At 44.2% G+C, this 72,089-nt stretch overlaps 1 protein-coding gene across 1 annotated transcript; it reads right to left on the bottom strand.

Annotated features, from left to right (window-relative positions):
* Positions 1-23,441: 23,441 nt before the first annotated feature.
* LOC124606496 (ice-structuring glycoprotein-like) lies at positions 23,442-64,544 on the bottom strand. The gene is made up of 4 exons (XM_047138478.1): positions 64,423-64,544; positions 58,130-58,949; positions 31,514-31,677; positions 23,442-24,378 (listed from the first exon to the last, which is right to left on the bottom strand). The coding sequence occupies exons 1-4, from the start codon at positions 64,432-64,434 to the stop codon at positions 23,515-23,517; spliced, it is 1,860 nt and encodes a 619-aa protein (XP_046994434.1). The 5' UTR covers positions 64,435-64,544; the 3' UTR covers positions 23,442-23,514.
* Positions 64,545-72,089: the final 7,545 nt, after the last annotated feature.

Raw genomic sequence — 72,089 nt, 5'->3', positions numbered from 1 at the left:
CGATACCGGTTACCATCGAAATAAATCCTTTTGCTGTCGAAACTGCTTGTAATCCACTTTCAAAATCTTATCAAACAGCGATAAATGTATTCTTTTGAAAATTATACAGAATATAGAATGATGAGCCAAAATATGCCCACCGTCACGTTGGATGCCGCCTGGTGGTGTTGCGGGTACGTAACGCGGTAAGACTGATGACCTTAGAAGTTAAGTCCCTTACTGCTCAGAGCTATTTGACGCGATAATAACAAAAGTATGTAAACGGTGGAGTCACGGACGACGGGGGATCACCCTAGCGAACATATTGGGTGCAAATCGGAAAAATCCATTGAGTTAAGCGACTTTGACAAAACGCAGATGAAAATGAAATGAAATGATCGTATGGCATTGTTGGCCCGGAGGTCCCATTCGGGTTCGGCCGCCAATTGCAAGTCTTATTTCATTCAATGCCACATTGGGCGACTTGCGCCCCGATGATGAGGATGAAATGAAAACGCAGATTATTATTATGCAGAGCCTGTGAAAAAGTATCTCGAAAACGACAGAGCTGGTTGAACGTTCACGTGCTACTGTCGTGAGCATCTAAGGAAAGAGGTAGAAGAAAGTGAAACTACCACTAGGCGCTAAATGGTTCGACGCCCACGGCTCTTCACAGAACGAGGGGTTTCGAGGCTTGTCTGCTCAGTGAAATAGGATAAATGGTGACCTTTGGCATCTCCGGCGAAAGAGCACAATGCTGGTGCACGCACAAGTGTATCGGAGATCACTGTTCGTCGTACACTACTGGCCATTAAAATTGCTACACCAAGAAGAAATGCAGATCATAAACGGGTATTCATTGGACAGATATATTATACTAGAACCTACATATGATTACATTTATACGCAATTTGGGTGCATAGATCCTGAGAAATCAGTACCCTGAACAACCACCTCTGGCCGTAATAACGACCTTGATACGCCTGGGCATTGAGTCAAACAGAGCCTGGATTGCGTGTACAGGTACAGCTGTCCATGCAGCTTCAACACGTTACTACAGTTCATCAAGAGTAGTGACTGGCGTATTGTGACCAGCCAGTTGCTCGGCCACCATTGACCACACGTTTTGAATTGATGAGACATCTGGAGAATGTGCTGGCCAGGGCAGCAGTCGAACATTTTCTGTATCCAGAAATGCCCGTACAGAACCTGCAACATGCTGTCGTGCATTATCCTGCTGAAATGTAGGGTTTCGCAGGGATCGAATGAAGGGTAGAGCCACGGGTCGTAACACATCTGAAATGTTACGTCCACTGTTCAATGCGAACAAGAGGTGACCGAAACGTGTAACCAATGGCACCCCATACCATCACGCCGGGTGATGCGCCAGTACGGCGATGACGAATACAGGCTTCCAATGTGCGTTCACCGCGATGTCGCCAAACACGGATGCGACCATCATGATGCTGTAAACAGAACCTGGATTCATACGAAAAAATGACGTTTTGCCATTTGTGCACCCAGGTTCGTCGCTGAGTACACCATCGCAGGCGCTCCTGTCTGTGATGCGGCGTCAAGGGTAACCGCAGGCTTGGTCTCCGAGCTGATAGGCCATTCTGCTGCAAACGCCGTCGAACTGTTCGTGCAGATGGTTGTTGTCTTGCAAACGTCCCCATCTGTTGACTCAGGGATCGAGACGTGTCTGCAAGATCCGTTGTAGCAATGCGGATAAGATGCCTGTCACGTCGACTGCTAGTGATACGAGGCCGTTGGGATCCAGCACGGCGTTCCGTATTACCCTGCTTAAACCACCGATTCCATATTCTGTTAACAGTCATTGGATCTCGACCAACGCGAGCAGCAATGTCGCGATACAATAATCCGCAATCGCGATAGGCTACCATCTGACCTTTATCAAAGTCGTAAACATGATGGTACGCATTTCTTCTCCGTACACGAGGCATCACAACAACGTTTCACCAGGCAACGCCGGTCAACTGCTGTTTGTGTATGAGAAATCGGTTGGAAAGTTCCCTCATGTCAGCACGTTGTAGGTGTCGCCACCGGCGCCATCCTTGTGTGAATGCTCTGAAAAGCTAATCATTTGCATATCACAGCATCTTCTTCCTGTCGGTTAAATTTCGCGTCTGTAGCACGTCATCTTCATGGTGTAGCAATTTTAATGGCCAGTGCTGTACGTTCCGAACGGGGAGCTCCGTAGTAGACCTCCGCCACGTGTTCACATGTTGACCCAACGACATCGTCAATTACGACTGCAGTGGGCACGGGACCATCGGGATTCGACCGTCGATCAATTGAAACGTGTCGCGTCTTCGGATGAATCACATTTTTGCTACACTAGGTCGATTATCGCGTCCACAAACGCCAGCATAGAGGTGAACGGTGACTCGAAACGTGCAGCACGCCACAGACGCAGACTGATGGGAACGGTATTATGCTATAGGAGACAATCCCCCGCTCATGCGTGGGACCTGTGGTAGTAATCGAAGACACGCTGACAGATGCGAACCACCTGCATCATTTCATGCTTGATGTCTTCCCCGAAGGCGATGTCATCTTTCAGCAGCATAGTTGTCAGTGTCTCGGAGCCGTGCTACAGTGGTTTGAGGATCAATATAGTGAACTGACATTGATGTCTCGGCGACCAAATTCGCCTGATATATATCCTACAGAACGCATCTGTGTCGCTGTCGGACGCCATCATCGCGTACGCAGATCAGTCGCCCATTACTTACGCGAATTACGTGACCTGCACGTGGGCATCTAATGCCACATACCTCCAAAAATCTACCAAGAAACTGTCGAATCCCTGATATGCAAATCAGTGACGCACAAACAAGCTATTAAGCAAGTGGTCATAACGTTTTGGCTCATCGGAGTACGGAGCAGCACCCTATCCATGATGGAAGTATATTAGGCTCTGTTTGAGGGTGTTCATGTAGAGGCAGAGTGTGGGAATTGTGATTACCATACAGTCGTGACAACAATGGGCACAAAGGTGTAAAGGACTAGGAGAGTATGTAAAGAAGTCTACACGTTGAGTAAAATGGATAAGGAAGGGGTTTTTCTAATCTGACAGCCAGTAGCTAGATGCAGTTGATCCATTCAGTGAACGTGGAGTCGGACCCTGCCTCATGTTCAAACGGATAATACACCAAGCACTAGGAAAATACGTACCTAGCGCAAAAACTCGTTCTTGATCTCACTAGTGAAGCACACAATATCAGGAAACTCTCTACGAAACAGAGGTACGAAGTAAATCAAAACAGATTAGCAAATTCTACATGACAAGTATTTCTTGGGGGGCCAGAATTTGGCATTTCTTCGAATCGTTTAACAGTTTTTACTAACATCTTGACATTCTCATCTTCTTTGGGGACAATTATAATGGTCTTTAGCCAAAAAGTATACATTTCAAATACATTTGTAATAGCTTGAACAATTTTTCGTACTGATGTCAATAGCAGATCGTAGTCATACATTCGCGGTTATCTCGAAAAAAGGACGTTCCCGGAAACTCGTTTGCTGGAAAGGTTTTTCCTCTGTTATCGTTTATTTTCATCCGTGTCAGTTGGCTTTATTAACTAGCTGTTCCCGATCATGCGTCGCTGTCGCTTAGTAAGGTTAAATGGAAAAGAAAGGAAAGTACAGGTGTGTAATACACTATGTGATCAAAAATATCCGGACACCTGGCTGAAAATGACTTAAAAGTTCGTGGCGCCCTCCATCGGTAATGCTGGAATTCGATATGGTGTTTCCCCACCCTTAGCCTTGATGACAGCCTCCACCCATATATGTAATCGTGCTGGAATATTTCTTGGGGAATGGCAGCCCATTCTTCACGGAGTGCTGCACTCAGGAGAGGTATCGATGTCTGTCGGTGAGGCCTGGCACGAAGTCGGCGTTCCAAAACATCCCAAAGGTGTTGTATAGCATTCAGGTCAGCACTCTGTGCAGGCAGTGCATTACAGGGATGTTATTGTCGTGTAACAAACTCCACCACTAGCTGTGCATTATGAACAGGTGTTCGAACGTGTTGAAAGGTGCAATCGCTATGCCCGAATTGCTCTTCAACGGTGGGAAGCAAGAAGGTGCTTAAAACATCAATGTAGACCTGTGCTGTGATAGTGCCACGGAAAACAACAAGGGATGCAAGCCCCATTCATGAAAACACGACCACACCATAACACCACCGCCTCCGAATTTTACTATTGGCACTACACACGCTGGCAGATAACGTTCACTGGGAATACGCCATACCCACATAATGCCATCGGATCGCCTCATTTTGTACCATGATTCGTCACTCCACACAACGTTTTTCCACTGTTCAATCGTCCAATGTTTACTCTCTTTACGCCCAAGCGAGGCGTCGTTTGGCAAGATGTGTGGCTTATGAACAGCCTCTCGACCATGATCCAACTTTTCTCAGCTCCCGCCGGACTGTCATAGTACTTGCAGTGGACCCTGATGCAGTTCGGAATTCTTGTGTGATGGTCTGGATAGATGTCTGCCTATTACACACTACGACCCTCTTCAACTGTCGGCGGTCTCTGTCAGACGAGGTCGGCCTGTACGCTTTTGTGCTGTACGTGTCCCTTCACGTTTCCATTTCACTATCGCATTGGAAACAGTGGACCTAGGAATGTTTAGGAGAGTGGAAATCTGGAGTATAGGCTTATGACACATGCGACACCCAATCACCTGATCACGTACGAAGTCTGTGAGTTTCGCAGAGCACCCCATTCTGCTCTCTCACGATGTCTAATGAGTACTGAGGTCGCTGATTGGAGTTCCTGGCAGTAGATGGCACCACAATGCACCTCATATGAAAAACGTGTGTTTTTCGGGGTGTCTGGAAACTTTTGATCACACAGTGTATGTATGGGGATTGGATATGCGTCCTAATCTTCTTCTCCCCCCTGTCTCTAGCCCTCTCCTCCTCCTTCCCACCGAGCGAGGTGGCGCAGTGGTTAGCACACTGGACTCGCGTTCGGAAGGACGACGGTTCAATCCCGCGTCCGGCCATCCTGGTTTAGGTTTTCCGTGATTTCCCTATATTTCAGGCAAATGCCGGGATGGTTCCTTTGAAAGGGCACGGCCGATTTCCTTCCTCATCCTTCCATAACCCGAGCTTGTGCTCCGTCTCTAATGGCCTCGTTGCCGATGGGACGTTAAACACTAATCTCCTCCTCCTCCTCCTCCTCCTCCTCCTCCTCCTCCTCCTCCTTCCCCCTACCCATGCCCATCCCATCACCTGGTCTCCCCTCTCTCCGTCCATCTTCGCCTTCCCCCACGCTACCTCATACTGCCCCCTATTTCCCCTGCTCTCTCTGCCCGTCACTCCTCCTCCCTTTCTGTCTCCATATTCTCCTGCCCCTCTCTCCATCTACTCCTGCCCCTCCCCCCCCCCCCCCCAATCCTGTCTGTCCATCTTCTCATTTCCGCCTTCTATCCTTCTATGTCCATTTCATAGCACCTCTCTGTCGTTCTCCCATTTCCCCTCTCTTTGACCTTGAGCCTTGTTTACTGTTATTGTAAATTCAGATTATGTAGTAGTATTCTAATTGTAGTCAGATAAGCCATAATTGCAAGATTGCTGTTTGTTAACAAAGTTCCACACTTTTGTTACAGTAGCATTTGAAAATTTGAAGTAAATCGGCTGAGTCCTTTTTTAATTTTTTCGGCACCAACGCTTCCCTTTCGTGTAGTAAGTATGTATTCCTAATTTATATATGTTAAGAATGTTTAGCCTTTGTCTGTCTGTACGTTATTAAAGTGTTGTGTAAGAATATGAAGTATTTTGGTCAAGAATTTGTAGAAATTTTTGGTCATAATATGTCCTATTTATACATTACATATTCATTTATATATTACATATATTACTAAAAGGTATATAAAAATGCGTGTTTTCGAATGCACTGTGAAACATTCCCTTAGAAAATATTTATAAATGACAATGCTGGTAAACCTCTTACGTTATTTGATTTTCAAACAGCTGAGCAAAACTGAACTTACTCAGACGTTTCTCTCTTTACTTATTCTGATTATCACAAAACTGACACACAATATTTTTCTAGCGCAACGCTATCTGACTTTCAATAATCCCTACAAAAGAATGGCCCTGACTAACAATAACGTATACCTTTCATGAATCACTTACCTCACAAAAATCTTCGTTACTCGAATTACTGCAATACAGCGAGTGCTAATACTGCCAGCTAAATAAAAGATTCAAACTACTGAAGGCACTAACTACTGATAGGCATAGACGGCAAATGAAAGATTTTGATAGAGAACAAACAATGTATTTACCTTAATAATGTTCAAAAGTCATCATTTATATATCAGTTCATGATATCCAGTATTACAAATTTACTCTTTCTGATGGACACACGTCCAGATCGTCCGCTCTCAAAATTCTGCCATCTCTCACCTCCAACTGCGCAACGCTATGCGCTGTTCACATCCAACTGCCCAACATACAATAGCAAATATTCCAACAATGCAAACCAGCCACAGACTGCACACAGCACAGTCAGTGATTTTCGTACAGAGCGCTACGTGGCGATACCAACATAAAATCCTAGACAGCCTATTTGAAACTGCTGTGTCAAAATTTCGAGACAATTGGTGAACAACTTTCGGAGATTTTAGATTTTGATCGAATGAACTTTCACATTTTATGCAGATTTTCGCTATAATTGTTACATATAAATGTGTATATTACATGTGGGGCCTCACTGGGTACGTGAAAACATGCTGATATTCACATGAAGCGTTGTATCAAAATCTGAAAGCAACCGATGAAGAATTTCTGGCGATATACGATTTTGAACAAACGAACTTCTACATTTTTATTTATCAGATTACGATGCATCCTGCTTATCGCAGCGTGATTTGGGGGGAGGGGGGGGGGGGGGGACGGCACACTGGCTGTAGTGTTCCGTCTCGGAGCTAAACTGCACTGGATTATCGGTCGGGTCCGGCTGCCTCAGGCGGCAAGAATGTATACTGCCCAGGTTCTCTCAACGGCGGTCTCACGATACGCGGGGCGCTCCCGTACCGACGCGTATGACGTAAGGCGGGAGTGGAAGCGGCGTTTGCGGGGGCGGGGGCTGTGTCTGCCGCCACTCCCCCCACCCGCCATCTAAATGTCAAGGCGTGTGGCGTCCAGTGACGAAGCCGGAAACACGCCCACAACATGGGGGCTTTCCGCCACAGCTCACCACACTCTCGTCCAACATACTAGAATACTATACAACCGCCCTTCCAGAACAGTCGTTAACGAGGTCGAGTGTAAAATCTTCATTCCAGACACAGCAATACCGCAGGGAGCAATTTCCTCTCCTCTATTACACAGCCCATGCGCGTCAGACATCACAATATCCCAGAAGGTGGAACATAAGACTCTAACGCTGTATGTCTACGACAGAGCTTATTGGTGCCACACGCTTACGATAACAGTGACCAGTGAACCAAATGAGAATTATTTAAAGCAACTCCAACACCGGTTCATAAAATTTAGAAAATCAAGCATAACGCTGCTAGCACACACTTAATAATCTTTAAATCGGTAGATCGAGTAGCTGAAGACGAGGGATTGATTCGAATGGGGGAAATTATTCTGCACCTTGACTAAGAAGAGACCGGTTGATAGGAGACATCTTAACAAGGTAATTACCATTTTTATTTCAAAAACATTAATGTATGGTTATTTTAATTCATACTTAGTGAGATGTAACAATACTAAAAGAATATTTATCGCCATTTCGTTAAGCAGCAGGGGGTGGGGCTCGGGGATAATACATACAGGATTATTTATGCTTCAGAAGACGACTGGGCAAAAACTACAAGACGTTATGAAAACAGACACACGTCAGCATCTCTCGAAGTTTGTACCTCACAAATAAGGTGCTCAACATGGACTTCGTTTGTGACGTGTCGCCGGCCGCGGTGGTCTCGCGGTTCTAGGCGCGCAGTCCGGAACCGTGCGACTGCTACGGTCGCAGGTTCGAATCCTGCCTCGGGCATTGATGTGTGTGATGTCCTTAGGTTAGTTAGGCTTAAGTAGTTCTAAGTTCTAGGGGACTTATGACCACAGCAGTTGAGTCCCATAGTGCTCAGAGCCATTTGAACCATTTGTGACGTGTCAAACTTCAATTCGTGAGTACAAATAGTTGGAAGGCTGCATCTGGGAAGGCGCGAAGCAGTCCGTTTTGCGGATCTGCTAATTGGGTTGCCTATCTGCAGGTGCTAACTAATTCGATGTGGCAATACGGGGACGTGGATTAACAATGCCACTTGACGCCAGCACAGCATACAGGTGCAGCCTATAATTATGAGAGTTCTGCTAACCATTAGAAGGCTTCCCTTTAGCAGTGGGACATGATACATAGCAATAACAGGCAGCAATTCCAATTGGTTCTCTGATAACCTGTCGTGGCACAAGGTATCAAGGAATTGTCAATTTGGCAATGCATGCAAGCATAAGTGGTTATCCTGCAGGAGGAAACCAGAAAGTGAATACAGTAAGCGGACTTAAAAGGATGTACGTCGCAATACTTATGAAGGGGCTTGCGCAGGACACACTAGCGTGTCAAACTGCATCAGACAGGTCTTCGAACTGAAGACCATAAAAACAAAACAAAAAAACAAAAACCATCACAAACATGAACTGTGAAACAATAACCAAAAGACAAAAGCGAAAATTAGGGGAACAGACTATCTTATGAGAGGACTGTACGAACTTCCACTCACCGATTTTATGCATATTGACTGGTGTATAGAGCATGAGTAGGGCTTCAACATATATAACAGGAAGATGCAACTCTCAACCGTTCCCGAAAAAATTTAATTTGAAAAGTTTAAGCCCGCTTATATACTTTGTATGACCAGTAGCGTAGGAGACCACAGCTGAACGAGAAAGTGGTTAGTTTCGTAAGAGCGAGATCCTTGGATCGAATCTGGCTACCGACATTTTACTTTTGTTTTTTAATCCGACATTATTCTACCAGCATGAAATATAAAAGTAAATCCTTCCTAACGTACTCTGCTGGTGCAGCGTTGCAACATTTATTTTCACATGAAGTGAAGAACCTTGTGAAACGACTACAAAGTTGCGCGTGTATTGTCGAACAGAATAGAGGTAACTTCTAGAGAATACTGCATTAACATTTACTCAGTCGTCTGTACGAATATTTTGTGATATTCTTCAATATGTGTGGCACGTCGCTAAATTGTATGATGACCGGGAACCGTTTAAAATATAAACCAAGATTCCTTTGCAGTACATGCATTGAAACATGGTGCATATGCAAAAATTCAGCATTCATTACACGTGCTGTATGTCTCAATAATTACTGTTTTCCATGTCTACAATAAGTATCATCCTGATTCATGCAGTGCTCCAGATGTTACATATTATACTTGTCACAATACAGTAATATAAATTAAATGACTATGCTGATTTGATTGAAAGCTCTCGTGTCTCCTATTTTATTTCCAATCTCCTAACGAAAAAAACCTTTTCTCCCCTTTTAAGGGTAAGCATTATACGAATAATAAACTAATCACTAAATTCTGTTAATTGTTGCACTCATAATAAACGTGTTATTAAAATTACGTGGGAATGAAAAAAGTACCAGCAACAAGATTCGACTGACAGACTCGCACTTATGAAACTACGTTCTTACTCTCTCCCCTGTGGATTGCTTAAATATTTGCGGCCTTACAAAGTATAAAGAACGCCTCAAATTTTCAAACACGATCCTCTAAAAAACGGTTGAGGGTTAAGTCTTCCTGTTTACATGTGTTGATGTCCTGTTCGTGCTGTACATACCCTGCCGATATGAATCAAATCCGAGGGGGAAGTTCGTACGATTCCGTTGTTATCAAAAGATACTGCGAAGTATCTGGGCATCATCTACAGTAGTGGCAATGAGTATACAGGCCAAGTTCCTATGATAATAAGTACAACGTCTGAAACATAAGTATGTCTAATTGATTATGAAAGCTATAGATACATACTCTGATGAGCCAAAACATTATGAGCACATACCAGAAATCGTGGAACGCAATTCAGCAGTGGTCCTGCGCGCAATGGTTTCGACAAATACTCGACAGGTTTACAGAGGTTTGTGGCACCAGATGCCTACGCTTAGGTCACACACTTGCCATAAGTGTGGGCGGTTGGTTTGTGGGCACGGCTCTCGCGCCCGATAGCTTCCCAGTTGGGATAAACCGAATTTCATGACCAAGACATAAACTGAGTTCACTGTCAAGCTCCTCAAATCACTGCAGCACGATTTTGGCCCTGTGACATGGACAGTTCTCCTGCTGGAAGATACCATGCCATCGCTGTTTGGGATGACATCAAGCATAAGGGGTTGCAGAGGGTCCCCAATAATCTTCACGTAGTCCACAGCTGTCATGGTGCCTTCGATTACTACCGGAGGTCCCATGCAAGGCCAGGTGAACGTCTCCCACAACATAATACTGCTCCCATAGGCCTGCGTCCGTGGCGCGCTGCATGTCTCGGTCAGCTGTACTTCTAGATGACAGAGTACTTGGACACGACCAAAAACCTGGTTTCAAAATAAACAGGAATCATCCAAGCAGGCAACACAATCTCACTTATCCGCGTCCAACTTCGATGACCCCTTGCCCACTGTAATTATAATTGACGATGTTGTTGGATCAACATGGGAACACGTAGGAATCATTTGCTGTGGAACACCATAATCAACACTGTGCCCTGAACGGCGTGCTCCAAAACACCTGTGCCTGCGCCAGCACTGTACTCCGTCGTCATATCGGCCACAGATCGCCGCCTACTTTGCTTTAGAGAGCGGGTAAGCCTCCAATCCGTACGTTCTGTGATGAAGTATGCACGTCCAACTTCTTATCACCTACTCGTGGATTCAGCACTCTCCAACAACTGTCCAAGGACGCTCACGACAGTAGCACGCAAACAGCCGACCAGCTTCGCCTTTTCCGAGATACTCGCTCTGAGGCACTGGGCCACAACAATCTGGCTTTTGTCAAAATTGCTTAAGTCGGCGGATTTCTGCATTTGCGCCGCTTGATCGTCGCTAGAATGGTTCCCCATTCGCCTCTGCTCCGCTCATATACTTCTCCAACTCGTCACGTGCCCTCAGCGCCTCCAGGCACCATGCAACCTTGCAGTGAGCAGTGGTCATAATATTTTGGTATATCAGTGTGTTGTGTTGTTGTCTTCAGTCCAGAGACTGGTTTGATGCAGCTCTCCATGCTACTCTATCCTGTGCAAGATACTGCATCTCCCAGTACCTAGTGCAACCTACATCCTTCTGAATCTGCTTAGTGTATTTATCTCTTGATCTCCCTCTACGATTCTTACCCTCCATGCTGCACTCAAATACCAAATTGGTGATCCCTTAATGCCTCAGAACATGTCTTACCAACCGATCCCTTCTTCTAGTCAAGTTGTGCAACAAATTTCTCTTCTCCCCAGTTCTATTCAATACCTCCTCATCAGTTATATGATCTACCCATCTAATCTTCAGCATTCTTCTGTAGCACCACATTTCGAAAGTTTCTATTCTCTTCTTGCCCAAACTATTTATCCTCCATGTTTCACTTCCATACATGGTCACACTCCATACAAATACACTCCTGGAAATTGAAATAAGAACACCGTGAATTCATTGTCCCAGGAAGGGGAAACTTTATTGACACATTCCTGGGGTCAGATACATCACATGATCACAGAGGATTTAGGTTCACTCTGTAAAGGATTTACCAGGGAAGACACCGTGGTTATTGTGGGAGGGCCAGGGAACAGCATCGACAGAGATCCTGGGTACAGTATAGAGTGTGACCTGGTAAAGATTGCGTCGGCATCGAGACACACCAATGTTGAATTTGTATCTGTCCTGAGACGCCATGACCGGCCTCATTTGAACTCTTCTGTTGGGAGAGTTAATTTGGAGTTGGAACGGCTGCTTGTGTCGGGTGCGGGGGCTCATATTGGTGTGGTTCCTGTTGATTATCTCAGTAGGTGGGACTATACCAGGCACGGCCTACATCTCAACAGGAAAGGGAAGGGGAAATTGGCTGGGGTAATAGCAGGAAATTTAAGGGGGGGAAGCACTGGCATGAATGGTAAAATACCAGTGGTTACAGGTGTTGGAGCAGCACCTTTTTTAGGATAGGTAAGACAGAAAGATGTCAAGTTCTACGAGAGGTCAGGATTGAAACAAATCTTCAGTTTAGGAAAGAAATTCAACAGCACAATTCTAGCACATTGGATCACCAATCACAGCTATCAATTATAAATTTTCATCAATCACCAGAAATTTTATCTCCACCAAGTTGTATCTCAGTCCTAGGTAATTGCATTGATGAACTAAAGTCACCCAACCCAATTGACATAATCTGCCTCTCTGAACACCATGTGACCACTGGTATAGGAACTAGGCCTAAGCACAATGAGAAACTCAGACAGGAGAGTACTGCAAATGTTAGAATAAGGAAAGGTTCTCATAAAAGTATAATTAAAAATAATGTAAGTATATTTCATCAAAATATTGGGAGTTTAAAGAATAAAGTAGATGAGCTTCTGGTTTGTTTGGAAGATTTAGAAGCTGAGAATGAAATAGATATACTATGCCTGTCTGAGCATCACATTGTTACTGATATGGATAAGGTAAATGTAAGTGGTTATAAGCTCTCTGCACATGTAATGAGAGAAAATATGGAGAAAGGAGGAGTTGCCATATATGTCAAAAGTTATCATTGTGCAAAAAGTATAGAAACACAAAAGTTTTGTGTAGAGAAACATATAGAAGCATGTGCCTGTGAGCTTAAATTAAATAAAGGCACATTTATAATTGTAACTGTATATAGGTCCCCATCAGGAAATTTTCATCTATTTCTGAAAAATTTGGACTCCTTGTTGTGCTATCTGTCAGACAGGGGGAAGCAAATTATTATTTGTGGGGACTTCAATGTAGATTCTCTGAAAGAGGGTAATAGGAAAAATGACCTTGAAGTATTACTCGGTTCTTTCAATTTGACACCCGTTATTGATTTTCCTACTCGGGTGGTAAAGGATAGCAGCTCACTGATAGATAACTTCTTTATAGACCAAGATAAGTTTAACCAGATAAATGCTCAGCCTGTTGAGAATGGTCTTTCTGATCATGGTGCACAGCTAGTTACAATATATGACATAGCTCCATTCAGCAATACTAAACAGTCCTCCAAAGTAGTACGTTCAGTCAACAATTTAACAATTGCAAATTTCAGGGAAAGCCTACAGCAGTTAGACTGGAATGAGGTGTACCGTGAACCTGATGCCAATTTAAAATATAATTTATTTCATAACATTTTTGTAAATGCATTTGAAAACTGCTTCCCCAAGAAAATAGTTAAATATATTCGTAAGAAACCTTGTAACAAACCATGGCTTACTAAGGGTATAAAAATATCTTGTAACCGGAAAAGGGAAATGTATCTGACAGCAAGAAAGAGTAGTGACCCAGAAACTATCAAAAATTATAAAAACTACTGTGTTATATTAAGAAAAGTTATTAAAAAATCCAGGAGTATGTGTATCATGTCTGAAATCAGCAACTCTGATAATAAAATTAAAACAATTTGGAATATTATTAAAAGAGAAACAGGTCAACCAAGAGCAGAGGAAGACAGTATTACCATCAAATTGAATGAAAACTTTACGAACAAAAAGTCAGAAGTTGAAAATATTTTTAATAATCATTTTCTAAATGTTGTGGATATAGTAGGATCCAGGTGTTCATTAGAAGATGCTAGGCTGTTAATGGAAGAGGCCATACCTATGCAATTTGATACAATTGAAATCTCACCCACTTCTCCCTCTGAAATTAGGAAAATAATAAACTTGCTTAAAAGCAAAAACTCACATGGAATTGATGGCATTTCCAGCAAAATACTAAAAGCTTGTTCTCAACAGATAAGTAAGATTCTCAGCCACCTGTGTAATAGCTCTCTGGAACAGGGCATTTTCCCTGATAGACTGAAATATGCTATTGTTATACCTTTGCATAAAAAGGGGGATAGATCTGATGTCAACAATTACCGTCCAATCTCCCTTCTAACAGCTTTATCCAAAATTTTTGAGAAAGTAATGTATTCAAGAGTAGCTTCACATATCTGTAAAAATGAAGTACTAACAAAATGTCAGTTTGGTTTCCAGAAAGGTTTTTCAACAGAAAATGCCATATATGCTTTCACCAGTCAAATTTTAAATGATCTGAATAACCGAACACCACCCATTGGGATTTTTTGTGATCTCTCAAAGGCTTTTGATTGAGTAAATCATGAAATTCTGCTAGACAAGCTCAAGTATTGTGGCATGAGTGGGACAGTGCACAAATGGTTTAATTCGTACCTAACTGGAAGAGTGCAGAAAGTTGAAATAAGTAGTTCTCGTAACATGCAAAGATCAGCACATTCCTCAAACTTGGGAACTATCAAGAATGGGGTTCCACAAGGGTCAGTCTTGGGTCCTTTGTTGTTCTTATTATATATTAATGACTTGCCATTCTATATTCATGAAGAGGCAAAGTTAGTTCTCTTTGCTGATGATACAAGTATAGTAATCACACCTGAGAAACAAGAATTAACTGATGAAATTGTCAATACTGTCTTTCAGAAAATTACTAAGTGGTTCCTTGTAAATGGACTCTCACTGAATTTTGATAAGACACAGTACATACAGTTCCGTACAGTGAATGGTATGACGCCATTAATAAATATAGACCTTAATCAGAAGCATATAGCTAAGGTAGAATACTCCAAATTTTTGGGTATGTCCATTGATGAGAGATTAAATTGGAAGAAACACATTGATGATCTGCTGAAACGTTTGAGTTCAGCTACTTATGCAATAAGGGTCATTGCAAATTTTGGTGATAAACATCTTAGTAAATTAGCTTACTACGCCTATTTTCACTCATTGCTTTCATATGGCATCATATTTTGGGGTAATTCATCACTGAGGAATAAAGTATTTATTGCACAAAAGCGTGTAATCAGAATAATAGCTGGAGTCCACCCAAGATCATCCTGCAGACATTTATTTAAGGATCTAGGGATATTCACAGTAGCTTCTCAGTATATATACTCTCTTATGAAATTTGTTATTAACAACCAAACCCAATTCAAAAGTAATAGCAGTGTGCATAACTACAACACTAGGAGAAAGGACGATCTTCACTATTCAAGATTAAATCTAACTTTGGCACAGAAAGGGGTGAATTATACTGGCACTAAAGTCTTTGGTCACTTACCAAATAGTATCAAAAGTCTGACAGATAACCAACAAGTATTTAAGAAGAAATTAAAAGAATTTCTGAATGACAACTCCTTCTACTCCATAGAGGAATTTTTAGATATAAATTAAGAAAAAAAAGAAAAAAAACAAAAATATTGAAAAAAATAATAAAAATAAAAATAAAAAATAAAGAAAAAAAACACAAAAAAATAAAGTTGTTATATTAACTTAAGTATGTTGTTAAATTAACCTAATTATGTCATGTATTGGAAAATTCGACTCGTTCCACATCATTACGAAATATCGTATTCATGATCCATGGAACTAGTATTAATCTAATCTAATCTAATCTAAACACTGACGGAACCACAGGCACATAGACACAGGCAACAGAGCATGCACAATGTCGGCACTAGTACAGTGTATATCCACCTTTCGCAGCAATGCAGGCTGCTATTCTCCCATGGAGACGATCATAGAGATGCTGGATGTAGTCCTGTGGAACGGCTTGCCATGCCATTTCCACCTGGCGCCTCAGTTGGACCAGCGTTCGTGCTGGACGTGCAGACCGCGTGAGACGACGCTTCATCCAGTCCCAAACATGCTCAATGGGGGACAGATCCGGAGATCTTGCTGGCCAGGATAGTTGACTTACACCTTCTAGAGCACGTTGGGTGGCACGGGATACATGCGGACGTGCTTGCCTGTCTAGGAATGGTAGAACGATGGGTTCGATGACGGTTTGGATGTACCGTGCACTATTCAGTGTCCCCTCGACGATCACCAGTGGTGTACGGCCAGTGTAGGAGATCGCTCCCCACACCATGATGCCGGGTGTTGGCCCTGTGTGCCTCGGTCGTATGCAGTCCTGATTGTGGCGCTCACCTGCACGGCGCCAAACACGCATACGACCATCATTGGCACCAAGGCAGAAGCGACTCTCATCGCTGAAGACGACACGTCTCCATTCGTCCCTCCATTCACGCCTGTCGCGACACCACTGGAGGCGGGCTGCACGATGTTGGGGCGTGAGCGGAAGACGGCCTAACGGTGTGCGGGACCGTAGCCCAGCTTCATGGAGACGGTTGCGAATGGTCCTCGCCGATACCCCAGGAGCAACAGTGTCCCTAATTTGCTGGGAAGTGGCGGTGCGGTCCCCTACGGCACTGCGTAGGATCCTACGGTCTTGGCGTGCATCCGTGCGTCGCTGCGGTCCGGTCCCAGGTCGACGGGCACGTGTACCTTCCGCCGACCACTGGCGACAACATCGATGTACTGTGGAGACCTCACGCCCCACGTGTTGAGCAATTCGGCGGTACGTCCACCCGGCCTCCCGCATGCCCACTATACGGCCTCGCTCAAAGTCCGTCAACTGCACATACGGTTCACGTCCACGCTGTCGCGGCATGCTACCAGTGTTAAAGACTACGATGGAGCTCCGTATGCCACGGCAAACTGGCTGACACTGACGGCGGCGGTGCACAAATGCTGCGCAGCTAGCGCCATTCGACGGCCAACACCGCGGTTCCTGGTGTGTCCGCTGTGCCGTGCGTGTGATCATTGCTTGTACAGCCCTCTCGCAGTGTCCGGAGCAAGTATGGTGGGTCTGACACACCGGTGTCAATGTGTTCTTTTTTCCATTTCCAGGAGTGTACTTTTAGGAATGTCTTTCTGACACTTATGTCTATACTCGATGTTAAGAAATTTCTCTTCCTCAGAAACGCTTTCCTTGCCATTGCCAGTCTACATTTTACATCCTCTCTACTTCAACCATCATCAGTTATTTTGCTCCCCAAATAGCAAAACTCATTTACTACTTTAAGTGTCTCATTACCTAATCTAATTCCCTCAGCATCACCCAACTTCATTCGACTACATTCCATTATCCTCGTTTTGCTTTTGTTGATGTTCATCTTATATCCTCCTTTCCAGACACTGTCCGCTCCGTTCAACTGCTCTTCCAAGTTCTTTGCTGTCTCTGACAGAATTACAATGTCATCGGCGACCCTCAATGTTTTTATTTCTTCTCCATGTATCTATATCAGTGTACAAGACATAAATAATTAAGACGGAATTACATAGTTCCTTTCATAACACGAATAACAAAATTAGACGTTTGCATTTCCTGGATGGAAATTCGTACAAAGGCACTCTCTGACCTGTTGTGTTATTGCATTTTTCGTACGTTGTCCAGCCTCTGTTCTTCCTAATGGCCACAAAAACGCTCTTCGACATAGATTTTGTTAGGATTTCTGGTTCTTGCAGTGAAATTCTCGCTTACTATTTTCGTATCGCTCTTTTCAGCTCACATACGGCCCCAAAGTGCCTCGCATTGCGCCAAACACGCATAGCAAGTATTTCCCAAACATTTACCATGGGATTTAAAAATGGACTACGTGCAGACCAGGGCAAGACATCGATATTTCTATCCACAAACCACTTTCTGGTTGTAGCACAAACATGCGTGGATGCGTTGTTGAAACATTAGATTTCCGTCCCCTATGCCCCTATACATTCTAATCAGTTATGTCTCTAGCATCTCAGTGTACATATTAAGAGTTCATTCAAGTATTCAGCCAACCAATGCGTGGTTTATCTTTAGCGCAGACGGCTGCGAAAATCATAACACTTACGCCATCGAAGTATCTGCTCATTCTTACCTGCTGATCTGTTCTCAGATCATACGAGTGATACTGGAATCCATCTGGCCCATCCAAATTAAACTCAATTGGTAGAGCAATGGCCCGCTAAAGGCAAAGGTCACGAGTTAGAGTCTCGGTCCGGCACACAGTTTCAAAATGGTTCAAATGGCTCTGAGCACTATGGGACTTAACTTCTTCGATCATCAGTCCCCTAGAACTTAGAACTACTTAAACCTAACTAACCTAAGGACATCACACACACCCATGCCCGAGGTAGGATTCGAACCTGCGATCGTAGTGGCCACGCGGTTCCAGACTGTAGCGCCTACAACCGCTCGGTCACTTCGGACGGCCACAGTTTTAATCTACCAGGTAGTTTCGTATCAGCGCACACTCCGCTGCAGAGCGAAAATTTCATTCTGAAATGGCAGTCAGTTTGATTTTAGAAAGAGGATGGTATCAGACAGTTCTAACGTTGTGCTTAACCAACATCTAGTCATACATCTGCGTGACTCCTCTGTGGCTCCCCCTTAAGTTTCTGGCAGAAGACTGATATATTTTGCCGTTGCTCTTCGATGAATGCACTTCTGACATTATCTGTACTCACGTAACAAAAGTCATGGGATACCTCCTAGTATCATGTCGGACCTTCTTTTGCCTGGCGTCGTGCTGACGTGGCATGGACTCAAGAAGTCGTTGGATGTCCACTGCAGAAATATGGTAAACCGAATAACTGTGGAATTTCCCTTGTCAGACGGAAGTAACACAAGATGGTCATCTTTCCTCAATGCACGGAGCCTCTCTCTCTCTCTCTCTCTCTCTCTCTCTCTCTCTCTCTCTCTGCTACGCTGACATTAGACTAGAGAGTCTGGGCTGCTAAAATACGACTGGGGATAAGTGTTACCTTGTAGGCGATGCGTGGTGAGAGATGCCGCAACACCTATTCCACTCCATTAATGAAATCCACAGACGTAGTGCATGGTGTGGGAGCTGGCGAAATTTCTGCGTTTCTACATTTGCAACATGGGGCGTTCGTTTGCATGAAGTCGCAGCACCCCTTGTTGCAGTTTTCATTCCACAGAGATGGTGTTCAACAGACATTCTGTCCTGCCCCATAGACATTCTTAATTCTCCCATGGATGTCTACCGTTCAACTCTAAACGTAAAGCACGCTGGAAAACGGACACTTTATTCTTTCAATGCAATCTCTGATTTTTCTTATATTATCACAATGATCGTTTCTTCCAATGTAGTTGGGCGTCATCAAAATATTTTCGCATTCGGAGGAAAAACTTGGCCATTGAAACTTCGTGGAGTCATATTACCGCAACGAAAAACACCTTTGTTTTAATGATTACCATCCAACACGCGCATCATATCTGTGACTCTCTCTGTCTAATTTCTCGATAATACAAAACTACCTGTCCTTCTATGAACTTTTTCGATATCCTCTATCAGTCCTATCTGGTAATAAGATCTTAACGCAGTGCAATACTGCAGAAGCGGACTGACAAACGTAGCGTAGGCAACGTAGCGTAGGATACCAATGCCAACACTTGCATCTATGGACTTCCAGACCTTTTGGTCAGCAACATTAATTCGTATTTTGTTGAGCAACTCCCCGTAGCACACGGATAAATAGTTCTTTCTACATCTACATCTACATCCGTACTCCGCAAGCCACCTGACGGTGTGTGGCGGATGGGTACTTTGAGTACCTCTATCGGTTCTCCCTTCTATTCCAGTCTCGTATTGTTCGTGGAAAGAAAGAGTGTCGGTATGCCTCTGTGTGGGTTCTAATCTCTCCGATTTTATCCTCATGGTCTCTTGGCGAGATATACGTAGGAGGGAGCAATATACTGCTTGACTCCTCGGTGAAGGTACGTTCTCGAAACTTCAACAAAAGCCCGTACCGAGCTACTGAGCGTCTCTCCTGCAAAGTCTTCCACTGGAGTTTATCTATCATCTCCGTAACGCTTTCGCGATTACTAAATGATCCTGTAACGAAGCGCCGGCCGGACTGGCCGAGTGGTTCTAGGCGCTTCAGTCCGGAACCGCGCGACCGCTACGGTCGCAGGTTCGAATCCTGCTTCGGGCATGGATGTGTGTGATGTCCTTAGGTTAGTTAGGTTTAAGTAGTTCTAGGGGACTGATGACCTCAGATGTTAAGTTCCATAGTGCTCAGAACCATTTTTTTTTTTTTTTTTTTTTTTTTTTTGTAACGAAGTGCACTGCTCTCCGTTGGATCTTCTCTATCTCTTCTACCAACCCTATCCGATACGGATCCCACACTGGTGCGCAATATTCAAGCAGTGGGCGAGCAAGTGTACTGTAACCTACTTTCATTGTTTTCGGTTTGCATTTCCTTAGGATTCTTCCAATTAATCTCAGTCTGGCATCTGCTTTACCGACGATCAATTTCATATGATCATTCCATTTTAAATCACTCCTGATGCCTACTCCCAGATAATTTATGGAATTAACTGCTTCCAGTTGCTGACCTGCTATATTGTAGCTAAATGATAAAGGATCTTTGTTTCTATGTATCCGCAGCACATTACACTTGTCTACATTGAGATTCAATTGCCATTCCCTGCACAATGCGTCAATTCGTTGCAGATCCTCCTGCATTTTAGTACAATTTTTCATTGTTACAACCTCTCGATATACTACAGCATCATCCGCAAAAAACCTAAGTGAACTTCCGTTGTTATACACAAGGTCATTTATGTATATTGTGAATAGCAACGATCCTACGACACTCCCCTGCAGCACACCTGAAATCACTCTTACTTCGGAAGACTTCTCTCCATTGAGAATGACATGCTGCGTTCTGTTATCTAGGAACTCTGCAATCCAATCACACAATTTGTCTGATTGTCCATATGCTCTTACTTTTTTCATTAAACGACTGTGGGGAACTGTATCAAACGCCTTGCGTAAGTCAAGAAACACGGCATCTTCCTGGGAACCCATGTCTATGACCCTCTGAGTTTCGTGGACGAATAGCGCGAGCTGGGTTTCACAAGATCGTCTTTTTTCGAAGCCCATGCTGATTCCTACAGAGTAGATTTCTAGTCTCCAGAAAAGTCATGATACTCGAACATAATACGTGTTCCAAAATTCTACTGAAAATGCTTTCTCAATGTAAATTCAGCTGGAACTGGACTTATTGTATACTTCTCCAAGAACTGCTCAAGCGTGGATTTTTCAGCTCCTCCATTGGGATGTTGCAAAACACCATTATTTCATACAAGTCCTTGAAGAATGATTGCATTGTTGAAGACGGACCTGCCTGCTCAAATATCTGTGTTTATCTGCTGACATTTTCAGCACTTCTCTTCCCACAGCTGCTGTATCTGGCAGTATCACAGTATTGTTGCAGATTAAAGCGCTTTTTTTGCACTAACTTTAACCCTGTGGTGCACGCGCCTACTATAGTGGTCAGCTGTTAATGTCGCTTCTTATCAATAAGTCCTGCGGCTGCGCCCATAGGGAGAGTCCACTGGAGTTGGCAGCGTGCATTTGCCGCTTCAGAACTGATTGGAAACGCCAAAGAAACGACGTTAAGGACAGTCCATTGAAGTGGACGTGTGCACCACAGCGTTAACTTTATATACACTACTGGCCATGAAAATTGCTTCACCACGAAGATGACGTGCTACAGACGCTAAATTTAACCGACAGGAAGAAGATGCTGTGATACGCAAATGATTAGCTTTTCAGAGCATTCACATAAGGTTGGCGCCGGTGGCGACACCTACAACGTGCTGACATGAGCAAAGTTTCCAACCGATTTCTCATACACAAATAGCAGTTGACCGGCGTTGCCTGGTGAAACGTCGTTGTGGTGCCTCATGTGAGGAGGAGAAATGCGTACCATCACGTTTCCGACTTTGATAACGGTCGAGTTGTATTGCAGGTTATCGTATCGCGACATTGCTGCCCGCGTTCGTCGAGATACAATGACTGTTAGCAGAATATGGAATCGGTGGGTTCAGGAGGGTAATATGGAACGCCGTGCTGGATCCCAGCGGTCTCGTATCACTAGCAGTCGAGATGAGAGGCATCTTATCCACATGGCTGTAACGGATCGTGCAGCCACGTCTCGATCTCTGAGTCAACAGATGGGGACATTTGCAAGACAACAACCATCTGCACGAACAGTTCGACGACGTTTGCAGTAGCGTGGACTATCAGCTCGGAGACCATGGCTGCGGTTACCCTTGACGCTGCATCACAGACAGGAGCGCCTGCGATGGTGTACTAAACAACGAACTTGGGTGCACGAACGGCAAAACGTCATTTTTTCGGATGAATCGAAGTTCTGTTTACAGTTGATGACGTGATGCTCGCATCCGTGTTTGGCGACATCGCGGTGAACGCACATTGGAAGCGTGTATGCGTCATCGCCATACTGGCGTATCATCTGCCGTGATGGTATGGGATGCCATTGGTTACACGTCTCGGTCACCTCTTGTTCGCATTGGCGGCACTTTGAACAGTGGACTTTACAGGAGGAGTTTTGGTGTTTAACGTCCCGTCGACAACGAGTTCATTAGAGACGGAGCACAAGCTCGGATTAGGGAAGGATGGGGAAGGAAGTCGGTCGCGCCCTTTCAAAGGAACCATCCCGGCATTTGCCTGGAGTGATCTAGGGAAATCACGGAAAACCTAAATCAGGATGGCCGGACGCGGGATTGAACCGTCGTCCTCCCGAATGCGAGCCCAGTGTGCTAACCACTGCGCCACCTCGCTCGGTGTGGACGTTACATTTCAGATGTGTTACGACCCGTGGCTCTCCCCTTCAGTCGATGCCTACATTTCAGCAGCATCACCCGGGGTGATGGTATGGGGTACCATTGGTTACACGTCTCGGTCACCTCTTGTTTGACTTACGGCACTTTGAAGAGTGGACGTTATATTTCAGATGTGTTACGACCCGTGACTCTACCCTGCATTCGATCCCTACGAAACCCTACATTTCCATGCTGCAGGTCCTGCACGGGACTTTCTGGACACAGAAAATGTTCGACTGCTGCCATGGCCAGCACATTCTCCAGATCTCTCACCAATTGAAAACGTCTGCTCAATGGTGGCCGAGCAACTGCATTTCTTCTTGGTGTAGCAATTTCAATGGCCAGTAGTGTAGTTTAGAAAATGAAATTTCACCGTCGGTGCCGAAGAATTTCTCTCTAAAATCACAAAATCACTCTCAGTTTGATGCTGTTGGAGCGCTTTCGGCATGTTGCACCAGACTGAATAGTGCGATGTTTATTACATCGACTTGCCTTCGTTGGCTTCGAGAGCGTTTTGTCGACCCCGTGCCACAATTCCTTCTGTCACTATAATTCCGTATTTTCGGGCTCATGTTGCTATTTGCCCTTGCTATTCTCCCTACCTGAAGAGTGTGTTTCTAGAATTTTGGTGAATATTTTTTGAGCTGCCTTTACAGTGGAGAGGAAACATGTAATTTAATGTGTTGTAAATAACAGAAAACCTTTTAAGATGCCATCAATAGTTTATTGAAGATTTATGTACAGGTCAGGAGGGGTGCGAAGCTGTCAGAAAGCTTCAGCCCAGAAGGGCAGCCTTGGCCCTGAGGTGAGCGATGGCTTCGGCAGGCAGCGCCTCACTGGCCAGCACCACGGGCGAGCGGGCAGCGTACGTCAGAGGCTCGGCGGCCACCGTGTGATAGGCGAAGGACCTGGCGGGCGACACGGACACCACGGCGGGGGCGGAGTAGGCGACGGCGGGGGCAGAGTAGGCGACGGCGGGGGCGGAGTATGCGATGGCGGGGGCAGCCACGGCGTAGGAAGCGGGGGCGGACACGGCAACGGCGGCCGGCTCGGGCACCTCGGGGGCGGCGGCGGCGCGGGCGGCGGCCTCAGCCACGGCGGAGGCGTGGGCGGCCTTGGCCTCGGCGACCTCGGGGGTGTCTTCCACGGGCTTGGGGGCCTCGAGGGCGGGGGCCTCGGGGGCGGCGGGGGCCACGGGCAGGTTGGTGGCGGACACGCGGAAGCCGTTCACGGCGTCGGCCGTGTAGCGCGCGCTCTGGACGACGCCGTTGCCGTCGACGTAGGAGTAGCCGCCGGCGACGGAGCCGTCGATGCCGCGCACCTCAGACTTGGCGGAGATGCCGTCGTGGTAGCCGTAGTTGTACTGGCCGAGCTCGTCCTGGGCGTGGTACTGCGACGAGATGGAGACGGGCGCGACGACGGCGGCGGGGGCGGCGGCAGTGTAGGAGATGGCAGCGGGGGCGGCTGCGGTGTAGGAGATAGCTGCGGGGGCGGCGGCGGCGTAGGAGATGGCTGCGGGGGCGGCGGCGCTGTAGGAGATGGCTGCGGGGGCGGCGGAGATGTGCGTCACGCCAGCCAGCCCTCCGTGCAGGTAGCCGGGCCTGGCAGCGGCTGTCGCCAGAAGGGCGCCGATGACAACCTGCAGGCAGGAGAAACACATTCATAACAGTGCTAATAACTCATGACGGTATTAATAAGATTCTAAGTCCAGAATGGGATTTTCACTCTGCAGCGGAGTGTGCGCTGGTATGAAACTTTCTGGCAGATTAAAACTGTGTGCCGGACCGACACTCGAACTCGGGACCTTTGCCTTTCGAGGGCAAGTGCTCTGCCAACTGAGCTTCCCAAGCACGACTCACGACCCCTCCTCACAGCTTTACTTCTGGCAGTACCTCGCCTCGTACCTTCCAAACTTTACAGAAGCTCTTCTGCGAACCTACCGGCAGAAGTAAAGCTGTGAGGACGGAGCGTGAATCGTGCTTGGGTAACTCATTTGGCAGAGCACTTGGCGGCGAATACAAAGGTTCCGAGTTCGAGTCTCGGTCCGGCGTACAGTTTTAATCTGCCAAGAAGTTTCAAGATTTTTAGTGTTTCTCCGTCACTACAAGCTAAGAATTGAAGTGTAAACTCGTTTGCAATGAAAGTTCCCTATACAAGATTTAACAATAGCGCGTTTTACTTGCTTCGTATTAAAATCCAACTACTACGTGAATTTAAATTTTGCCGATATCTCGTACATCTATCTCGCCCCTTTCCTGGATGCGAAGCACAAATGAGAAATTTAGTTTAGAATTACAAGGAATTGAAGCACTTCAGTTCTATATTTAATAAAAAATATGTTGAGGTACCGAATGAACAAGGGACGAAATACCATATAGTAACTCAGTGGCATAATTTGGAGCCGATAGCTGATGAAACATATCTGGAATGGACGTCATAATGGTGTTCAGAAGATTGTAGTAGCAGCTCAGAAGTTTGGGGAGTCAACAGAAGAGAAAAAAGTTAATAAAATGCTGGGTACAGGTGTGATGAAATGTGCAGAGTGCGCTTTTAGAACGTAAATTAAGTACGATCATAAAAGGGAAAATATCAGGACTGACGATCATATCATACACAGGCCAGAATGAAGTAAAATGTTTCCAAACTCTCCTCTAGAAAAAAATATTTAAAAAATGGGAAGAATATGATTACCAAGAACTGTTTATGGACAACCATTGTAAAATACCGAAGGAGGGCCATACATATTACAGACTGTCATTGATGCATTTTGCAGATAATAAAGCTAAATGAAAAATACAGAGTTTTATAATACTGCAATGGTGTTTTAAGCATTCAGACTCCTTCCATTTTTAACGTGCTTTAAACCCGCCACACGTGCGTATTCGCTACGGTCACAGGTTCGAATCCTGCCTCGGGCATGGATGTCTGTGATGTCCTTAGGTTAGTTGGGTTTAAGTAGTTCTATGTTCTAGGGGACTGATGACCTCAGCTTCTAAGTCCCATAGTGCTCAGAGCCATTTGAACCATTTGAACACTTGCGTATTGTTTGATGAATTACTAGTCCATTCAGATGTGAAACAAAAATGTAAAATACATAAATCAACCCCTTAACCAGCACACCGTGCCACGCCCTATCTGACCGCCGCCTCGCAGCCGGCGCTTGCCTCATCTTACGACGCAGCTACCGTCCTTGGGCCTAAGGCGTCGCGCAACCTCAAATTGACCACCGGGCCGCTACGCATTAATCTGAGGTCGGCAGCTTCTCGAGAACTGGTCCACATAATTGCGTATTCCACATACATTGTGGCCTTTTGAACATAAACATAAAGGTGAAGGTAACAACCTGTGTTTTACGCGCCGGACATACTATTGGTGGGTACTTCGTCTCAGAGTGTCTTCTATTTAGTTGAAATAGGGCTTAAAATGTGCAAGTGGTTAGGTGGAGATGATACGTGCCGTGGGAAAGAGTATTACTCACATCTAACTTCAGACAATATTTATGCAGGCGCCGGTACGCTCGTGTGAGTATTTCAAGAGACTGGCTGTTTAGCAAAGTCACAATTAGTTGCAACGGCCAAATCGTAAGAGATTAAATCCTGCCTTGTTGTCCATGAACTAGAGGCTGTCTCAGGAACAAGGACCAGCTGTTAAAGGTAGAATCAAAACTATATGCAGTTATCCGTGACATAAATCCCTGAAATAATTAATGGTGTCCACCATAGGCGATAAACAAATGGTATGGATGGATACTATTAACTACATAAAATTCTTGGTGTAACTCACCAGAAACAGCACTTTTTTTTAGTATCACAATCAGTCAGACATTATGATTTTTATTAAACTTCATATACTTTTCTAAATCCTTGGAAAAAAGAAAAAAAAACGTTTTACAGTCTTTATCTGGAAGACACACCGAACACTGACTGATGAAACGCCAGTAACCCTGATTGTTTTCATCAAATAGCTTCCAATATCTGTCTACATGAAACTCTGAGCGAATCTCCTACGTTAGTTTCCCATACATTTCTGTAGACTGAAAGCTAGAGGGGATTACAGCTGATTATTTACGTGAATTTCATATGACACTACGGCTGATGCAAGGTTACTTCTCACGGGAACTGTTCATAAGAGCTACAAATCTTTCATTCAATCCGTTCTTGGAAGTAGCTCGCCTACTGAGATCCTCGCCAAATCCGTATGACTGAAGACCCCTAAAAGTTGGACAGGGCTGTTTCATCGCCATGAGACAATTACAGACGCTAGAATATTCTACTGGAAAGAAACGAAGGAAAGTTAAGGTTAGCCATAGGTGACGTCTACATCTATGACTGCAATATAGAGACCCTGAATCTATTTCCGACAGTACTGGAAACTTTTCCTATACCTGTGGGTCCATGCAGTGCGCTGAAGACAACTAAAGTGCTAAATGAAGAAAAGCAGCGGTTCCGGTTTTGAAATAGGATATTATCAGCTAGAAGAAACGTGTGCTGATCGCATGCTCGTCAGATAATGCTTTTTGACGCCTTATGCAGACTATCAAGCAATGGTTGGTCGTTAAAAATAGTGTGAACGTAACATCTACATTCATAATGTGTAAACCACTTAGAAATGAATGATATCAATGGTACCCCATATTAAAATCTCATCCGTTAGCGTATGGAGTGCGGTAAGAACGACTGATTGCATGCCTCTGTGCTTACTGTAATTTGTCTAATCTTGTCGTCGCGTTCGCTACGGGAGAGACGAATAAGGGGATGTGCTGATATATCCCTAGATTCCTCTCTTAATACTAGTTTTTGAGATGTTGCAAGTAGGCTTTTCTCTGGATAGGTCAGGTTTTCCAGCATTTCCGTGACCACTCCGTGGATCAAATATTCGTGCTACACTTTTCTGTACGTTCTCAATATTTCTTGCTGCGTCTGTTTGATATCGGTCCCACACACTTTAGCGCGATTCCATGATGCTTTGCACGAGTTTCACATAAGCAGTCTTCTCTGTAGTCTGCCCTTCCCCAGTCTCGTTTCATCCAACACAACCACCCTTCCTACGACGGAGCCCATATGATTATATTTCATGTCCGTAAAAACTGTTACTCCACCATATTTGTATGAGTTGCATATCCGAATTGGACTCCTTTTTTTTTTTTTTTTTTTTTGTACTCATAGGATATTAGGATATTCTTTTATTCATTTTGAGCAGTTGTCAGTTTTGAATTTCTGACAATTAAATGTAAGTTGCAAATCTATCTACCACTTTCAAATCTTATCAGAATCTGACAGAATATCTGTGCAACTTTTTGCAGACAGTAGTTCAAGACATATAATATAACACCCGCTTAATTTTGGGTTACTTTTAAATATGCCAACCAAGATATCAATACGCAACTTGAAGAGTAAGGGACCCAACAATTACCCTGGGGCACTCCAGAATTTACTACTACATTTGTTGATAACGTGCCCTCCAAGGAAACATTGATCATCCATCTATCAAGAAATCCTGCACGCGGTTGCAAATTACGATGGACACCTGCCCTGTACGATAGCACCTTTTACTCTAAGCGTTAGTGCCGTACTGAGTCGCCGGCCGCTGTGACCGAGTGGTTCTAGGCGCTTCAGTCTGCGACCGCGTGACTGCTACGGTCGCAGCTTCAAGTCCTGCCTCGGCCATGGATGTGTGTGATATCCTTAGATTAGTTAGGTTTAAATAGTTCTAAGTTATAGGGGACTGATGATCTCAGGTGTTAAGTCCCATAGTGCTCAGAGCCATTTGAACCAATTTCGTACTGTGTCAGATGCTCTTCGGAAGTCAAGAGATACCAAGTCTACCTGTCTTTATCCAAGGTCCTATGAATGTCAGGTGAGAGAATCACGAGTTGGCTTCCGCATGACCGACATTTTCGGAATCTTTGCTGGTTGGCGCAGATCAGGATCGCAGTCACTATTACATACCGCTTGTTGCGATCCACGTGACAGAGGTGTAAGACTTGTATCTGAACCCACATACATAACCACAAGCCACCGTACGGAGCATGGCGGAGGGTACCATGTACCACTACTAGTCTTTCCTTTCCTTTTCCACTCGCAAATGGAGCGAGGGAAATGCGAATATTTGCACGCATCCGTACGAGAACTAATTTCTGTCATCTTGTCTTCACGGTCCTTCATACGGCCTGGAGAGCGGTGTGCTGACGACATGCCCCTCCATATCCGCATCCAGTGACGCTAATGGTCTGAGGATGACACGGCGGCCGGTCGGTAGCGTTGGGCCTTCGTGTCCTGTTCGGGAGGAGTTTTCGCGGTCCGTACGCGTAACATACACCGGCGGACGTCGAATCGTTCTGCAGTTAGCTGCAAATACTGATTCTCCAAATTTCGGGAAAATAGCTTGTCTCCACTCCGTGGATTCTCACTTGAGCTCTCGAAGCGCCTGAGTAATATTTGTGTGTTCATCGAACCTACCGGTAAGATATCTAGGAGCATGTCTCTAAATTTCCTCCATGTGTTCCTTCCATTCGACGTGGTGGTTATTCAAAACACGTAAGCACTACTCAAGAATACATCGCACTAGTCTTTTGTAAACCGTCTTCTTCACAGACGAGCTTCACTTTCCCGAAACTACCCCGATAAACCGAAACGGAACATTCGCCTTCCCTGCCACATCCCTTACGTGCTCATTCCATTTCATATCGTATTGCAACGTTACTTCTAATATTTAATCGCCGTGACTGTATTAGGCAGCACAGCAGTAATACGGCATTCTAATATTACAGAACTGTTTTTGCTACTACTCGCATTAACTTACCTTTATAAGGGTGAGGGCAAGCTACCATTCATTATACGAAATATAAATTCTTCGTAAGATATCCTGTATCCTTCTACACTTACTTTCCCGTATACTGCCGCAGATTGCTGCTCACCCTATCCATCATATCCTTTAAATATAGAGAGAATGAAAACGGTCCTGTCAGACTTCCATGGAACACTCCTGACGATATCTTTATCTGTAGTGAATACTCGCCGTCCAGGGCAACGTTGTTGTTGTTGTTGTGGTCTTCAGTCGTAACACTGGCTTGATGCAGCTCTCCATGCTACTCTATCCTGTGCAAGCTTCTTCATCCCCCAGTACCTACTGCAGCCTACATCATTCTGAATCTGCTTAGTGTATTCATGTCTTGGTCTCCCTCTACGATTTTTACCCTCCACGCTGCCCTCCACTGCTAAATTTGTGATCCCTTGATGTCTCAGAACATGTCCTACCAACCGGTTCCTTCCTCTTGTCAAGTTGTGCCACAAACTCCTCTTCTCCCCAATTCTATTCAATACCTCCTCATTAGTTATGTGATCTACCCATCTAACCTTCAGCATTCTTCTGTAGCACCCCATTTCGAAAGCTTCTATTCTCTTCTTGTCCAAACTACTTATCGTCCATGTTTCACTTCCATACATGGCTACACTCCATACAAATACTTTCAGAAACGACTTCCTGACACTTAAATCTATACTCGATGTTAACAAATTTCTCTTCCTCAGAAACGCTTTCCTTGCCATTGCCAGTCTACACCGAGCGATGTGGCGCAGTGGTTAGACACTGGACTCGCATTCGGGAGGACGACGGTTCAATCCCGCGTCCGGCCATCCTGATTTAGGTTTTCCGTGATTTCCCTAAATCACTCCAGGCAAATGCCGGGATCGTTCCTCTGAAAGGGCACGGCCGACTTCCTTCCCCATCCTTCCCTAATCCGATGAGACCGATGACCACGCTGTCTGGTCTCCTTCCCCAAACCAACCAACCAACCAGTCTACATTTTATATCCTCTCTACTTCGACCATCATCAGTTATTTTGTTCCCCAAATAGCTAAACTCCTTTGGTACTTTAAGTGTCTCATTTCCTAATCTAATACCCTCAGCATCACCCGACTTAATTCGACTACATTCCATTATCCCCGTTTTGCTTTTGTTGATGTTCATCTTATACCCTCCTTTCAAGACACTGTCCATTCCGTTCAACTGCTCTTCCAAGTCCTTTGCTGTCTCTGACAGAATTACAATGTCATCGGCGAACCCCAAAGTTTTTATTTCTTCTCCATGGATTTTAATACCTACTCCGAACTTTTCTTTTGTTTCCTTTACTGCTTACTCAATATACAGACTGAATAGCATCTGGGAGAGGCTACAGCCCTGTCTCACTCCCTTCTCAACCACTGCTTCCCTTTCATGTCCCTCGACTCTTATAACTGCCATCTACTTTCTGTACAAATTGTAAATAGCCTTTCGCTCCCTGTATTTTACCCCTGCCACCTTCAGAATTTGAAACAGAGTATTCCAGTCAAGCCATTCATTATACTAAATAGCAATTCTACGTAAGATATCCTGTATCCTTCTACAGTTACTTTCCCGTATACTGCCGCAGACTGCTGCTCAACCTATCCATCAAATCATTTAAATATAGAGAGAATGAAAGCGATCCTATCAGAATTCAATGGAACACTCCTGACGATATCTTTATCCCTAGTGAATATGTCCGTTGAGGGCAACGTACTGGGTTCTACTACTTAAGAAGCGTCCGAGCTAGTCATGTACTCCGTGTGCTCGGACGTTCGTTAACGGTCTGCAGTGGGACGACGTGTCAAACCGTTTTCGGAAATATAACAGTATGGAATTTGCCTGTTGCCCTTCATCCGTGCTCCGGTAAACTTGCATCTGGGTGTGGTACGGACCAAACTATGATTCACGAGAGAGTCCCCCGACTAAGCGAGATCGAGGCTGGTACTTACGAGGAACCTCATGACTGGATGCGCTGCTGGTGGTGTGTGGCCGGCACTCGCAGAAGACCTGTGGCTTGCAGATGCGCGCCGCGCCCTTATATACGGACGCGCCTCTGCCGGCGGCCTTGCCACGCCCTGGCGGCCCGGCCGGCTCTGGCCCGGTCCAACTCGTCCTCTGGTGGCCTCGAGGTCCCCCCAGAGACATCATCCCGAGAGTCGCGACGCGGCGCGACGCTGCAGAGGACGAGGCGGTACCCCCGCGCGCCGCAGTCGGGGCCTGGTGGGCAGACCAGCCGGTACGGTTCCGTACGTACAAGCCAGCACCTTATTCCATTCACTCATCATATAGAGCAAGCCTCAAACTTCTAATACGTCTTAGCCTCTTGGTGTTTTTGTGATCTTTACAAAGCTTTTGGCAGTGTAAATCATGTTGCTCCCTTAGAAAAACTTTAGTTTTATGGAAGTTCTAACAATACCACCACTTGCAAAGTAGGTTACAAATCAGATTAATAATGTTGCTCACGCAGTATATGTTCGCTTTATCGGGCAACAACAAAGTTATTGATTGTGGATGGTGTCGTCAGAATGGAAATAATGAAGCCACTGTAAAAAAAGTCATTAAGTTTAGCACTTACAGGGTGTTTCAAAAATGACCGGTATATCTGAAACGGCAATAAAAACTAAACGAGCAGCGATAGAAATACACCGTTTGTTGCAATATGCTTGGGACAACAGTACATTTTCAGGCAGACAAACTTTCGAAATTACAGTAGTTACAATTTTCAACAACAGATGGCGCTGCGGTCTGGGAAACTCTATAGTACGATATTTTCCACATATCCACCATGCGTAGCAATAATATGGCGTAGTCTCTGAATGAAATTACCCGAAACCTTTGACAACGTGTCTGGCGGAATGGCTTCACATGCAGATGAGATGTACTGCTTCAGCTGTTCAATTGTTTCTGGATTCTGGCGGTACACCTGGTCTTTCAAGTGTCCCCACAGAAAGAAGTCACAGGGGATCATGTCTGGCGAATAGGGAGGCCAATCCACGCCGCCTCCTGTATGTTTCGGATAGCCCAAAGCAATCACACTATCACCGAAATATTCATTCAGGAAATTAAAGACGTCGGCCGTGCGATGTGGCCGGGCACCATCTTGCATAATCCACGAGGTGTTCGCAGTGTCGTCTAAGGCAGTTTGTACCGCCACAAATTCACGAAGAATGTCCAGATAGCGTGATGCAGGAATTGTTTCGGATCTGAAAAATAGGCCAATGATTCCTTTGGAAGAAATGGCGGCCCAGACCAGTACTTTTTGAGGATGCAGGGACGATGGGACTGCAACATGGGGCTTTTCGGTTCCCCATATGCGCCAGTTCTGTTTATTGACGAAGCCGTCCAGGTAAAAATAAGCTTCGTCAGTAAACCAAATGCTGCCCACATGCATATCGCCGTCATCAATCCTGTGCACTATATCGTTAGCGAATGTCTCTCGTGCAGCAATGGTAGTGGCGCGGAGGGGTTGCCGCGTTTGAATTTTGTATGGTTAGAGGTGTAAACTCTGGCGCATGAGACGATACATGGACGTTGGCGTCATTTGGACCGCAGCTGCAACACGGCGAACGGAAGCCCGAGGCCGCTGTTGGATCACCTGCTGCACTAGCTGCGCGTTGCCCTCTGTGGTTGCCGTATGCGGTTGCCCTACCTTTCCAGCAGGTTCATCCGTCACGTTCCCAGTCCGTTGAAATTTTTCAAACAGATCCTTTATTGTATCGCTTTTCGGTTCTTTGGTTACATTAAACCTTCGTTGAAAACTTCGTCTTGTTGCAACAACACTGTGTTCTAGGCGGTGGAATTCCAACACCAGAAAAATCCTCTGTTCTAAGGAATAAACCATGTTGCCTACAGCACACTTGCACGTTGTGAACAGCACACGCTTATAGCAGAAAGACGACGTACAGAATGGCGCACCCACAGACTGCGTTGTCTTCTATATCTTTCACATCACTTGCAGCGCCATCTGTTGTTGAAAATTGTAACTACTGTAATTTCGAAAGTTTGTCCGCCTGAAAATGTACTGTTGTCCCAAGCATATTGCAACAAACGGTGTATTTCTATCGCTGCTCGTTTAGTTTTTATTGCCGTTTCAAATATACCAGTCATTTTTGAAACACCCTGTATCTTGAATGGATTCCCACGTAGATTTCGTCGAAGTCGTTATGGCTCATCTTGTTGGTACTAGGGTGATTCCACTTTGATTGCTAGAAGGTCCAGATCTGTATTTTAGCAATATTTGAAGACCTAACAAATGCGTTTTTCAGAAAATTCTTAATGATCAAACAATCACAGATCAGAACAATGGTATGGTAGAAATAATTTTTGACTTGGTGTTCACGATCTACATTTTCAATAAACTTCTTGTAAATTCACATATACTTCTTCTCAAATGTCACATCATCAAGAAAACAGTTTGTATCAATCTTCATATATTTAATTTCCACTTTAACTAAACACAAGACTTGACTGTTCTTTTACAAAGCAAAAATAACAACTTAACTTCTGCAGAGTGAAACAAAGACTACTCTGTGCACATTCGCGCCAAAACGGTTACAAGTAAGTCAAAGATTATGACAGTCTCACAGAAATGTAATATATCGATACGTCGGAGTACCTATACATTAATAAGACCAAATGTGAATATTTTCACAAAAATATGTCTTTTACTTCGCAGAAAAGTAGTATGACATTACTGGTATCGAGAATTGGGGTTGGAGTGCCGTAACGGTCACGTAAATAAGGAACCATTACAAAGTGATGGTTTTATGCACAGTCAGTTTGAAACATACTTAACAAACAGGTTGTGCTGAATAATTCAGAGAATATCGGGAAGGTAGAGAATTTTAGGTACCGCAAAAAGAATAAAAAAAGGAGAAAGAAACAATTATCGCAAAGAGAGTACCACAGGGGTCAGTTTTGGGTCCACCCCTATTCCTTACATGTGTGAGTGACCTAGCACTCAACATTGAACGAACAAAATTGGTACTTTTTGCAGACAATACTAGTATTACAATGAATCCCATTGAAGACAAAGCATCTGAATAGTTGGTAAATGATATTTTCCAAATAACTATTAAATAGTTCTGTCAACATGAACTTTAAATTTTGAAGAAACACACTACATTCAGTTCTGTACAACACACAGAGTCATACTAACAACTGATGTAGCACATGAGTGGGAGTCAGTATATGCGGTAGAATGCTCAAGATTTTTGGGTGTGCATGTTGATGAGAACTTAAAGTGGAAGAAGCATACTTCTGAGCTTCTCCAGCAAGTTCAGCCTCTTCTGCTCATTGTATAATTGGTAATCTTGGAAACAAATGTATCAATCTCCTGCTGTATTTTTCATATTTCCACCCAATAACGTCGTACAGAATAATTTTCTAGGGTAAATAATATGTGGTGTTCTCCCACGGACGTCATGTAGGTAGTTCATCAAGGAGCTAGGCATTTTGACTGCGCCGTCACAATACGTACAATCGTTAATGAAATTCGTCACAAATAATCCAGTACTATTTGAGAAGAGCAGTGTGGTCCATACCTACAACACTAGAGAGAAAAATGACCTGTATTACCAATTGTTAAAGATGTTGGTGGGTCAAAAAGGAGTTCAACATTCAGTAACAAAACTTTTCTGTCATTTTCCCAATAACATAAAATGTCTGACAGGTAGCGAAGCAAGTTTTAAATCTAATTGAAAATCATTTCTCCAGGTAAATGCCCATTTCATTGACGAATTTCTTCTTAAAAACTGGTAACCATTAAAACATTTAATTGTAGTTGTGTAAGTAGGACAAAAAATAATAATTTGCCCATTAATGTTAACACCAACCATGTATACATATCCTGTAAACTGACTCGTTCTAGATAATTTCGATAGAAGAATCGTCAAATGATTTAAGTAACATGTAACTAACTAACTGTCCATATTCTTCCTTCATGGCGGCACAGTCCTGCTGACCTTCGGCACGTAATGTGGTTCAGACGTACTCTCGTGAGCCAAAACATTACGACCACTGCTCACAGCGGGATTGAATGCTGCCTGTTGATACTGCGGGCAGTGACACAGTAAGGACAGTACAAGCGGAGGAAAGACGAATAGGTAATCATTCTAGCGATATTATCGGACACAACTGGGGAAGTTCATTGACACAAACGACTTTGGCCAAAGGAAGATTGTTACGGCCCAGCAACCGAGAATAAGCAACTCGCGAACGACGAAGCTGGTCGGCTGTTCGAGTGTTAGTGCGATGGCCATAAAAGTGGTTAAATGACGTAGCTACCACGAGTAGTGGACGAGGGCTTCGACGTCCACGCCTCATCACAGACCGTGCTCTGTCAAGCAGGATAGGCAGCTATTTGTTGCAGGTATGTCGGCAGAATATAGTGCTGCTGGAAGCACAAGTGTTTCGGAGTACACTGTTCAGCAGACTTGTCGAACTTGTGGCTCGTCAGTGGATGACCCAACTACGTAGTTAATTACGACTGCAGTGAGTACGGTGTCGTGAGGATTAGATCAGTGGTAGCGTGTCGTCTGATCGGAAGAATCACATGTTGACTGGTTGGATGAATCATGTATCTTGTTACAGCACGTCGATGATCGTGTCCGGATGCGCCAACATCCGTGGAAATGGCTGCTTGAAGTATGCACCGATTCACGGACGCGCGCCGGTGGTCACATTAATGCAAATTGTGATAAAAACATGAGGAACAATTCTATTGGAAATAAAGTAAAAAGTGTACATTAAATTTGATTCCGTACCCTTCAAAATACTGTCCTTGGCTAGCTCAGCATTATTCCAACGCTGAATCCACGACTGGAAGGATTTATGGAAGGCTTCCTTTGGAAGGGCGTGCAGCTGCTCTGTCGTGGCTCTCTTCAGTGTGAGAAATGGAGTCAAACGGTTTTCCTTTAAGCGTGGTTTTAATTTCTGGATGTAGTCGGAACTCACATGGGATTAAATCTGATGAGTAAGGCGGATGTTTGCAGACGGGAACACTTTCTACGGCCAAAAAGTCGCGAATCAAAAGCGAGTTGTGGCACGGCGCGTTGTCGTGACGAAGAAGCAAGCCATTGGCCCATTTTTCTAGTCTCTTTCTTCGTGCATAGTTTCGCAAACGTTGCAGAAAAACCTTGCAAAATTTTCCGTTTACAGTTGTTCCTTTAGAACTAACTTTGATCACACTATGCCCTTCATATCGAAAGTGAGCATGACTTTGATATTCGATTTTGAATGAGGTGCATCTTTAGGACGAGGAGACTCACTAGGAACTCTGAAATTTCGTCTCAGTTTCATATCCATAGACCTAAGTTACGTCTCTTGTTACAATTTTGGACATGAAATCCGGATCTGAATGAAGACGATCCTTCAATTCCGTGCAAACTGACACACGATTTTCCTTCTACTCGTCACTCGAAAGTGTGGGAATACATTTTTCACTCATTCGTCTCATTTGCAAATTATCGGTTAAAATGCTTTGCAAGGACCCGTACGAGATGCTAGGTTCTTCGGCACGCTCTTGAATAGATATCCGCCTGTTTCAGTGAACAATTTTTGCCACGTTTTCTACGTTTTCCTCTGTTTTTAAGATACTTCGGAGTTACAGCCTTATCGTCATACGCCAATTTCAACCTTTCGTGAGTTTCTTTGTCATTTTTTTAGAACTTGAAACAGAACGTAATGTTCACGCTTTGTTCGAAATCCGTGATGCGCTAAAGAAACGATAAACACAACACCACTCTAGCGTCTCTGGACACTCACTGACAAGTCGTAAGGTGCTCCAACTTGACGCTGGCCTCTCAATGCATGACTATGGGACAAATTACATCAAATTGTCGTAGCTTCAACATTTGCTACTAAAATAATTTGCTCATCGCATTTTTTTATCGCACTTATGCTTTGGGGGACGTTTACCTGGACTTCCATGATAACTACGTTAGTAATTGAAGATACCATACAACTGTGGGCTACGTGAACTTTATTCCAGACCACTTGCATCCCTTATGCTTGATGTCTTCCACGACGACCACGGCATGTCCTAGCAGGATAACTGCACGTGTCACTAGGCCTAAATCGTACTACAGTGGTTTGAGGAACATGATAGTGAACGTACGTTGACGTCTCGGCTTGCAAATTCCACTGCTCTGAACTCGATGAGACTCATGTAAAACGCTATCTAGAGTGTCAGCTCTATGCCCTCAAACCACCAGCACGAAACTTACGGAAATTGAAAGACCAATGCGTAAACATCTGGTGGTACGTACCTCCAGGGTACCAAGGACTTGTCGAACCCATGCCATGCTGTACTGCATTCCAAATGTGGACCAAAGTGCTATTTAAGCAGACTGTCAAATTGTTTTTTTTTTTTTTTGGTTCATCAGTGCTGATGCCATATTACTAATCGTACTCAGTCTCAGTGAGCTTAATTGCAGATGAATGTTTTCATTTGTTCAAACACATTGTCACAGAATAGTTAAAGGTTAGCCCTCCCACTTGCGGGCCTTTTGCGTACGACTAGGTAATCGATCTAACAGCATGTTTTGTTGTCGATGCTGTTTTGTTGTCGATGCTGCTCTTGAGGTCTTGAGTCGTAGTTTCTTGCTGATCTCCATGTAGTCTATCCTGTTTAAATTTCCATTTCTGAGTAACTACTGTGACCTACATCCATTTGAACTCTGTTTACTCTAGTCGATACTTGGTTCCCTTCGAGAATGTTTATTTCCACATTTCTCTCCATTACCAGATTAGCTATTACTTGACGTATTAGGAAGTGTTCTATCGATATGTGCTTTCTTGTGGGTGGTAGACGACTTTCTTTCCCGACTCGATTCAGTACTACTTTATTCGTTATCCGATTTGCCAGTCTAATCTTCAGTGTCTTCTTCAGCTGTAGTTTTTCTAATTCGATTGGTATAAAAATACTTTTTGTAAATAATGGACCTATTTCTTTCCGTGATAGTAAGATCGTACTTGAAACTTCTTACTTCCTCTAACTGAGTATGTGTACTCAACGTGTTTCTCTTGGAGTATTAGTCCATGGGCTTTGACTGTTAGTCTGATGGCAGTGTCTCGTAAGGAGCGAACGTTAATTCAGTTCTTTGTACTTTTTTTACTCATACACTTCGTTACCCGATTGCCAAAGTTCAGGAGGGACTGTTTTAAATCTAATTGGATACTCAAGCTCTGACTTTTCAGCCAGAGCTCAAAGAAATTTATTAAGGAAATAAATTCCCTAAATGAGTCTACGATCATTATGGTTTTTTTACCAACAGAGCCGAACAGATAGTTTAATAATTGTCATACATTATACAGTTTCACCGTATTGTTATTGCAGCTGACAGTGAATTTATTTTACGAGTTCTAGGTATTGATGTGATGATGGCAGTAGCTGAATCGAAATAACAAATGAAAATCTATTAAGTGACGTAGACGGCTTTGTCCGCAAAAGGATCTCAGAGTAGGCCAGGGATATACTCAGTTGGGAATACTGGGACGACATTTTCAGTTATGGATCTGCCTAACTAGAAACGAAAACCTCTCGAAAACCTTCGTCATACCGACGGATAGGAATTATTTTAATTTGTTAAGATACAGCACTATCAAATTCAAAAACCGATCCAGCTACTGGGTGTGCGTGAATCGTGTATTAAAGAGAGTAAACACCGAAGACTTCATTCCACATGTAATGAAGTGTACCTACTTGACACCCACTGATGTATAGACAACTTTTGTATTGTTCATTCCTTACCCTGAAGAGTAGGGCGAACTGTTTCACGTCTGGACCGTCGCTGAGATCGCATCTTTTCATCTAAGTGCCAGCGACAGTTAAGTAAGAGAAGTGGGTGACAACTTGGGAATAACTGGGAGGAGATTACGTTCCAAGATTTACCGTACGCGGGAAATCTCCCCAAAACTTTGGTCAGACTATTAATAATTCGTTTCTGGGGCAATACAGAGCTCTACTACGCGTATGTACACTGAAGAGCCAAAGAAACTGAACACCTGCCTAATATCGCCTAGGGCCCCACGAGCAAGCAGAAGTGCCGCAACACGACGTGGCATGGACAGAAGTAGTGTTGGAAGGAATTGGCACCATGAATCCTGGAGGGATGTCCATAAATCAGTAAGAGAACGAGGGGGTCGAAACCTCTTCTGAACATCACGTATCAGGGGTCCCATGTCACTCCAATGGTACGCGCCCCATCATTACAGAGCCTCCACCAGTTTGAACAGTCCCCTGCTGACATGCATGGTCCATGGATTCATGAGGTTGTCTCCATATCCGCACACTTCCATCTGCACGATACAATTTGAAAAGAGGCCCGACCGACCAGGGAACATGTTTCCAGTAATCAACAGTCCAATGTTGACGGGCCCAGATAAGGCCAAAACTTTGTGTCGTGCAGTCATCAAGGGTACATGAGTCGGCCTTAGGATCCGAAAGGCCGGCCGCTGTGGCTGAGCGGTTCTAGCCGCTTCAGTCCGGAACCGCGCTGCTGCCACGGTCGCAGGTTCGAATCCTGCCTCGTTCATGGATATGTGTGATGTCCATAGGTTAGTTAGGTTTAAGTAGTTCTGAGTCTAGGGGACTAATGACCTCAGATGTTAAGTCCCATAGTGCTTAGAGCCATTTGAAGCATTTTTGGTTCCAAAAGCCAACATTGATGATGTTTCGTTGAATGGTTCGCACGCTGGCCCAGGATTGAAATCTGATACAGTTTGAGGAAGGTTTGCACTTCCGTCACGTTGAATGATTCTCTTCAGTTGTCATTGGTTCCGTTCTTCCACGGTCTTTTTCCGGCCGCAGCGATGTCGGAGAGTTGATGTTTTACCGGATTCCTGATAATCAAGGTACACTCGTGAAATTATTGTACGGGAAACTCCCCACTTCATCGCTAACTCGGAGATGCTGTGTCTCATCGCTCGTGCACCGACTATAACACCACATTCAAACTCACTTAAATCTTGGTGACCTGCCATTATAGCTGCAGTAACCGATCTAACAACTGCTCCAGACACTTGTTGTCTTACATAGACGTTACAGAGCGCCGCGCCGTATTCTGCCCGTTTACATATCTGTGTATTTGAATGCGCATGCCTATACCAGTTTATTTGGAAAATATGTCGATCTTTTTGCTGGCAGTTTCCCACGGTCGCTATAACCAGGTGGCAGCATCCATCGTTCCAGCGTCACACAACGTTATGGCGTCGTGCGTCAGCTACTGTGTATACGTTCAACTGAGAACTGTAACCTCCCTCTTACTAATCGGCGTATCCTGCTTGCGATATAAAATATGACCGTGGATCGCGTGTATGCCTAATGGATTTTTACTAATTGGATAAGGCTATCTTTCCCGAAGAAGTGATACCGATGAGTAGGAGGAAAGTGTACAGCAGACCCTTCTTATGGAAAGTCTACTAAAAATAAAAAGTAATTAAACCGAACACGGCTATAATTTGGAAAATGAAAGTTATTTTGTGCATTCACTCACGGCCAACACTGGATAGAAAAGGAATACCACTGATCATGAATCCAAAAGTTACGCTAAAGAACGAAAAGAAAATAATTAACAGTCGCCAGCCCACTAGGGTAATTTATATCCAAAATCCTGTACCAGGTGATGGGAAAGAAAAACATGCATTATTAAACACTGACGCGGCAACTGAAAGTTGTCACTTTTTTTTTTACACTAATTTTAAGTGAGTATGTAATGATAAAGAAAACTGAGAAGTCACTCTTACGTTATGTTTGGCATTAAATTTTTAAAAAGGCAATCGAGTAATGATTTGAAAATATGCAGTTAAACTGTATGTTAGTACTGAACCTCGTTACGTAAAGAATGACTTTCAGTGACCTCAGCATTACGTCATCAAAGAAATTTAGAAAAAAAGCAAGTACCTTTCACTTTGCCGTACTTATTTTGCAAATTGGATTTCGTATTATTGTCTGAACAATTGAGCCTTTTTTACTGACTTGAACAGAATTAAATACTAGAATACGTACCAAACCAAACAGCCATGTGCTCCAAGCTATATGTAAAATAAATAAAACTTCCGCACTCTTAATTTGTGCATTTCTTTAGATTTGGATTTTTTCCAGTGATTGAGTCTCAAACTTGAAAAAGGAAATTGCTTTACTTTAGTCATATACTGAAGCCTCTGTTGTACAACAGTTAATTGAAAGTAGACTGAGGATAAAATTCTTAAAAGAGAATTTATTCATTAATAAACTGGCTGTAACTATTCAATTTGATTCTTATGACACTAAGTTAGCATATTAGGAAAAAAAGGAACAAGGATCGTGCTTGGTAACAATGTCTGGGGGCCCTGAGTTTAACTTATTATTATTTAAGTACATCTTGTCAATGAAATCACGTTCAGTTGTGCTGCTGGGTTAGACGTTAATACTTTCTACCAATGAACAGTCTTACTTCAGTGCTGTGCATACGACGAAACACGGAGCCGTCGATGAAACTGTGTTGCTGGAACTGCTGCTGTTGTTGAAGACGGTAGCATCTTGTGGAGCCAGGGCTAATTATAGGAACTGGCAATTGTAATTAATACAGCCTCTTCCGCCCGTCCACTGTCCATACTCCTGGTCTAGACATCTGGCCGGCGCGCGTACATGATGCCGCCGAAATGGTACTCTCTACTGCGAGAGCGTTAACACCACACTTCCGCACACTACAAGCGCTGGAACCCGTCTCCCTCTCTCTCTCTCTCTCTCTCTCTCTCTCTCTCTCTCTCTCTGCGCACTCTGCGCAACAACCCCTACCAAAGATTTTACAACGTACAAGCACTGCTATTATCGTTGCTAGTCGATACAAATAAAAATTCCTTTCGCTTTTTCCCAGAGCTTGTAAGTTTCACAGTAAAACACAGATAAATACAATGAAACGTCAACAGACTTCTACCTAAATGTACACATACAGTGCAGCAATGTCCTTACGTATTAAAAGAAAGCATTTAAATTACAAATATTTACATACAATTAAGAAGAATGTTATATATCGGTAGCAGGTGCCATGCATCCTGCATTTTCGGTGTTAGAATACAAGGTAATAAAGATGTAGGTTCAAGACCCAAAAATGTTACAGTGTTATATACCGAACCTGCAGTGTGGCACCATCCATGTTTTTTTCTGTACAAGCGTTCCTCGCTGCACTTAGAGGCTTTTTCTGTGTCGTGTTACTTACTTTAACATTCTGGCACAAATATCACCTTCCATATTTTTGCGGTAGTCGCAGAGTTATATATGTAGTGACTAGCTTCGTGAGTAAGTGCCTTTCACTAAGACTGTTCCATACAACTTGAAAGGAAAGAAAATATTCTCAATCTAAATAAAGTCTATCTTTTGTATCCACACTCTAACTCAAACTAAGGTGATAATATAGAGACAGGACGACCATCCGCCCACAGAAATGGAAGTAGTTGCTCCGCAATGAGCAAACAGTCTCTCCACTCGTGATCTCTACAAACCGAACACCACTGTACACAACATAAATACATTTCGTTGTAAGTAGAGCCCGGTTTCTATGTAATACCAAATTAAGTAATGTGCACATAAATATTTAACCAAAATTGGTGAAGTATGTAAATAATATGTAATGATGCAATTATAAGTAAAATCCAAATTTATTTTATTGCTTGAAAACGTAAGTTCATAGGCAGGCTAGCGAAATATTACAGTTAGTTGGAACTCCTATTCAAGCATCTGAGTCGCACTGGAACGGGATGCTTCACTGATTATAATACATGTCTCTATATGTTCTTTTGCCTTGCATAGTCTTGTGTCTGACAATATGGTTTGATAAATCCGGAAAGAACGCACAACTTCGCAAATAGTCAACGGTACGTATTTATACAGAGTAATTGTGCTAGAAATAATCTCTCAGGGGTTCTACAACTTCACCATTAAATAAGCGGGACAAAATAACAGAATATGAGTATCCAAGCATTATATCCAGCGTAGAGTGCAGTTTATTGGAAACTTCACCACCCACTTCACCTACAACAACACTGACCTACCCAACTGTATCTTCCATTATTCTCAAGGATTCTTGCTCAGGCATACTTGAAGCCTTCAGTTTCTTAGTGGAGTAGGAAAGCCAGCTGAAGTGACTTGCGACGTATGATACTGAATTGACCACTTTACAGCTGTTAAATGCTGGCAAGGATTCACTCGCACGCATTGTAGGATATGAAGAAAAGTCTTCCATCACAGACTTCACAGCTTCAAAGTACTTACTGTAGAATATCACAGCTTCAGTCCATGTTGCCCATCTTGTTACCACTGGCTCTCGAAGCAGAGGTTCGGCAGATAGCCGCTACTTGTAGTATTGTACACGATAAGGGCAATTCAAGAAATCCTTCTTCGTTGCTGATATCAGTGTACTTATTTCTGGGAATTGATGTCTAACTGTCTCTGGCACTCGCTGCAGTCCATGAGCCGTACATGTAACACGCACTAATTGGATGAAATACCTTATGTCTGTTCTTTCGGACATGTTTGAAAGAACAAACACCATGTTTTGATCCAGCAGCCATTATGAAATACGACACAAGGGGATTACAGATGCCCGGTTTCGAATCCAGGTCCGGCACAAATTTTCAACTTTCCCCAATGATTTGCATCAACGTCCACTTGCATCCAATGTCTGTAATTCCCTTCTGTCTTAATCTAGATTGTTGAACTGTTTGGTGCCTCCAGAGGATTACATTAAATTAAATATGGATCAGACGCACCCTCAGAGTCCAATTGGCCCGCAGTCAGAATAGCGATGAAACGGCACACAGCATGCGTCGTCTCATCTGCAGAAATCCATATAGATGATTCTCCAATGTCAGCTCTGATTTTTCCGAATATGTCTACACAGGAGAACCAGGTAATTCTTTTTGAGAGTTGGCTCGTCGGGAATGTTGCAGGTGCAGTTTTTATGTAAGAAATGTTTAATTTCAGATACCTGAAGTTTGTTCTATGTTGCGTTTCCAGAAACCAATTCAAAACACAGTTCTTTGTCAAATTCTCTATTAGATGATGTAGGCAGTGTGGTCGATGACTTATTTTACCAATAGCACTCAAAGCACTGGCAATAGAAATACATATTTTCAGCTTTGATGACAATGAAGACGCAATCGGCGCCGAGACTGACTTAAATGCAATTGACTATTACACATTGTGAAGCGTCCGAGAACAAGAAAGGAGAGCGTTTAATACCAGTCATTGTTGTTCACATTGAACATGTAGAGTTTAGCTTTGAGTCTATAGCGACTGATGACAGTATGAGACGCACAATAATAAAACTTATTTTTTCCTTTTTTGCTATGCAACAAAAATATATGGATATAAGAAACCCTACAATATTTACACAATAATATTAAGTATGTAAAATGATGTAATTCGCATAGTGTGAAATATGTACAAGGTCTGTTCAGAAAATTCCCGAACTTTGTCCACAAAATATTTCTGCGCTTACCTTTTACGTCTCCTTCGAAATACTCTGCTTCACAACTGACACACCGTTCCCAACACCGTTTCCACTGCGGGAAGCATCTTGGTACCCCTCTCGCTGGATCGTGCGAAGCGCCGTCTACGAATTTCCTTGTATCTCGTCTATCGTTGCAAGTTTTCGTTTCTCAACGGAGTTTGCAACTTTGGAAATAAAAGTCCTCAGGGGTCTGCAGACTAAAGAGGATGAGGCAGCACAGTGATTTCGCTTTTTGTGCAACAGTCGCGAAACCAACAGGGATGAATGTGTGGATACGTTATCATGATGCAAGAGCCATGTAATTGTTTCGCCAGATTTCAGGCCGTTTCCTTCTCACATTTTCTCGCAGACATCGCAACACGTCTTGATAGTACCATCGATTAACACTTTGTCTCCGTGGCACGCTTTCATGATGAACTAATCCTTCAAAGTCAAAGAAAAATATCAGCATGTCTTTGACATTTAACCTGACATGACGAGCTTTTTTTGGCCTTGGAGAATGTTTCCCTATCCATTGTGGAAACTGACCCTTGGTCTCAACATCATAACCGTAGATCCACGTCTCATCACCTGTTATGATTCTTTTAAGGAACATCTCTTTCTCATTTGCGCGGTCCAAAAGCTCATCACAGATTGCGAGGTGAAGGTCTTTCCGGTCTTGACTCATGAGCTGTGAGACGAATTTGGCGGCATCACAATACATTCCAAGATGCTGTGTCAGGATTTCATGACAGGATCCAGTTGAAATGTTGCATTCTTCTGCAGTCTCTCGTACAGTCAGTCTTCGATTGACACGCGTGTTCCTGATACGATCGTCGTCAGTAGACGTCGAAGGGCGACGGTCTCCTTTAACTTCCATCCGGCCATTTTTAAACCGCCTGAACCACTTGCAACACCGAGTACGGCTTAAGCACGCATCACCGTAGTCTTCCTGCATCATTTGGTGTGTCTCTGTAAAGCTTTTCTTAAATTTCACGCAAAATTTTATGCATACGCGTTGTTCCTTTAACTCTGCCATCTCGAAATCCGCAAATTGTGCGATTCAACGTTCTATTCAGTACAGTACTGAACAATAACTAACAGACATACAGCAATGAAACTTCCGTCAGTTAGACATAAGCACAGTCATGTGCAGGGATACCAACTGCATTTCGCTCCAACACACTATTGGCGCGAAATAACGAATGTTATACAATTTTTTGAACAGTCGTCGTACATTACTGGCACATTAAAATTGCTACACCACGAAGATGTCGTGCTACAGACGCGAAATTTAACAAACAGGAAGAAGCTGCTGTGATATGCAAATGATTAGCTTTTTCAGAGCATTCACACAAGGTTGGCACCGGTGGCGACACCTACAACGTGCTGACGTGAGGAAAGTTTCAAACCGATTTCTCATACACAAACAGCAACTGACCGGCGTTGCCTGATGAAACGTTGTTGAGATGCCTCGTGTAAGGAGGAGAAATGCGTACCATTACGGTTCTGACTTTGATAAAAATCGGATTGTAGCCTATAGCGATTGCGGTTTATCGTATCGCGACATTGCTGCTCGCGTTGGTCGAAATCCAATGACTGTTAGCAGAATATGGAATCTTTGGGTTCAGGAGGGTAATACGGTGCGCCGTGCTGGATCCCAACGGCCTCGTATCACTAGCAGTCGAGATGACAGGCATCTTATCCGCATGCCTGTAACGGATAGTGCAGCAACGTCTCGATCCCCGAGTCAACATATGGGGACGTTGGCAAGACAACAACCATCTGTACGAACAGTTCGACGACGTTTGCAGGTCGGAGACCATGGCTGCGGTTACCCTTGACGCTGCATCACAGACAGGAGCGCCTGCGATGGTGTACTCTGCGACGAACCTTGGTGCACGAATGGCAAAACGTCATTTTTTAGGATGAATCCAGGTTCTGTTTACAGCATCAAGATGGTCGCATCCGTGTTGGCGACATCGCGGTGAACGCACATTGGAAGCGTGTGTTCGTCATCTCCATACTGGCGTATCACCCGGCGTGATGGTATGGGGAGCCATTGGTTATACGTCTCGGTCACCTCTTGTTCGCCTTGAGGGCATTTTGAACAGTGGACGTTACATTTCAGATGTGTTACGACCCGTGGCTCTAACCTTCATTCGATCCTTGCGAAACCCTACCTTTCAGCAGGATAATGCAGGACCGCATGTTGCAGGTCCTGTACGGGCCTTTCTGGATACAGAAACTGTTCGACTGCTGCCCTGACCAGCACATTCTCCAGATCTCTCACCAATTGAAAAGGTCTGGTCAACGCTGGCCGAGCAACTGGCTCGTCACAATACGCCAGTCACCACTCTTGATGAACTGTAGTAACGTGTTGAAGCTGTATGGGCAGCTGTTCCTGTACATGCCATCCAACCTCTGTTTGTCTCAACCCCCAGGCGTATGAAGGCCGTTATTACGGATCTATGCACCCAAATTGCGTGAAAATGTAATCACATGTCAGTTCTAGTATAACATATTTGTCCAATTAATACCCGTTTATCATCTGCATTTCTTATTGGTGTAGCAGTAATGTATTATGCCCTGAAATATGTAAGAAAATGTAATTAACAACGTTGAAATAAGTGTCCTTTCAGTGTAATTCGCCGTCATTTTAGTTTTTCTTGTAACTACGCGTAAAGGAACAGAATACGTCATTACATAAAATCCGCGCTAATCTAGTTATTAGGTTGGGATGTAGGTAGTAAAGATCTTTATGAGCGTGGAGCTGGTGCTGTGTGAGTTCTCGCTTCCTCGGGCTGAAGCACGTGGGTGTATTGCCCGTGAACGGCCTGGCTGTGCGCGGGGTCACCAGGTGAGAGGAAGAGCAATAGCAGTGACCGTGGCCTCCACGCGGCGGCATGCGGGCTCTCTAGGCGAGGATGCGCCGCTGAGTCACCGCTGAATCCGCTCTGCAGGCCGACTTACGAGAACACGACAGGTAAGGTGCCCAGCCGTCTGCCGACCTTACACTGTTCTGTAGGTCGCGGCAGCAAGGCCAAACAGATGCCTCTATGCAGATGCAGGGGAGTAGGGATGAGGTAGCAAATTAAATTTCCAATCTAATCCGAAAATACTTCATTTGCACAGCTCATCCTATCATATGGATGAATTACGAAGTAAAAAGTAGCCGCGAATGTAGAGCAGAATATGAACAGGGTAGTTGGAGTATGAGCTCTAGGTTTATTGAGAGCGGATTGTCATTCAAATCCAGCAAAGTATAGCGCATTCACTTCCTGGTACAAAACTGTCGTAAAAGCGAAATTTAGTATTACGTCATTATACACCTTCGTTGTCATTTTTAAGAGTGTGTATAACATGAGCAGGGCTTAAAGTTCACTCTTCTTCAGTAATTTAAATATGTTTCACAAATACCACAAGTAAGGTTAAAGACATCCTCATTTCTGGTATTAAATTTAGTATTCGGTAAATGGCTGCATGTATCCTGACCATTAAAAAACAAATCATATGTGGGTGCTCTGTAAAGTGACTCGACATAACTTCGATAGAAATCGTGAAAAATGGTTTCGGGGGCACACACTGCTGGCCATTAAAATTGCTACACCAAGAAGAAATGAGATGGTAAACGGGTATTCATTTGACAACTATATTATACTAGAACTGACATGTGATTACATTTTCACGCAATTTGGGTGCATAGATCCTGAGAACTCAGTACCCAGAACAACCACCTCTGGCCGTAATAACGGCTTTGATACGGCTGGGCATTGAGTCAGAGCTTGGATGGCGTGTACAGGTACAGCTGCCCATGCAGCTTCAACACGATACCACAGTTCATCAAGAGTAGTGACTGGCGTATTGTGACGAGCCAGTTGCTCGGCCAGCGTTGACCAGACGTTTTCAGTTGATGAGAGATCTGGAGAAAGTCCTGGCCAGGGCAGTAGTCGAACATTTTCTGTATCCAGAAAGGCCCTTACAGGACCTGCAACATGCGGTCGTGCATTATCCTGCTGAAATGTAGGGTTTCGCAGGGATCGTAGTTGAGTACACCATCGCAGGCGCTCCTGTCTGTGATGCAGCGTCAAGGGTAATCGCAGCCATGGTTTCCGAGCTGATAGTCCATTCTGCTGCAAACGTCGTCGAACTGTTCGTGCACATGGTTGTTGTCTTGCAAACGTCCCCATCTGTTGACTCAGAGATCGAGACGTGGCTACACGATCCCTTACAGCCATGCGGATAAGATGCCTGTCATCTCGACTGCTAGTGATACGAGGCCGTTGGGATCCAGCACGGCGTTCCGTATTAGCCTTCTGAACCCAACGATTCCATATTCTCCTAATAGTCATTGGATCTCGACCAACGCGAGCAGCAATGTCGCGATACGATAAACCGCAATCGCGATGGGCTACAATCCGACCTTTATCAAAGACGGAAACGTTATAGTACGCATTTCTCCTCCTCGCACGAGGCATCACAACAACGTTTCACCAGCAATGCCGGTCAACTGCTGTTTGTGTAAGAGATATCGATTGGAAAATTTCCTCATGTCAGCGCGTTGTAGGAGTCGCCACCGGCGCCAACCTTGTGTGAATGCTCTGAAAAGCTAATCATTTGCATATCACAGCATCTTTTTCCTGTTTGTTAAATTTCGCGTATGTAGCACGTCATGTTCGTGGTGTATCAATTTTAATGGCCAAAAGTGTACATTTAACTAACTTAAAAATATGTTCCATCACAAACTTTGTGTCTTTCTGAGGTTTTAGTATTACTTTTTTATCGGAATTACGTTAATTATGTAGTACTTCGTTCCATTAGCGAATAGTTTTGGTTCCTGTGCTTCCTGTGAACCTGAGATAGTTAACTAACTGTTACATGAAACTTGGGTGACATTTGCTGTCATTCCAAAAAAAAATATATTTGAGCTGCTCTTGCTTCTCCTGATGCAAGTGGCGCTTTATAACTGGTATTACTTTTCTATAGGTCATCGACTCGTGAAATGCAGCATTTCTTGACTTATTTTGCACGTATAACGTGGAGGTCAGATGGTCTCGATCGTAAATGTCAAGTGGTATCGAGCGGATTACGTCAACAAATCGAGTTGTTAAGAAATGGAACGCTCTGCAAAAAAGCACGTATTAACGTGTTGCAAGAGTGTCATGCAGAGCATGCAGCATAAGCACGACCGTTCCATATCTTCAGTTGGCACTGTTTTACTGTTGCGTTACAACAATTGTGCTTCTTCTTCTGTAGTGGTCAATCCAGGGATTGGTTTGCAACAGCTACAATGGCAGCTTGTCTCCATTCTGTGCGCCTTTCAGTTTTTCTCTTTATTTCTTTATAGGTGTTACATCCCACATCTTTCATAATTTGATCCATGTACCTCAGTCGTGATCTTCCTCTTGGTCTTTTTCCCTCGACATATCCCTCTGATTGTGTTCAGGAGTCGTTTATGTCTTAATAGATGGCTTGTAAATTGCACTCTTCTTTTAACAATGAAACTCCAGAAGCTTCTCTTCTCACCTGCTCTTTCCAGAACCACATCGTTTGTGACCTTGTCGATCCATTTTATTTTGAGCATGCGTCTATAGCACCACATTTCAAAAGAATTTAGCTTCTGCTGTTCCTCTGTCCCGAGAGTCCATGTTTCACACCCATAGCATGCCACACTCCACACATATGATTTCAAAAATGTTTTCCTGGTTTCAAGGCGGATGCTCTTAGATGTTAATATGTTTTTCTTCTTGTTAAAACAGCCTTTGCTTGAGCTATTCTACTTCTCACTTCTGCCTTGCTCCTTCCATCCCTGGTAATATTACTGCCCAGATAAGTAATTTTATCAACTTGTTCAAGCAGTTCATTGCCTACATGAACTTGGACTTTCACTTGATCTTCTTTGTCGCATGCCATTACTTTTGTTTTTGCTTTATTAATTCTCATATTATATTCTTCACACATAACTTTATCCATTCTATTCAGTAGGACTACAAGATCTTCTTCACTTTCAGCCAGGACAGCTATATCATCGGCATATCTTATCATATCTATTCGTTGGCCATGAATTACTACACCTGTCTATGAATTTTCCCTTACTTTTTTCAGCGCCTCTTCAATGTATACGTTAAAGATAACAGGGAATAGTGCGCAACCTTGCCGGACACCTTTCCGTATCCGCACCTCTTCTTGTTTTATCCGTCCACGGATAACTGCAGTATCGTTTTTGTACAGGTTCCATATCATTTTTCTATCTTTATGGTCTATTCCTACTTTTTTGAGTACCTCAAACATCTTATCCCATTTAACATTATCAAAGGCTTTCTCTACATCTACGAAAGCTATGTATGTTTTCAGGTTCTTATCTAGTCGTTTCTCTATTATTAGTTTTAGAGCAAATATTGCTTCTCTGGTTCCTCTATCTTTCCGGAATCCAAACTGGTCTTCGGAGAGTGTAGCTTCGACTTTTTGTTCTATGCGTTTTAGGATAATTGAGATTAACATTTTAGAGGCGTGAGTAACTAGGCTGAGTGTCCTATAATTTTCACATCTTATAGCATTTGCCTTCTTTGGAATGGGGACCATAATGTTTTTCTCAAAGTCTGTAGGAATTTTACCCTGCTCGTACATGTTGAAAACAAGATTATACAACTCCTGATTCAGTTTTGCTCCTCCAGATTTCAGAAGTTCGGCTGGGATATTGTCTATACCAGGCGATTTGTTGTTTTTCAATTTTTTCAGAGCTAGTTCAAACTCTACCTTTAATATAGGTTCACCTATGTTGTGTGCATCTACTTCTGTTTCTTCTTCCATGATGTTTTCAGACAGGTCTGGTCCACTGTACAGTTTTCCTATATATTGTTTCCATCTTCTTGAAACTTCATCATCGTCATCCAACATATTGCCATTTTCATCCATCACAGCCCTACATCTGTTTCTTCTGTCTCCAAAGCAATGTCTCACACATTTATAGGCCTTGTCGATATTTCCCTTGCTCATGTTGTCCTCAACTGAAATACAGAGATCATCAAGGTATTTTTCTCTTGCTTGTTTTGCCTCTCTGTTGATTCTGTTTTTCAGACTGTTGTATTTCTCTTGGTCTTCCTTCTTCACAGAATTTTTTAATTTCCTTCTTTCTTCCATCATATTTAGTAGGTCATTAGTGATCCATTCCTTCCTTTTGCCTGTCCTTTCTTTTCCTATTACTTCTGCTGCTGCTTCTAAAATACCAGTTTTTATTTTTTCCCAGCTGCTTTGGATGTCATTGCAGCCCTGTGTATTTGTTTTCTTGTCTGTTTCTAGTTGATAGTGCTTCAGTGTATTTTCGTTTTTCAGGTTTGTCAAATGCCATTTACATGTACTTCTTCTTTTAATGTTCTTGAATTTTAGTTCAGTCGTCATCATAACGAGTATGTGGTCACTTTCCACATCACAGTCTGGATATGATCTGCTGGTTTTTAAATCTCTGCTTCACGATTGTATATATAGAAAATTTTCGTAGACTTGATTATGAATAAATATTTTTTTTAGGTATTACTCCATCAGAGGTGCCATGCTTTGAAGTTATGTACCTTTCAATATTTTACCCTCCAAACACTTGAAATATATTTACACAACTACATTAACGTTTACACACATATTCCATCTTCCTAGTTTTGGCAAACAGCATAGCACGAATACTATGCTAACTGGGGTAACAGATGATCTAAAATACTCCAAAGGTAACACAACAGCCACGATCTTGATATTACTAGAGATTCCAGAAAAGAATTTGTTAAAGTAAAATTTTACAATAAAATGAATGGAAATATAAAATCTCCCTAGAAGCGAATTCTGGTAAGAATTCCTTAGAGTTCAATCTTAGGACTGCTAATTTTCTCATGTCTCGATGACGTTTCTTCGCTTTGTTCTCCTCCATAGACCATTTCTTTATCGATGATCTGCAGTTTAAATTAAGTGCCAAAGCTGAGGATACCAATCGCACGAGTAAGTAAGGGCCACAGTTCCCTGGATAGATAAATCCAGAGCCTGAGCGTAAAGCTAAATATGAAGAAATCCGACGTAATTTCAACCTCCGACGCTAACGCTTACTTCCTTACTTATTGGTTCAAATGGCTGTGAGCACTATGGGACTTCACTTCTGAGGTCACCAGTCCCCTAGAACGTAGAACTACTTAAACCTAACTAACCTAAGGACATCACACACATCCATGCCCGAGGCAGGATTCGAACCTGCGACCGTAGCGACTTCCTTATTGACAGCACCTCAAATCTGTATTAAAAACAAGGCGACAAATCTGGGTAAAACTCAGGATGAGGATGAGCACCTCAGGATTTTAGGAAACTAAGCTGCAACGGACAGGAAGACTTTCGCTTGTTGCCATGCCGTGGTAAAATTCCCATGTACATTACCACTAGGTTTGAAACCTTGTGTAGCCATCACCGTTATTGTAGGGTACACCAACAAGGCATGTAATGCTAGACTACGTTACGTCTGGCAGATTCAACTCTTTGATCTATTCAGTGTCTCATACGTTCACTTACGATTTTTACAATCAGACAAGTTATTTTACTACAAACTACGTGTACTTTACCAACTACATATTGTGCATGCCCCCAGTACATCGCTCCATGTATCGAACACGTTTCATTTACTTCTAATAAAAGACATGGCTCAGTTAGCATCCCATCTGTACACATCCACAAAGCAAAAAGATTCGGAAAATCCTTCTTAATTGCTGCTGTCCGCCCTTGCAATAAGATACCCTGCAGTCTACGCAAAATCCAAGACAATATTCCATTTAAGGAAAAAGTAATCCATGTAATTCCTCTCTCAGAAAATAAAGCAACGACCATTCCATTTTGTAAAGTAAGGTAAGTAAATTCTCATTGCTACCTCCAGCAGTTTCATTTCCTTTTGCAATCTCTCAGTCTATCCCATTTTTGCTCCTATATTCAATACTTGTAGCTACCTTGTTGATCGATCAATTCCTCTTCCATCCCACGAAATTGAAATTGCAGTATTTGATTTTATGATGAAACAGTTTTTACTATCAAAGGCGACCATGATGTCATTTAAAAAATTTACCTAATTGTGCACAGGCAGCCGCAAAAGATTAACCTCTTCTATCTTTTCCTGTTATTTTCATTTTCAACAGGACCCTAGGTATAAAACTATCAACGTATGCAATTTTTTTGCAGTTTTTTCGTCTCAGTTAAACGTAAGGTTTACGTACTGATTATGAATTTCCTGCAGCTATAAATTCTTGCGTTGTTACTGTTTTTGAACGTAATATGTGAGACAAAATAAAAACTCCATTGTAAATAGAAGCAATTTTAGGGTTCAACGTACTATCGCAAATCAGGGCGTTATAGGTACAAGCTCGGATTATCGAAGGATGAGAAATGACATCGGCCATGACCTTTTACAAGAAACTATAGAGGACGTTTTTAGGTAATTAAAGAAACCATCAAAAATTTACATCTGAATGGAGTGTAAACTGCGGTCCTGAAAGCACGTGGAGTTTCTTACAACAGTGCCACTTCAGCCAGATTTGCATTGGACGGTAAATAGCATATTAATGTACTGATGTACTGAGTATCTGGTTGCATGTGGTCTTAATCTTGTCAAGATAAAGAAATAAAAGTACGCGTTACTGACAAGCACTAGTACGTCTGGGGTTTCAGAAGACACCTGCACAAAAACTACGAGTCATATCACGGGATAGAGCATCTCTCCAAACTTTTAACTCACATTAGAGGTGCTCAGTGAGAACAGCATTTGTGTTGCGGTAAACATCAATATGGGCAGGAAAGCAGATGCGTTCAGTTCGTAGCAGTCGTCGCTGGTATAACGACAGCATACCACTTTCGAAATCTGTTTACCAGGTTCCTATCTTCGTCCAAGAACTATGATAATGCGACAGTATAAATTGGGTGATTTGTCTGCACGTTTTGACTCGCCCGCCCCCAAGTGGAACTACGCCATGACGTGTACTACGGATCGAAATTTAGAGAGATGTTCTGTCCACTGGCATGATTCATTTTTATGGCTTGTAGTTATCGCGCAGTTGTCCTCTGACATCTACATGTACATGTATACTTTGCAAATCACATTTAAGTGCCTGGCAGAGGGTTCATCGAACAACCTTCACAGTTCGCTATTATTCCAATTTCGTATAGCGCGAGGAAAGAATGAACAACTCTATCTTTCCGTACGAACTCTGATTTCCCGTATTTTATCGTGGTGATCGTTCCTCCCTATGTAGGTCGGTGTCAACAACATATTTTCGCTTTTGGAGGAGAAAGTTGGTGATTGGAATTTCGTGAGAAGATTCTTTCGCAACGAAAAACGCCTTTCTTTTAACGATTTCCAGCCCAAATCCTGTATCATTTCTGTGACACTCTCTCCCATATTTCGCGTTAATACTAAACGTGCTGCCTTTCTTTGAACTTTTTCGATGTACTCCGTCAGTCCCATCTGGTAAGGATCCCACACCGCGCAGCAGTATTCTAAAAGAGGACGGACAGGCGTTGTGTAGGCAGTCTCTTTAGTAAGTCTGTAACATTTTCTAAGTAGTGGTAGTAGTAGTAGAGGGTTTTTTGGGCACACGACAGCAAGGTCTTCAGCGCCCTCTCAGTAACATAGTGAGACGGCTGTCACGAAAGGACTCAGAACAGTAAGAGAAAACAGAACATAAAACACAGGTAACAAGCTTTGAAAAATGTGTGCCTACCCACACCGAAGCGTGGGACGAAGCACGTCGTCAGCAGTAAAACATGGATAACACAGGAAGAAAGTGGTAGCGGGAGTTAAAACAATATAGCAGATGGAAGTGGCTGGCTGACCGCAAGGAAAAAAGGGAGGAGTCAGCCACTCCGCAATACACTAAAACCTCCAACCTAAAAGTTTAGGCCAGAGTCCAGACACATCACAAAACTTTAAAACCCTAGACACACACGTCTCATCGTCTGCTAAAACAAAAGGCAGATACCCATCAACTTGTGCTTCTGCCCTTGCATCACAGTGTAAAATGCAGTTTGTTAAAATGTGCTGGACTAAGATGTGCACACCACAAGCATCACAAAACAGAGGATCCTCCCGCCGTAATAAAAAGCTATGTGTGTGAGGACAGTGCCCAATCCGAAGACGGAGGGTCACTTCTTCCTGCCTGAGCAACCGGCAGGAGGAACGCCATGGCCGAGTTGTTGACAAGACCAACCGCAGTTTATTGGCCGTCACCGCCAGCCATTCTTCCTCCCACAACTCCATGCACTTCCTGTGGAGTGCAGAGATAACAGACTCCGAGGGAATAGGACACCGGACCACATCCTGCTCTCTGCAGGCCTCCTTGGCAGCCCGATCGGCCTGTTCATTGCCCTGTATTCCTACATGACCAGGCACCCAGCAAAAGGACACCTCCTTACCCCGCCGTTGGAGAAATTACAGCTGGTCATATAGGGTGTTACAAAAAGGTACGGCCAAACTTTCAGGAAACATTCCTCACGTACAAAGAAAGAAACTGTCATGTGGACATGTGTCCGGAAACACTTACTTTCCATGTTAGAGCTCATTTTTTACTTCTCTTCAAATAACATTAATCATGGAATGGAAACACACAGCAACAGAACGTACCAGCGTGACTTCAAACACTTTGTTACAGGAAATGTTCAAAATGTCCTCCGTTAGCGAGGATACATGCATCCACCCTCCGTCGCATGGAATCCCTGATGCGCTGATGCAGCCCTGGAGAATGGCGTATTGTATCAGAGCCGTCCACAATACGAGCACCAAGAGTCTCTACATTTGGTACCGGGGTTGCGTAGACAAGAGCTTTCAAATGCCCCCATAAATGAAAGTCAAGAGGGTTGAGGTCAGGAGAGCGTGGAGGCCATCGAATTGGTTCACCTCTACCAATCCTTCGGTCACCGAATCTGTTGTTGAGAAGCGTACAAACACTTCGACTGAAATGTGCAGGAGCTCCATCGTGCATGAACTGTAGAGCAATGAGTCGCATGTCAACACAAGCACCGAAGTCAACATTACCTTCCTTCAATTGGGCCAACTGGCAGTGAATCGAGGAAGTACAGTTGAAACGTCCCCTTAGAACAATTGTATATGACTGTGCTTAAACTGACACACAATATTTTTAGCGCAACGGAATCTGGCTTTCAATAATCTCTACAAAAGAATGGCCCTGACTAACATTAACCTATACCTTTCACAAAGCACTTACCTCACAAAAATCTTCCTTACTCGAACTACTGCAATTCAGCGAGCGCCACTACTGCCAGCTAAATAAAAGATTCAAACTACGGAAGGCACTAACTACTGATAGGCATGGTTAGCAAATGAAAGATTTTAATAGAGAACAAACAATGTATTTACCTTAATAGTCATAATATATATAGCAGTTCATGACATCCAGTCTTACAAATTTCAAAACTCCGCCATTTCTCTCCCCACATCCACCACTGCTGGCGGCTCACCTCCAACAGCGCAACGCTACGCGCTGTTCACATCCAGCTGCCCAACACTACAAGGGCAGACAACAATGCAAACTAGGCACAGACTGCACACAGCACAGCCAGTGATTTTCATACAGAGCGCTACGTAACGTTGCCAATAAGAAAACATTAACAGCCTACTTACACAGTACATACTGACGAACTAAAATGAGCTCTAACATGGAAATTATGCGTTTCCGGACACATGTCCGCATAACATCTTTTCTTTATTTGTGTGTGAGGAATGTTTCTTGAAAGTTTGGCCGTACCTTTTTGTAACACCCTGTATATCACCTGGACCATCTCTTCAGTTGGATACAAATTCTGCAGTGATTGTAAGGCACTAAGAGAATCGGAGCAGAGAAGAAATCCATTGCCCCGAACATGATTCGTCCTGCCAATAAAACGCAATGAAAACATCCAGGAGGTCCTATTAACAATCTCGTATAGGACATGGGAAGTATAAAATGTAAAGTGCAATAAAACTATATTTAAGATGCCATCATTTTTTATTAAAAAAGTGTATGTACAAGATAGGACAGGTGAGTTGCTAGTGATGGTTGCCCATCCTTGGGGCTGAACCAGTTCAGCCCAGGAGAGCGGCCTTGGCTCGGAGGTGTGCGATGGCTTCGGCGGACAGGCCCTCTGAGGCCAGCACGACTGGGGCGTGAGCAGCGTACGTCAGGGGGGCGGCAGCCACCGTGTGGTAGGCGAACGACCTGGCGGGAGACACGGCCACCACGGCGGGGGCGGAGTAGGCCAGGGCCGCGGGGGCAGAGTAGGCGACGGCGGGGGCAGCCACAGCGACGGCCGGGGCGGGGGCGGCCACGGCGACGGCTGCGGGAGCGGGGGCGGGCTCGGGCTCCTCGGGAGCGGCGGCGGCGCGGGCGGCGGCCTCTGCGACGGCGGCGGCGTGGGCGGCCTTAGCCTCGGCGACCTCGGGGGTGTCTTCGACGGGCTTGGGGGCCTCGACGGCGGGGGCCTCGGGGGCGGCGGGGGCGACGGGCAGGTTGGTGGCGGCGACGCGGAAGCCGTTGACGGGGTCGGCGACGTAGTGGGCGCTCTGCACGACGCCGTTGGCGTCCAGGTAGGAGTAGCCGCCGGCGACGGAGCCGTCGAAGGCGCGGGCCTCAGACTTGGCGGACAGGGCGCCGCTGTAGCCGTAGCTGTACTGGCCCAGCTCGTCCTGGGCGTGGTACTGCGACGACACGGAGACGGGCGCGACGACGGCGGCGGGGGCGGCGGCGTACGAGATGTGCGCGGGGGCGGCGGCCGTGTAGGTGACTGCCGCGGGGGCGGCGGCGGCGTAGGAGATGGCGGGGGCGGCGGCGACGTGCGTCACGCCGTTCAGACCGCCGTGCAGGAAGCCCGGGCGGGCAGCGGCCGTAGCCAGGAGGGCGCTCACGACAACCTGCGGCGGAAAAATTCACGGTCACAGCAAACGATAGGTCCACAGTTCCCGTCCCGACAATGAGCTGCCCTACTGCAACTCTACATAGCCTTTTGTAACGCGGTTTCTCTTCTGCAGCAGTTATCATTTCAGTTCGTACTGTTGCGAGCCGGCTTTGGTGGCCGAGCGGTTCTAGGCGCTACAGTCTGGAACAGCGCGACCGCTACATTCGCAGGTTTGAATCCTGCCTCGGGCATGGATGTCTGTGATGTCATTAGGTAGTTAGGTTTAAGTAGTTCTAAGTTCTAGGGGACTGATGACCTTAGAAGTTAAGTCCCATAGTGCTCAGGGCCATTTGAACCATTTGAAGTGTTGTGAGTTTCCGCTGAGGAACAGTGTTCATGCATCTGAAATGTAGAAGATCCTGAGGAACACACTCCAACTGAATGAAAAAAAAAAATTCTGAGCTCAGAAGATTTTATTTGGAGAGATTCCTCCATTCATTATGGTTCAGGCTGCTACCAATTATTAACAATATGCCTTTACTTCGAATTAATCTCAAAGACTGCGATAATGTGGGACTGTTCACAGTGACACTGTTGTCTATGGTAAAGTATCGTCGTTCGACGATCGTGAAGAACTGCAGGGTACAATGAACCGTAGGTCCGTTTAAATGTGGATACATTCAAGATCATGCTTATCAAAAACGAAAGAGCACCCGATAATATGAGATTATATAATTAGTAGGAAACACATTCAGCACTCTAAATCGTATAAATATTTGTGAGTAACGCTAAGAAGCAATGAGATGGGAAGATCAAATAAAATAAGTACTATGGAATGCGAGTAGAACGCAAATTTGTTGGAACGTTTCTGCGTAAACTTAATGAATCTATAAAGGAAATCGTATGGAAGACACTATTGGGAACAATCCTATTGTTCCAATGTTGGGAGTCCCTATCAAGTAGGCTTGACAATAGGCATCGAACGAATTCCCAGACACAGTCCTTGGACAGTAAGAGGTCGTTATAGACCATACGAAAGTGTAACAAAGAGAAAAACGATGTAGTTCTTGCGAAACTCTGTTAGATGCATTAAGAGAATCTGTATTCGAAGATGGAAGTGTGAGAACTGTGCTGGCAAAATCGTATTCTCGCGTAGGGATCGTGGCACTAAAATAAGAAGGATTAGACGACACACAGAGGCACAGTCAGACGTTTTTCTCTCGCTCGATATCCGAATGGAACAGGCAGGAAAGAAAAGAATATTGTTATGATGGTTTCCTCCACCAAGCACAGTAGTGGGTCTTGCGGAACATTTACGTAGAGGTTTCGCCAGAGGGCCAGTAGTTGTATGAGTATTACCATTCGTTCGAACCCGATATTCTCCCCCCCCCCCCCCCTCCGTCCCCAGTCACCGGCGTAAAGCGCATCTGTTACTTGCGGACGGAGCTGATAAGTGTTTGCGCAATTTGTGTGGTTTTGGAAAATTATGCAAATGAAACCAAGAAGGATGGAGTCAACACATACCCTAGTCCCATTATCGATCATGGGCGACAAAGGAAGCATCAGATTTAACCGTCATCGTCTTTTCTGCATTTGACAGTGAACTTTTCTTACACAACCAGCAATCGAAGAAGCTGCCTCCTAATCCACCGTTCCACACTAGTACGGAGGCAAGATGTTTTAGACGGAAACATGGTATCGTTTGCTAAACGACGTCGATATGCTGTTGACAAAGCGCAACAGTTACTGTGAGGAGATTTCAGGTAACCAGGCATGAAGGTGGCGCATACTGGCTGGTGTTACTCAGACGACGATAGTGTCTCATAATGTATGTTCACATTGATGGGGTAGCGCTTACACTGCGAGAAGTACGGAGGTGAACATACCTAGACAACTTGATGCTGACGATTTGTTTGCAGCCTCCTCTCCTCCCCATTCCCAATAAGTACTGAGATACTGGGGATTTTAGAGCGAGATTTTCAAGTCCTATTGTAGGCTGCAAATGCCCTCGGATGGACGAACGTCGCGGTTCACCCTGTCTCAAGATACAGTTGCTACGACAATCATTCAGATCGATTGATCGATACGATGTAATTACGGGATATGCGTGTGTGTTAATCTTCTCTGTGTTGTTTCTGCATTCCTTGATTGTCATCGTATGAGTGAACCAGATGGAAATATACACTCAAATGAGATGGCTGTGGACTAGCCGGCAGCGTTCGCCAAGGACGCACCACTGGGTCTCAAGTGTCGACCACAACGCCCGGCGTCCGAGCGCCGTCCTTGACTCGTTGTCGCCCGAGCCAAGAGCCTTTTGGACTGACGTCTCGCTGCTGAAACTAGCACGTCACCATCGCAGTAATGTATTCAGAGACCTGATCTCCAGGGACTGCCTGACAAACTTTGGCTTCCGGTAAGGCGGTTTCTGACTGGCAGACGCTTTCCGCTCCGTTTCTCATTATTTAAGTAAGAACAGAACGGGAAACAGTTCACGAAGTTGATGAGCAGTAGCTGCAGTGAGCCTCTTTCACACACAGTCGTATGAAACTTAACAGCGACAAAGAACAACCACCGCGGAATTAGCTCCGCAAGAACACAATGCCACGCCGAGCGTCTTACAGACAATCGCCAGTGTCGGAGTGACATTTACAATTTTATCAAAACAGATAAAATTTTACATTCTCTTGCAAAGTTCTTCTATCAACTCAAACCGTAGTATGAACTCGATTTATCTCTCCATTTAAGTAGAAATTCTGTACTGCATCCGACAGTATTTGAACTCATTCCCAGCCAAAAATTAGCTCTGAAGCTTGGAGACATGTACACGAAACTATTAACGTATGGCCTGTGATGCACCCAGGGTGCATTCATCGCACGAGACTTACTGAGTAGATGCTCTCTCCCATAATAAAGGAGAGATAAGATTAGATCCAGTTCACTGCAAGGTGTATCATACTTGAGAAGAGCAGTCTCACAAAACTTTCCGTCTTACTCACTCCTGAATGTAGATGACCTATCCGGTCTGACAGAGAAAGGATACAAATCGATACGAAGAGCCGCGGTAGACTCAGGCAACACGAAAAAAGGACGTTCAATAATGTTAGCTACGTGTATTTATGAAGTTATTTTCGTTTAAATATGGCGATATAATTCTGTAACGAAATCATCTTTAGAGAAAGGTGATGTTACTCTCGTGAAATCTTCTTCGGTAAATGTAAAGAACGCTCTCCAACTAAAACTGTCCGATGAAAAAGTTGGCATACAAAATTTTATTGAGATGAGAGAATGGCAGAGCACTTAGAGATACACGCTGAGAGTCGTTGCTACCTCGAACAATACGTTTAGATGTACATGCTCTGATGTGTAAAAGTGAAATTTGCAGTGGAGAGTAAAAATTCAGAGTAACATCGCTAAAGTCATCAGAAAAATGAGGATTGCCTGGTGAAATGGTTAGCGCAGGAGAGATGGAATTGGAAGGCGGATCTAAATTTGTCCCAAACCAAATAAGAAGAACGCAGTGTCAAAAGTAATTCATAATTCTCACGTGTGATTGCCTCAGTATTAACAGAGGAGGAAAGAGACAGTAGGAAAAATTAGTGATAGTCATTAGTGTAATATCGAGACCATAGGATCAACCGGAAAAATAAGAATTTAAGACGAAGACTATCTGCTCTGTTTAGTAAGGATACGAAACACGGATGTAGCTTTCGCCCCTATTTTGCAATCCACACTTCCATGAAGCAATGATGGAAATAAAAGAAATTTCAGAACTGGGATTTAATTTGAGAGAGAAAGGATACCATTGATAAGATTCGCTGATGACATTGCTATCCTCGGTGAAAGAGATCAAGAATTGTATGGTCTGGCGAATGGAAAAAGGAGGCAAAGGCGCAAGTGCTATGGATTGAGAGTAAATTGAAGAAAGACGAAAGTAATGAGTAGTAGAAATTGCATTAGCGGTAATCTTAACATCAATAATTGGTGACCACGAAGTAGAAGAAGTTTAGGATGTCTGCTATCTTGGAAGCAAAGCTACACAACGGACGCAACAAGGGAGATATAAAAAGCAGGCTATAGACTGGCTCAGGTAAAGAGAGTATCCCTGGCCAGAAGGAGTCGCCTAATATCAAACATGGGCATAATTTGAGAAAGAAATTTCTGAGAATGTACGTTACTGGCACAGCATTGTAAGGCGGTGAATGATGGACAGTGGGAAAATCTAAAAGAAGTGAATCGAAACGCTTGAGGTATGGTGCTTTTTAAGTATGCTGAAAATTAGATGGACTGATAACATAAGAAACGAAGATATTCCCCCAGAATGTTCAAGGAGTGGAACGACGACAACAGGGAAGATGAGAATGATAGGATACGTGTTAAGGGGGGTAGGACGTCAAACGGGCCGTCTTGGATCAGGAGAGGCACCACAGGACATTTTAATTTCCACTGTTTATAGTTTGACGAATAAATTCATAAAGCTTTGTCAGCACCACCAGGAAGGATTCACGATTCACAGTCATAGCTGTAGAAGTTCAAAAAAATAGCAAAATAATTTTTTACATGTGAAAATTCATCATTTTTTCACTTCTGTTGGCCGCGTTTATTGCTATAGGTACACGTTTCTTCATAAGTAAAAGAGATTCTTCGATGAATTTTGCACAGCATACAAACCATACTTACAGGTGTATGAAAATCTAGAACTTATTTAATTTATCAAAAAATGAATGTGATCTTACATTTTAAACTTCGTTTTTAGAAAAAACTCAAATTTCATAGTTAATTTTCTCAATTTTTACAACAGTTTCTAATAGATTTGGAAAATTCTAGAGTTTCATACACCAGTAAGTATGGTTTGTGTGCTGTGCAAAATTAATCGAAGAATCTCCCTTACTTATGAAGAAATGTGTACCTATGGCAACAAATGCAGCCAATGGTAAGTGAAAAAAAGGTGAAATTCAAATATAAAAAAATAAATTATTTTCATATATTTTCGAACTTACACCACTATACGTGTAAATCTTGAATCCTTTCTGGTCATTCTGACAAAGTTTAATGAATTTATTTTTAAAAGTATAGGCAGTGGAAATTAAAAATTCCTGTGGTCTCTCCTGCCTCAAGTCGTCCCGTTTGACGTCCTACCCCCCCCCCCCCCCCCCCTTAAGACGTCGAAGGTTAGTTTTCGTGGTACTTGAGAGAGCTGTAGAGGTAAAAACTGCGATAAAAGGCAAAGACTGGAATATAGCCAAGAAATAATTAAGGTCATTGGGGGCAAGTGCTACGTTGAGAAGGCTGGTACAGGAGAGAAATTCGTGACGCATCGCATCACATCGGACAGAAGACTGACGACCCAAGAAAACAACAGAGTTATTTTAGTTGTAAGGAGCGATTCTCAGTAACAGATACTTGTCAAGTGGTGCTGTACTCGCTAGTAAGGCACGTGCCGACCGCTAAGAGCACAGTAGGTCGAAGAGTAGGTGTGAGGCGGTACTTACGAAGATCTTCATGGCTGGGTGGTGCTGTGCGCTGCTGGTGCGGTCTGCTGAGCACTCGCAGAGGACCTGTGGCCCGGGATGCGCGCGCGCCGTATATATAGGGCGGCGGCGGCCTTGCCACGCCCGGGCTCTGCGACTCCTCCTCCGGTGGCGGCGACCTCGCGGGACATCCCAGTGGCTCCTGGGCGTGGGGCGACGCCGCACTCGGGCGCAGTTCGGCCCGGTGGCCCGGTCGGTAGCCACGTCCACGGCCGGCAGCCGCAACGCCGCTCCGCGCCCAGCCCGGCTATTCGCTTTCGTCCGGTCCCAAATCCGCTTCGCGTATTTCGCTATGCGTCCGCGTTCGTATCTCTCGATGCCGTAGCGCAGCTAAAGCCTCCTGTAAAACTGCCTGCTCTTCCACCACTCACCGGTAAGAGCATAATTTTGTCGTTACATGTACAGTCTACATTCCATTTGCTTTCCCAGAAACCCTGAACTCTGCTCACGTGCAGAACACTGTCCGGTCATAACAATCGAGTCTTGTAGAGCGCTGTGATGTACGGGACAGACAGAAAAATGGTTCAAATGGCTCTGAGCGCTATGGGACTTAACATCTGAGGTCATCAGTCACCTAGAACTTAGAACTACTTAAACCTAACTAACCTAAGGACATCACAGATATCCAAGCCCGAGGCAGGATTCGAACTTGCGACCGTAGCAGTCGCGCGGTTCCGGACTCAAGCGCCTAGAACCGCTCGGTCACCGCGGCCGGTTAGGGGGGGGGGGGGACAGAGAGAGCTTCACGTTTTCATAATAACTCACTCGAGTTTTAATTGCTTCAGATAACCATAGCCCTGTTGATACTATGAGGAAAGATGGTAGGAGTATTGCATGCAGCAGCGTTAGAGTCTCCATCTCGTAAACAATTTTAGTCTACCAATACTCGCAAAGTATTCGCGAACAACGCCAAACTCAGTCAAGTCACCTCTCACCCTCATCATCAACGTTCGCTTATTTAAAGCTGTGTCTTTGATATTATGAATAAGAATTCAGATTTTAGACTGACCACGTACTTCCATAAACACACATAAAAACATCTCTCACAACTATCGACAAAGCACTCTGTTAACTCCCTTGTACATAATCTCTGTTTCTGACTAAGCTTGCTTCTTCTCAATACGTAAATCGCTTAATTAAATGAATAATTTCAAATATAATAATGCAGATTTCCAGAATGAGATTTACACTCTGCAGCGGAGTGTGCGCTGATATGAAACTTCCTGGCAGATTAAAACTGTGTGCCGGACCGAGACTCGAACTCGGCACCTTTGCCTTTCGCGGGCAATAGCTTGCGAAAGGCAAAGGTCCCGAGTTCGAGTCTCGGTCCTGCACACAGTACTAAACTGCCAGGAAGTTTCAATGCAGATTTTCCTGTCGCCAACTCCATTGAGAAAAGACATTAGACGGGTAGCAGGGATGATGAAAATAATTAATTGCTTCAATTTAAATCAACCGCCGTTGAGGACAAGGAGATTCTACATGTATTTACAAAAAACAGTAAACAAAATTCCTTTCCTCACATAAATGTAGCCGGCCGCGGTGGCCGAGCGGTTATAGACACGTCACTCCGGAACCGCGCGACTGCTACGGTCACAGGTTCGAATCCTGCCCCGGGCATGGATATGTATGATGTCCTTAGGTTTAAGTAGTTCTAAGTTCTAAGGGACTGATCACCTCAGATCCTAAGTCCTATAGTGCTTAGACTCATTTGAACCTTTTGAACATAAATGTGTATTTAGATTCTTCAACAGAACGTCACTCTCTGTTTAAAATATCCTGCATATACTTCTCTTGATTTCCTTGCTTTGTAAAAATAAAATATATAATTCGATGAAAAATAATCTACATACTCCCAATAACTCATTTCACTATTATCGGATAATAATATTCAGCTTCTCACAAAAATAATATCTTCGACTTCCTCTCAACAGTAAACTCTTACTAATACGAATGTATCTTGCACACAGAAATTAACGACACTGGCAATGAATCTCAACATGGCTCAATTTTTGAATCCAACAAACAGAGCAAAAAATTATTTTTATAGTCGTTTCCATAATTGTTATTCTGTTGCTGTGACATTGATAGGAGATTACAGGAGCAATACGCGAGCTCTTCTCTGACGAGCGATGGCCTTCGTCGCATTGCAGATCGTGATCAGACACTCGACAGCACTGTTCGGTCCTCGCAGGCGTCAAAGTTCCTCACGAAAATCAGCCGTTGCATGAAAATTTTAAAAAGGTTCTGTAGATACGTAACAGACATGTATTTAAATACATAATAAAGCTTTTCAAGTGCTTAGTATGTGCCCTTGGTCGACTGCTGCAAATAGTGAGTATTAAAGATAGGTACGTCACGCCGTATCTGTCTGACGTCCCCTTTGTTCTCGGGGCCGCGCTACTTGCTTGTAAACTGGAGAGCACGGTTTCGGTCCTACATGGAAAATAAGGGTCCCTTTTGAATGTGCCGTTGCTGACTGTGGGCAAAATACTAAAATCTTTTGTAATAAACAATTGCACATTATATCTGTGTTGAGTAATTTCGAGACAATCCGACTCCAATACTTATGTGATTGCTATAAGCCTTCCAGATCTGAAAGTCGTATTGCAGAAAAATAAAGGACCGGAACGAGTGAACAAGTCTGCTTGTGGAGGCGAGAATCTCAACCTATCGCTTATGCTATGGATTCACATACCACATCTTTCTGCTACAAGCTCTCAGTATGTTGGCTATTGGAAGCTTCACCAAAATGTGATTGTAAAATACATTTTCCTTTCAACTTATTTTTCTTATGTCTACCCTTGTCTTTGCCTCCGGATTCTGAACCGATAGAGTTCTTTACATGCGTCAAGAAATGCAAACCTTTAAAATCAAACTATACCATAGCAGCCGTAGTACGACAGTCAAAATACTGTGCGTTTGACTCTTTTACTCTAATGCAGACAAAGTAAAGCTGTGCAATGAACCAGTACGATACCGTGAACTCTTGCCCTTCTACCTCGTTCACGTTTTCCTCGTATATCTACTTTTGTCCTCTCAACGTACGACACTTCTCCAGCTTCAATTAAAAAAAAAAAAAAACTGCTCGTCAACTCAGAAAGTTCTGAGGTCAACAAAAAATGTTCGCTGAAACCATGTAAAATTGTACTCACAATAAAAAATGTTTCGAGCACTTATAGAATTCCAGAATGAGATTTTCACTCTGCAGCGGAGTGTGCGCTGATATGAAACTTCCTGGCAGATTAAAACTGTGTGCCCGACCGATACTCGAACTCGGGACCTTTGCCTTCCGCGGGCAAGTGCTCTACCATCTGAGCTACCGGAGCACGACTCACGCCCGGTGCTCACAGCTTTACTTCTGCCAGTATCTCGTCTCCTACCTTCCAAACGTTACAGAAGCTCTCCTGCGAAACTTGCAGAACTAGCACTCCTGAATGAAAGGATACTGCGGAGACATGGCTTAGCCACAGCCTGGGGGATGTTTCCAGAATGAGATTTTCGTGGAAGGTCCCGAGTTCGAGTGTCGGTCGGGCACACGGTTTTAATCTGCCAGGAAGTTTCACTTACAGAATTATCTGACACATTAGTTCAGTCAAATTAAACACATTTTAGAAAAAAATTCATGATAGTTTGATGTATCTACCATCTACACTCCTGGAAATGGAAAAAAGAGCACATTGACACCGATGTGTCAGACCCACCATACTTGCTCCGGACACTGCGAGAGGGCTGTACAAGCAATGATCACACGCAAGGCACAGTGGACACACCAGGAACCGCGGTGTTGGCCGTCGAATGGCGCTAGCTGCGCAGCATTTGTGCACCGCCGCCGTCAGTGTCAGCCAGTTTGCCGTGGCATACGGAGCTCCATCGCAGTCTTTAACACTGGTAGCATGCCGCGACAGCGTGGACGTGAACCGTATGTGCAGTTGACGGACTTTGAGCGAGGGCGTATAGTGGGCATGCGGGAGGCCGGGTGGACGTACCGCCGAATTGCTCAACACGTGGGGCGTGAGGTCTCCACAGTACATCGATGTTGTCGCCAGTGGTCGGCGGAAGGTGCACGTGCCCGTCGACCTGGGACCGGACCGCAGCGACGCACGGATGCACGCCAAGACCGTAGGATCCTACGCAGTGCCGTAGGGGACCGCACCGCCACTTCCCAGCAAATTAGGGACACTGTTGCTCCTGGGGTATCGGCGAGGACCATTCGCAACCGTCTCCATGAAGCTGGGCTACGGTCCCGCACACCGTTAGGCCGTCTTCCGCTCACGCCCCAACATCGTGCAGCCCGCCTCCAGTGGTGTCGCGACAGGCGTGAATGGAGGGACGAATGGAGACGTGTCGTCTTCAGCGATGAGAGTCGCTTCTGCCTTTGTGCCAATGATGGTCGTATGCGTGTTTGGCGCCGTGCAGGTGAGCGCCACAATCAGGACTGCATACGACCGAGGCACACAGGGCCAACACCCGGCATCATGGTGTGGGGAGCGATCTCCTACACTGGCCGTACACCACTGGTGATCGTCGAGGGGACACTGAATAGTACACGGTACATCCAAACCGTCATCGAACCCATCGTTCTACCATTCCTAGACCGGCAAGGGAACTTGCTGTTCCAACAGGACAATGCACGTCCGCATGTATCCCGTGCCACCCAACGTGCTCTAGAAGGTGTAAGTCAACTACCCTGGCCAGCAAGATCTCCGGATCTGTCCCCCATTGAGCATGTTTGGGACTGGATGAAGCGTCGTCTCACGCGGTCTGCACGTCCAGCACGAACGCTGGTCCAACTGAGGCGCCAGGTGGAAATGGCATGGCAAGCCGTTCCACAGGACTACATCCAGCATCTCTACGATCGTCTCCATGGGAGAATAGCAGCCTGCATTGCTGCGAAAGGTGGATATACACTGTACTAGTGCCGACATTGTGCATGCTCTGTTGCCTGTGTCTATGTGCCTGTGGTTCTGTCAGTGTGATCATGTGATGTATCTGACCCCAGGAATGTGTCAATAAAGTTTCCCCTTTCTGGGACAGTGAATTCACGGTGTTCTTATTTCAATTTCCAGGAGTGTATTATAAAATACCAGAGTGGTTTTCTTGCGGATCCTGAGCACATGAATCGATCATTAGTTCGGTATCTGCGGTACTCGGCTTGTCAGCTCCAGTAAGAGCAACTGTTAAAAACGACATCTACCCTCAGTTTTTAATAAAAGTCTGTAACAAAACAAAATTGTGATGGAAGGGCTCTAAGAAATGGAACTAACACCAGTTCGTTTTGGAAGATGTTTATGCTAGATGCGATACGGTACGAAAGCAAAATGAGCATTACGTTATAAACACCTCAATCGATTCTCCATTCTGCTTGACTTTGTTAATATTTTCATTTGAATCAGTAGAGTCCCTAATTAACCATGCATTCCTGGTATTGTTCTAGCTTACTTGTCTTTTATTCGATGAATTAATACCCTTTAATGTATTGTGTATCTAATATGAGGACGTCTCTTCCCTCTTCCGTTTAATATACGATCACTGTCTAACTAAATTATCTTCCACGACTGTAGTCTAAAAAAGTCTGTGTACAATTTACGTTTTAATCGTGTGTGCAGTCTGCTGCTTCTGACGTAAAACAGCTAACATCTCTTGTATGTGGTAACCATTTCCAAAAGCTGGCACATCAGACATCGCGAAACTATTACAGTAATTTAAGTGACGTTTCAATCTGAATGTTGAAAACAAGACAGTTCATAAGTGACCACATTTGATGTAATAAGAAATTGACAGACAGTATCACGTAACAGTCGACATTATTATCAACTTGAATACCAAAGAATATCATACAACAAACAGTTCCAAACGCCCTGGTACTTGTTCGGAGGTCTCTGCGACATTCTTTCTAGACCAAGGAAAGAAAAAGAAACGATCCTTTGATATGTGATAAAATCTGTAATAAATGCAACTTTCTGGGACAAAACTGTTCCTTACACGAAGTGAAAACCAGCAACATTCGACAGAATGCTAGAGGGAATAGGAAACACTTGTATATACGTTAACTATGATTTAGTTTCCGTTATGTTCTCACTGCGGTCCTAAGGAGATAAGTGCGGAAATGGATGGGCCGGGTCATACCATCCAACAGTCTCTTGCGAAAATATATTTTCTGAATGTTGAGGGTAACCAACAGGCATACTAGCTACTGGCATTTTCGGTGGATAGAAAGGGTGATTATGACTACACAGTCCTCGCCATGATCCACACAGTCTTTATAAAATTCGCCATAGACTGTTTAGTAATCCAACTTCGCCGTCACCGCGTCACCAGTTTCTCATAAACGAATATCGTAATGAGACAACCTTGCCTTTATTTGTAAGCGACTGTTGTAGTAGTTTCACATATTATAACTTCTAGGTATTTAGGCGATCACAGTTACAAGTAAAGCGTCTGCGGCGTTTTGCTCGAAACATTTTGGGAATTTTCGGTCTACGCAGATAGTATTACAGTCAGCTCGTCAGTTCGGTATTGTAATCGTTATCTTGGATGTTCGAAAGATTTTAAAGAAATAAAAAATTAGTTGTTCATGTAACTCACATTTTGGAGTACATGTCCGAATTTATGTCAAAACAGTAATGTGTGTATCAATAACGCTGCATTTGTACGAGGTGCATTCAAGTTCGAAGGCCTCCGATTTTTTTTCTCCGGACTGGAAAGAGATAGAAACATGCACATTGTTTAAAATGAGGCCGTGTTCATTGTCAAAACGTCCCAGAGATGGCAGCACCGTACGGCAGATGGAATTTTACCGCCAGCGGCGAGAATGAGAACTGTTTTAAATACTTGAAATAGCGACGTTTTCCTTACTTGAATAGCGTGCAATCATTCGTTTTCTGAATTTACGTGGTGTGAAACCAACTGAAATTCATCGACAGTTGAAGGAGACATGTGGTGATGGAGTTATGGATGTGTCGAAAGTGCGTTCGTGGGTGCGACAGTTTAATGAAGGCAGAACATCGTGTGACAACAAACCGAAACAACCTCGGGCTTGCACAAGCCGGTCTGACGACACGATCGAGCAAGTGGAGAGAATTGTTTTGAGGGATCGCCGAATGACTGTTGAACAGATCGCCTCCAGAGTTGGCATTTCTGTGGGTTCTGTGCACACAATCCTGCATGACGACCTGAAAATGCGAAAAGTGTCATCCAGGTGGATGCCACGAATGCTGACAGACGACGACACGGCTGCCCGTGTGGCATATTGCGAAGCAATGTTGACGCGCAACGACAGCACGAATGCGACTTTCTTTTCGTCGGTTGTGACAATGGATGAGACGTGGATTCCATTTTTCAATCCAGAAACAAAGCGCCAGTCATCTCAATGGAAGCACACAGATTCACCGCCACCAAAAAAATTTCGGGTAACCGCCAGTGCTGAAAAAATGATGGTGTCCAAGCTCTGGGACAGCGAGGGCGTAATCCTTACCCATTGCGTTCCAAAGGCCACTACGGTAACAGGTGCATCGTACGAAAATGTTTTGAAGAACAAATTCCTTCCTGCACTGCAACAAAAACGTCCGGGAAGGGCTGCGCGTGTGCTGTTTCACCGAGACAACGCACCCGCACATCGAGCTAAC

The sequence above is a fragment of the Schistocerca americana genome, chromosome 3 (assembly GCF_021461395.2).
Source record: "Schistocerca americana isolate TAMUIC-IGC-003095 chromosome 3, iqSchAmer2.1, whole genome shotgun sequence".
Lineage (NCBI taxonomy): Eukaryota > Metazoa > Arthropoda > Insecta > Orthoptera > Acrididae > Schistocerca > Schistocerca americana.
This window is presented reverse-complemented; position numbering and strand designations above follow the sequence as displayed.

Excerpts from the sequence above, each read along its gene's own strand:
- LOC124606496 (XM_047138478.1), bottom strand. Across the intron at positions 31,678-58,129 it reads AGCCAAGGCCGCTCTCCTGG|GACGAGTTGGACCGGGCCAG; the intron begins GCTGAACTGGTT and ends AGGCCACCAGAG. Across the intron at positions 24,379-31,513 it reads ATCCAGTCATGAGGTTCCTC|GTTGTCATCGGCGCCCTTCT; the intron begins GTAAGTACCAGC and ends TCCTGCCTGCAG.